At 49.4% G+C, this 71230-nt stretch overlaps 1 protein-coding gene across 3 annotated transcripts; it reads right to left on the bottom strand.

The window, feature by feature from the left end:
- Nucleotides 1–14813: 14813 nt before the first annotated feature.
- LOC123344845 (butyrophilin subfamily 1 member A1-like) lies at nt 14814–41957 on the bottom strand. Of its 3 annotated transcripts, XM_044981334.1 has the most exons (12): nt 41732–41957; nt 39015–39131; nt 31687–32034; nt 30227–30508; nt 28830–28937; nt 24456–24476; nt 23913–23933; nt 22854–22874; nt 22307–22327; nt 19186–19212; nt 17078–17110; nt 14814–15538 (listed from the first exon to the last, which is right to left on the bottom strand). In XM_044981334.1, the coding sequence occupies exons 2-12, from the start codon at nt 39112–39114 to the stop codon at nt 15027–15029; spliced, it is 1494 nt and encodes a 497-aa protein (XP_044837269.1). In that variant the 5' UTR covers nt 39115–39131; nt 41732–41957; the 3' UTR covers nt 14814–15026. The 3 variants fall into 3 exon arrangements, with proteins under 3 accessions (XP_044837269.1, XP_044837272.1, XP_044837271.1); XM_044981337.1 differs by lacking the exon at nt 41732–41957 and having other exon boundaries at nt 31687–32029; XM_044981336.1 differs by lacking the exons at nt 22854–22874; nt 23913–23933.
- Between the last annotated feature and the right edge of the window lie 29273 nt (nt 41958–71230).

Genomic DNA, 71230 nt, shown 5'->3' with positions numbered 1-71230 from the left:
CTCATTAAAAAGGTTGTACAAATATTTTCCGTCAAAACTTTTTTTGGATCGAAAACTAGGGGTTTTTAAAAAGCAGAAACAAATCAGACAATGTCTGCTTTCCTTCAAAATTTGTTGTGGTTTTTTTTAATTGAAAAGCTGAGATTAGTCTGCCATAACCTGAATATGGTTTGGGGTTTCAGAAGTGTATGGCCAAATATTTGCTGCTTGCTGTGTTTGATTGTTTAAAGAAACAATAAAAAAATTCTGCTTAAAAAAAATCCAAAACTTTTGAACTTCCTCAGCTTGTGACCAAACACCTGAGCCCATCCAGGCAGAGATTTTTCCAGGTTTCTGATACCCTGCTGCCTTCCTTGACTCATATCTGTCTCCATAACTTTAGGTTCATTTAGCTTAGAACATAAGAGCAGCCATACTGGGTCAGACCAAAGGTCCATCCAGCCCAGTATCCTGTCTACTGACACTGAACAATGCCAAGTCCCCCAGAGGGAGTAAACCTAACAGGTTATGATCAAGTGATCTCTCTCCTGCCATCCATCTCCACCCTCTGACAAACAGAGGCTATGGACACCATTCCTTACCCATCCTGGCTAATAGCCATTAATGGACTTAATCTCCATGCATTTATCTGTTTCCTAGAGACTGGCTCCATGGAGTCCCTCACAAACTGGAGACGGTTACTGTGGATTTGTCTTTAGTATAAACTATGTACATACTCCACAAACTGAGCATTTGAGCTTGTTCCAGAATCTGGAATGAGCCTATGTTGTCAAAACTGAAATAGCACATGCATGTGAATGGACACAGGGCGCTAAAATTAAATTAATCCAGGGGTTCTCAAACTGGAGGTCAGGACCCCTCAGGGGGTCACGAGGTTATTACTGGGGGTCGTGAGCTGTCAGCCTCCACCTCAAACCCTGCTTTGCCTCCAGCATTTATAATAGTGTTAAATATATAAAAAAGTGTTTTCAATTTATAAAAGGGGGGTCACACTCAGAGGTTTGCTATGTGAAAGGGGTCACCCGGACAAAAGTTTGAGAACCACTGAATTAACCCCTCTGGAGCCTCAGGGAATGCGGGGGAGGGAGGTCTCCCTTGGTAGGGTTGGGAAGGAGGTAGGTGGTGTAGGATATTGCTCTTCTCATGCGATCCCTCCCCGCAGTGGCTAATTTTAAATGAAGCTGCCCTCCCCTGACACGAATCTCCCTATGGCACTGAAATTACAAGTAGACTATAATTTGGCATTTGAGAAATGACAGGGACGGTGGCCCTAATGGAAAAGCTAACAGCTTGGCTCTTCTGCAAGCTTCAAACTGCTGATGAGCTGTAGGGTAGGGAAGGCTGCGCCTCCCAAACAGCCTGGCCCTGCCCCCATCCGACCCCCACCCACTTCCTGCCCCTCGACTGCCCCCCTCAGAATCCCTGACCCATCCTTCTCCTTGTCCCCTCACCGTCCCCCAGAGACCCCCCCCAACCACCACCCTGGGACCCCACCCCTGCTCCCCGTCTGCCCCAACCCCTATCCACCCCCCCCCCCCGGGGTCCTGACAGACCTCCCCCCCCCGAACGCCCGCAATCCAATTCCCCACATTCCCTGCCCCCGCCACCCCCCCAACCTCTGCCCCCTCCCTGTGCCCTGACTATCCCCAGGACTCCCTGCCCCTTAGCCAAGCCCCCTGGCCCCAGCCTCTTACCCCCGGCTCCCTCCTCACCCGGAGCCTCAATGCGTCGCCGAGCAGCTGCAGCGTGTGGCCGGCGGGGCCTGAGCCCCGCCCCGCTCCGAGCCGCATGGGGATGGGGCGGGGCTGGGAGCTCCAACGGGGCCTGAGCCCCGCCCCACTCCGAGCCGCATGGGGAGGGGGCGGGGCTGGGAGCTCGCGCTGAGCTGAGGGAGCTGAGCTCAGCCTGGAGCTCGCAGCCCCACCCCTCACCATGCGGCTCGGAGCGTGGCGGAGCTCAGCCCCCACTCCCCCACCCCGGAGCCATGCAGCTGCAGTGGAGGAGGAGCGGCCCGTCTTATGCAGCCAGGCGGGGCCGCGCTATCGGTAAGGGGCCATCCCTCTCCCCCAAGCGGAGCCGGTAGCGCAGCCCTGCCCCGGCTGCAGGGGACGGGCCGCTCCTCCGCTCGCAGCGGCAGGATGAGCTGGGGCCCCAGCCCCAGCCTTTTTCCGCCCCCTATATTTTGCCGCCCTAGGCACCAGCTTGTTTTGCTGGTGCTTAGAGCCGCCCCTGGCCCTGATAAATGTTGTCCCTGATATCACGGCCAGCCTTAGGGGTGGATGGATGGGTGACCACCCAGAGGCGCCACTTTATGGGAGGAAACCTCCAGTGCAGGGAGAGTGTGATGGAGTAGGGAGTGTTGACCTGGGAATGTTGCATGGGAGTTTTACTGGTACTGTCTGTATTGGCGCTGGATGGTGGGGGATATCAGGGTGTGACTTCACTTGAGGGATGATACATGACAAGGACAAGTGCAGAGTCCTGCACTTAGGACGGAAGAATCCCATGCACTGTGTGATAAAGTTCCTCCTCTACCTTGGTGGGTCCTGCGCTTATTGGCGGATTTCCTCACCTCAGTGGCAATGTCCTTTCCCCCTTAGGGTCTTAAGTCCAATCACCCCAAAGTCCAACAACCCAAAAGTCTCTATCCCTGGTCAGCGCCGCCCCAGAGTTCAAAAGTTTATCTGCAGAGTTTTACCCCCCCAGCCTGGGTGGAAATGGTGGGGGGGGGGCGCACCCAGGGTGTTAAGGGGCACCTTACTTGGGCCAGGGCCAACTGCTCCCCCTCTCCGTGGAGTTCTGCTGCAGCTTTCACCACGACCAGCTCCACTCCACTAGCTGTGCCACTCCTCCAGCCAACCCGTGAACCGCTTCAGCCGTCCCCGCTAACTGCTCCACACTGCTCACTGTTCCATGGGCTGCTCCAACATGCTGCAAACTGCTCTGCTCTGCCAGCCGCTTAGCGATAGATCTTCAGGCTCCCTGTCATAGGTTTATTCCCCACTTTGAACTTTAGCGTCCACAGGATGGGGACCTGCATGGGCTCCTCTAAACTAAAATCCTAGTTTAGATCTGGTAAAGCTGCCACCAACTAGAAATTCCAGTGTCTAGTACACTCCCTGTTCCCCCAAAACTTTCCCTGGGAACACAGATCCAAACTCCTTGAATCTCAACACAAAGGGAAATAAACCATTCCCCCCACCTTCTTCCCCCTCCCCTAGTCATTGGGAGAGATACCTTGATTCAAACTCCTTGAATTAAAACAAAGAGGGATTCACTTTTCCCCCCTCCCCTTTCCCTGAAAATCCAAACAAGGGAAGAAATCAATCAGTTTCTAAAAAGAAAAGGATCTTATTAAAAGAAAGAAAGAAAGTACACTATCTCTGTAACACCAGGATGAAAAAAGTTACAGGGTCTGACTTATAAACCTGGAGAGACTTCCCCCCCCTCCTTTCTCAGAATAATCAAAGTAACAGCAAACAGAAATAAAGATTTTTCTCCAGCAAACACACAATTGCAAATGTAGAAATTAATTATAAGACTAATCCGCCTTTCTAATACTCACTATACTGAATAGAAGAAAATACTTCAGGAAATTTGGGCCTGGTCTACACTAGGACTTTAATTCGAATTTAGCAGTGTTCATTCGAATTAACTGTGCACCTGTCCACACCATGAAGCTATTTAATTTGACATAGAGGGCTCTTTAGTTCGACTTCTGTACTCCTCCCCGACGAGGGGAGTAGCGCTAAATTCGACATGGCTATGCCGAATTAGGCTATGTGTGGACGGAAATCGACCTTAGTAGCTCCGGGAGCTATCCCACAGTGCACCACTCTGTTAATGCTCTGGACAGCAGTCCGAGCTTGGATGCTCTGACCAGCCACACAGGAAATGCCCCGTGAAAATTAGAATTCCTTTTCCTGTCTGGCCAGTTTGAATCTCATTTCCTGTGTGGATGTCGTGGCGAGCTCAGCAGCACTGGCAATGATGCAGAGCTCTCCAGCAGAGGAGTCCAGGGAATCTCAGAGTAGAAAGAGGGCCCCAGCATGGACTGACCAGGAAGTCTTGGATCTGATTGCTGTGTGGGGCGATGAGTCTGTGCTTTCGGAGCTGCGCTCCAACAAATGGAATGCAAAGACCTACGAGAAGGTCTCCAAAGCCATGAGAGACAGAGGATACAGCCGGGATGCAACGCAGTGCCGCGTGAAAGTCAAGGAGCTGAGACAAGGCTACCAAAAAATCAAAGCGGCAAACGGACGCTCCGGAGCCCAGCCCCAGACATGCTGCTTCTACGAGGCACTGCATTCCATTCTCGGTGGGTATGCCACCACTGCCCCACCAGTGTCCGTGGACTCTGACGATGGGATAGTGTCGACAGCCAGTCCCTCGGCGATGTTCGCACACGGGAAAGATGAGGAAGGAGATGAGGAGGGGGAGGCAGTCGACAGCGCTTACAATGCTGATTTCCCCGACAGCCAGGATCTCTTCATCACCCTCACTGAGATCCCCTACCAACCCTCCCCAGCCGTTACCCCGGACCCTGAATCAGGGGAAGGATCACTCGGTAAGTGCTTTAAACATGTTAACATTTATTTTTTAACAGAACAGGAATATTAACTATGTGAAAAGAAGGTCTATATATATGGGGAGAGAACAGAAATCTTCTTGGGAGATCTCCACGAAGCTCTCCTGGAGGTAATCGAAAAGCCTCTGCATGAGGTTCCTGGGGAGAGCTGCCTTATTGGGTGCTCCGAGGTAGCACACTTTTCGATGCCAGGCTATCATCAGGTACTCTGGTAGCATTGCCTCCACGAGCATGGCAGCATAGGCCCCTGGTTTGTGCTGGCTTTCACGCAGCATGCGCTCTCTCTCTCTCTCTGTGACCCTCCTCAGGGTGATGTCGCTTGGAGACTCCTGCATTTAATTAGAGTAATTTGTGTACTATTAGTATTGGGAGTGCTTCACTGTTCCTTTGCATAACAAGAAGCGTCACTTTACAGCCACGTGGTGGAGGCTGCAGAGTGGCAGCATACAGGGATCTTTCCCAGGGAACAGCCGCGAGGGGGTGGACCAGGGGCAGAGTTTATGCTTTCAGGATTGCCTGCAGCAAGAGGACAGTGCTATACATTCACTTTTAAGCAGCCAAAAGTCTTTGGCTTACCATGCCTGGCTGCTCCACGGATTCTGCTTTCCTGCCCCCCTTGTCTGATCTGCAGTGCAATCCCCCAGGCAATTAAAGCGAATTCCGAAAATTCGAACTTTCCCTGAGTGAGTGCGCATGAGATAGGTGTTGTGCATGGTCTTGTTCACAGAGACTGACTAGACTATGTTTCTTGTTTGCAAAAATGTATCTTTGTAAGGAATTCACTCCCTTTTTCCCATCACACAGCTGCAACTGTATCCCGACCTGCTCCAGCATGCCCCTCACAGAGGCTGGCGCAGATTAGGCGGTGCCAGAAAAGGACACGGGACGAGATGTTCGCTGAACTTATGGGCTGCTCCCGAGCCGAGGCGGCCCAGCAGAGCCAGTGGAGGGAGAACCTCACTCAGCACCAGCGCTCCCACAGCGAACGGGAGGACAGATGGCGTCAGGAGGACCAGCAGGCGACTCAAACGCTGCTTGGACTAATGAGGGAGCAAACGGACACGCTCAGGCGCCTTGTGGATGTTCTGCAGGACCGCAGGCAGGAGGACAGAGCCCCCCTGCACTGTATCTGCAACCGCCCTCCCCCGCCACAAAGTCCAATACCCCCTCACCCAAAATAACAAGAAGGAGGTGCGCCAGGGGCCGTGAACACTGTCATTCCACCCCAGCAGAGTGCTCAATTACCCAAAAGCTCTCATTCCCTAAATTTTGAGAAGTCCTTCCCTTTCTGGCTCACCCAAGCCCAAATCCCAGTTTCATCCCCTAACTGTGTAGTTGATTATTAAAAATAGTTTGCTGTTCATTACTGTTTCCGTCATGTTTCTTTACAGAAGACTTTGTGTGAAGGGGGGCGGAGGGGTTTGGTAATTGCATAGGACAGTCACCATTACCAGGGTACAGACACGGGGGCAGGATCAACAGCAGGTCACACACACAGTGCAGTCACTAGGCACCCTGGTCTGTCTGGGAGTTGTTTTTCATGTTCTGTGCATAGGCGGCAGGTGCCCTGCTCCAGCTATATTTGGAGCTGGGTCTCTCCCCCGGCCCTGCCTGGATCGGGCCCTGGCCCTCGTGGGTCTACCCCCGCCCCGCCAATTCCCTGCCTGGAGCAGGTCCCAGCCCCTACCTGCCACCCCTCCCCCGGCGTGTCCTCTCCCCCCGCCCCCCGTCGCGCTGCGTCCCTGCCTGACAGTAGAGCAGCTCCCCGCAGAAATGCTGTCTGCTGCCCCAGGGTCCTAGCGCCTGCCATCCACAAATGGCAAGGCAGGCTGCCCTTACCCTGCCCTTCCACCCTAGCCCTGAGCCTCTCCAATGCCCCAAACCCTCAGCCACAGCCAGAGCCCTCATCCCCCTACACCTCCTCCCCCTTCCCACACACCCCTCACCCCTTCCTACGCCCCCACCCCCAGCCCAGAGCCTGCACCCAAACTCCGTCCCAAAGCCTGCACCCCTCACCCCTTCCTGCACACCCACCTGTAATCGTCCTCTCCCCAGTCCTCCCCCGCCACAAGGCCACATAGCCCCCGCACACAGAGTCCCGAAAAGGAGGGATGGCAGGCTCCGTTGAAACAACCAGTCCGGCACTGCAGACCGCTCTAGGAGCAGGAGCCTGTCATTCCCCGAGTGTAAAAGCGGTCTGTACATCACTGCACACCCTACCCACCACAGTCTGCGTCCCTGTTTCAACCCTTTAATGCGAATTCATTAATAAAGAAAACGTTGTTAATTAACTATGTTCCATTAACTTTATTTTTAAACGTGTGTTGGAAGGGGGGAAACGTGGTGAACGGGGTATGTAACCGCAGAAGAAAGTCAACAGTAACTGAAACAGGGGCAGGTTCAGCTTCTCTGTAAAGAAACTGAACAGTCACAGATTACCCTCCTCACTGAGGAACCTAGCTTTCAAAGCCTCCCGGATACACAGCACTTCCCACTGGGCTCTTCTAATTGCACGGGTGTCTGGCTGAGCGTAATCAGCAGCCAGGCGATTTGCCTCAACCTCCCACCCCACCATAAAGGTCTCCCCCTTGCTCTCACAGAGATTGTGGAGCACACAGCAAGCTGCAATAACAATGGGGATATTGGTTTCGCTGAGATCCGAGCGAGTCAGTAAGCTCCTCCATCTCCCCTTGAGATGTCCGAAAGCACACTCCACCACCATTCTGCACTTGCTCAGCCGGTAGTTGAAGAGTTCCTTGTCACTGTCCAAGGCGCCTGAATAGGGCTTCATGAGCCAGGGCATTAGCGGGTAGGCTGGGTCCCCGAGGATCACTGTAGGCATCTGCACATCCCCAACAGTTAGTTTGTGGTCCGGGAAGAAACTACCTTCCTGCAGGTGTCTAAACAGACCAGAGTTCCTGAACACACGCGCGTCATGAATCTTGCCCGGCCACCCGACGTTGATGTTGGTAAAGCGTCCCCTATGGTCCATCAGTGCTTGCAGCACCATTGAAAAGTAGCCCTTTCGATTTATATACTGGCTGGCCTGGTGGGCCGGTCCCAGGATAGGGATGTGAGTCGCATCTATAGCCCCACCACAGTTTGGGAATCCCATCGCGGCGAAGCCAGCTATGACGACCTGGACGTTTCCCAGGGTTACTACCTTTGAGAGCAGGAGCTCCATGATTGCATGGGATACTTGCATCACAGCAAGCCCCATGGTAGATTTGCCCACGCCAAAGTGGTTTGCTACTGACCGGTAGCTGTCTGGCGTTGCAAGTTTCCAGAGGGCTATGGCCACTCGCTTCTGCACAGTCAGGGCTGCTCGCATCCGGGTGTCCTGGCGCTTCAGGGCAGGGGACAGCAAGTCACACAGTTCAAGGAAAGTGCCCTTACGCATGCGGAAGTTTCGCAGCCACTGTGATTCATCCCAGACCTGCAGAACTATGCGGTCCCACCAGTCCGTGCTTGTTTCCCGGGCCCAGAATCGCCGTTCCACAGCATGAACATGACCCATTGCCACTATGATCTCCACAGCGCGGCGTACCGTGCTTTCTGAGAGGTCTGTGCCACTCTGTGACTTCATGTCCTCACCATGCTGCCGTTGCCTCCTCGCCCGATTTCTCAGCATCTGACTGTGGAGGAGGTGGACGATAAGGTGCGAGGAGTTGACAATGGCCATAAGTGCAGCCAATGATCGCAGCGGGCTCCATGATCGCAGTGGAGTGCTGTGGCGTTCGCGCTGTCACTGACAGGAAAAGTGCACAAACTCATTTCCCGCCGGCGGGAGTGACGGTTGAATGCTGACAGTTACCCAAGACCACCCTTGACACAGTTTTCCCCTCAGCATGCATTGGGGGGAAATCCCAGAATTCCAATGGGCAGCGGGGAGTGCGGGAACTGTGGAATAGCTTCCCACAGTGCACCGCTTCCAGTGTCGACGCTTGCCCCGTTAGTGTGGACTCACAAAGTCGAATTAGTGTCCTTAGTGTGGACACACAAATTCGACTTTGTAAGGTCGATTCCACAAATTTGAATTTACTTATATCGAACTAATCTGGTAGTGTAGACATACCCTTGGATAGCCTGGAAATACATCTGGCCACTCTTAGATCCAAAGAGAGAACAAAAGACCCAACAAAGAACACAGACAAAGACTTCCCTCCACAGAGATTTGAAATTATCTTGTCCCTTGATTGGTCCTCTGGTCAGGTGTTCATCAGGTTACTGAGCTTGTTAACCCTTTCCAGGTAAAAGAGACCTTAACCCTTAACTATCTGTTTATGACACTCCCCTACTACTTAACACAGCACTCAGTGATCTCAGCTCAGTAAGCTTAGCTCTTTTAGTGATTTCAGCTTGTAGTAGGGAAGCCCTGGTGCTGGTGCACCATTGGCCCAACATGAATTCAGATCAGCAGTCACAAGATGAATTCCTAATGGAATCAAAATTAGCTCTGCTCTTCATAGATGGAGAGGGGAGGATGGGCAATTGGTGTTCCAGGCCCTCAAAGGGGGCCCAGGTACACACACCAGCCCCCAACCTCTCTCCATTCACTGGGTTTTGGCACCCATGTTCCTAGTCTAGCACATGGTATTTACTTGATGGTGAGATTCTCTGTCATAAAGCAGTCTCATAGTTCCTCATTCACATAATCAGGGTGACAACACTTTATTCCTCCTGCCCCAATAACAAAGAAATTGGGGATCCCACAGCTGTCAAAGTGACCATTTTAGACTGCTGTGGGCTATGCTAGGCAGGGTGGGTGTGCCTATGCAAACAAGATCAGTGCCTGAAACTCTTTTCCACACTCACCATAATTCATCACCAGATGTCAGGGTAGAGCTCATCCTGACTGCTTACACACACACTCTCCCACCAACACACACTTGTATTATTGTTACTTCCTGTTGAAATGAGCAAGGCACCTATGTTCTCAGTAATTTTATTCTTTGAAAGTTGGTTAAAGATTGCAGTGCTGTTATTTTTTTTAGGGGGTGGGAGGGTTGACTGGTTTGTGCATTTCATAATTTTATTTCTCTCTTATGCTTAAATTTTATTCTTTGAGGAGTGAGTTCTAAAATGCCTAACCTGCCCTGGCTGGAGTAATTCTCATTATTACTTGTATTAGCACAGTGTGCTTTGTCATTCATTACTTAAAGTAGTACAATCAACTAATAGTATCCTCCTAGAATGTAAATTTATCTTCTACCCACCTTAGCAGTGCCAGTTTTCTTTTTTTTAAATAGCTAAACACATAACTTTAGACACTGTGCAGATGTAGGTTGCTTATTTACAAAGAATATTTTTATCTGTAAAATAACTTAAAATACATAACAAAATTAAAGTTCAAAGTCTGATACTAACAGCAATGATGGAGTCAAAAGTTAGTGAGTCATGTACATGATTGTGATCAGTAAACATAAATGCCAAAATTAGAAAAATAAATTCCCATTCCTAATAAAAGAGAAAAAAACCCTTAATCATGTATGTTTAAATTAAGTAAATACATTTTTAGTGGCATGAAAACAATTAACTAAAACAGAGTAGATAAAGCCAGTAATACAGAATGTGTCTGTTAGAGAAATTAAGCAGATTTTATTTATCTCTACTAAAGATAATGTACAAAGTATCAAACGTGTGTTCCTGATACTTGTATAAAGCTCCAGAATTGATACCTCAAGGTTTGGGATTGGGAATATTTTGCTGTATTATCTCCTGATTGTTCTAAATTTACATATAAACTCAAAATGTGGTTTTAATTGCAGTTTGTATAGACATATTTTCTTTCTTTATATAGGAATTAGATACAGTGCTCCTGTCAGCTAATTCCTATCTTATCTGCAAAAAATCTAAAGTTTTCAGGTGCCTAAGTAGTCCCTGGAATGAGAGGTGAAAGTGGGCTGGCGCGGACCAGTACTGCGTACTGATAAGAACCGGCTGTTGGTACCGGCCTGTACATGGCCAACATTAAAGCATTGCCAGGGCTTTTAACATCTCTGCCCTTTTTGCTTGACCTTACTGGCGGAGCTGCCAATGTGGGGAAGCAAAAGGGGCAGCTGCCCTGTGGGATGCCTGGAAATTTAAAAGGGCCGAGGGCTCCCAGCCACTGCAACAGTGGTGGCCATGAAGGGCTGGCTGCAGGAGCCTGGTCCCCAGCCCTGCCCCTTCCACCTGAGGCCTGCTCCTTCCAGGGGCCAGAGCCACTAGCCCCCTCCCCTCTTCCCCAAACCTTGGCCAGGAGGGACCCGGCATACTGGTAAATCCCTCTACTTACTTTCACCCCTGCCTGCAATCAAGGTTAAAGTTGTCCCTTGCCCCTCTCCCCCCAAAAAATCTGAAATGGTGCCTTGGTGAGCCAGGAGTGGCCAGGGGGCTGTGGGAGGGCCATGGGCTCTGGCAAGATGCAGCCCCCGTGTGACAGCATGAAGCCCTTAAATTAATCTCCTATTTCCTCATCTTGGAGTCACAGCTCTCCCAAGCTGCTCCAACTAATTCCTCCACCATTTGGTCTAGCTACACCTCACACCAGGAATACAGGTGGGGTGCATCCAGATCATTTCCCAGTGACTAGTGACAGCCCCATAGGGGCAGGGTTAAGGCACAGGATTCAGGGGGCCTAGAGTCTTTGGCGGTGGGAGGCCCCCGCTTCGGCAGTAATTTGGCAGCGGGGGGTCCTTCCACTCTGGGACCCACTGCCAAAGTGCCCCGAAGACCCATGGCAGGGGGGACCCCTGCCGCCGAATTACCGCCGAAGCGGGACCCAGCACTTCGGTGGCGGGGGGTCCTTCTGCCCCAGAGCAGAAGGGCCCTCCGCTGCCGAAGACACAGAGCAGAAGATGCCCTGGGTTAAGGTTGCACTGGCCTGTACCTTAATTCTGTATTTCCTGGTTTTCAGAAGTTTGAGTTCTGATGAACTTAGACCAGGTGTGGGAGATAAAATCTTTTATGGAACCAACTCCTCTTGTTGGTTGAGACGAGCTTTGGAGGTGCAACGAGCTCTTCTTTACGATTGTGTTGCTGGGAAGCTCGTCTCTGTTCCCAACAGAAGTTGATCCAATAAAAGATCTCACATAATTCCCCCTTGTCTCTCTTATAGACTCAGGGCTGGCTCTAACATTTTTGCCACCCCAAGCAAAAAAAAGAGAGCGCCGCCCTGCCCCTCCCTGAGCGTCGCGTCACACTGCCCAAGTCCCCGCCCCCCCAGCACTGCGTCGTGGCCCCAAAGTCCCCACCCCCCCGAGAGTCACACCGCCCAAGTCCCCGCCCCCCAGCATCGAGTCGCCCAAGTCCCCACTCCCCTGAGCATCGCACCACCCAAGTCCCCGCCCCCCACGTCCCCCCTCCCCCCCCCAGCGCTGCCTGGCCAAACCAAAAACAACAAAAACAAACCCCGATTGCCGCCCCCTCCCAAGGTGCCGCCCCAAGCACGTGCTTGGTAGGCTGGTGCCTGGAGCCGGCCCTGCAGGAGGCATAAGCAATGGGGAGTCTTTCCCCTCCCCGTTCTTTTCTCCCCTCCCTTCCTATCGGTCTTCCTGCCCCCTTCCCTCCCTCTTGTTTCTTCTCTAAGTCCTTGCTCCCCTTCCTGTTTCCCCTTCTTGCTTCCCACCTCCTGTGGGCTCTGTCTAGTGCCCACAGAGGAGGTTGCCCCTCCTCAGAAAGGGTGGCCTAGTGGTTCAAGCACAGGCCTGGGGCTCAGGTATCCTGGGTTTGGTTCTCTGCTCTGCCACTGATTCCCTGCTTAGCCTTGGGAAAGTCACTTCACCTCTGGGTGCCCTAGATCCCACTTGCCACATGGGGCTAATCCTGACCCTGCCTCCTAGACTGTATCCCTTCATGGCTGTGTGGTGAGGGGGGAAACAGAGATACCAAGGTGAGTAGATTTGGGCTGAATTTCTCCACAGCCTGAAAGTGACAGTCAGCTCTGCACAGAAGAGAGAGGGGCTCAGGCCATCTCCGCACAGAGGGAGGTTGGGGCTTCAGCCCCACATCTTCTGCCGGATCATGGGCTTCTTCTCCCCCCACCCCCGGTGTGGTTCCTACTGGAGTCTGGGGCTTTTCCTTTCCCTAATGTGCCACCCATCCAGCACACACACCTAGGAGACCTGCAGCCTCCTGGGGCAATTTCAAAGGGCCTGGGGCTCCCAGCCGATGCCACCACTACCAGGCCCTGGGAGCAGCCATGACTGGAGGCCCTGGATGTCAGGTGGTGGGTTCCTGTTTCTGGGTTGCTAAGCAGAGACAGACACTCTCTGCAGCCCAGATTTAGGCACCTATCCATGAGAGGGCTTTGGCTTAGGACACCCCTTCTCCCCTTGTCAGCATCTCCCATTGGCTAACTTACATGGCTCCCCGCCTACTGAGGTGGCTTTTGTGAATCACATTGTAAGGTGCCTGTGTTGCCCATGCATTGTCTAGGGAGTTTAGGCACCTGACTCAGCTCTGAGGGTCACAGTGCTGCTGTCCCTGTGATTTTCTTGCTGCCTAAAAATTACTCACTGTGACACTCAGCACTGCAACACCCAAGTCCCTGCATGGATCGCACCCTGTGCAACCAGTCACCTCTCCGCAGAGCACAGCTGAGCAATTCCTGATTGACATGGGTGTGTACAGGTCAGAGACAGAGCACAGGCTGGTTAGTGACACATCACACAGTAAAACCCAAACTCTCTTCCCAGAAGCACAATATTCCCTGTGGGGCTGGGGGGGACACAACCAAGTTGGGAAGCAAATCCCATGACCCTCCCCCAGTACCTGCAGCTGGGACAGTAAAGTGGAACACACTTTGTAATGGAGATAATGAGGTTAGTTCAGTCAGGGAGGGTGAGGCCCTCTTCTAGCAGTTGAAGAGGGAACAGCAAGGGAGGAGAAACTGCTTTTGTAGTTGGTTAGCCATTCACAGTCTTTGTTTAATCCTGAGCTGATGGTGTCAAATTTGCAAATGAAGTGAAACTCAGCGGTTTCTCTTTGAAGTCTGGCCCTGAAGGTTTTTTGCTGTAAGATGGCCACCTTTAAATCTGCTATTATGTGGCCGGGGAGGTTGAAGTGTTCTCCTACAGGTTTTTGTATATTGCCATTCCTAATATCTGACTTGTATCCATTTATCCTTTTACATAGGGACTGTCCAGTTTGGCCGATGAGAGGGGCATTACTGGCACATGATTGTTGCCGGCCCAAAGGGCCCATGGGGGCAACAGTGGTTCGTTGCCCAGTGTGCGTCGCACTAATTAACACACCAGGGTGGAGAAGCAAACCAAGTTTATTTGAGATCTCAAATCAGGCACTAGGAGAAACAGTATCTCAAATCCAGCACAACAAATACAAGCAAGTTCCCCTTTTTATACTTCAAGCTGTCTGTGTTTCATTCATTTTGTTTCATTCCCCCTCTACCCCTCCCTTTTCAACAGCAGCTACGTTAGGCATTATATTATAGCGTGTTAGAAAAGTTCTCATCCGCATGTTTATCTTTTGGCCTTGTCGGCTCAGGCACATGTAGACTTTCCCCCTCTTCCTCCCCCTTATCACCACTGCATTTGCTAGTCTGAGCAAGACTGCAGCTGTTTGTTAGAAAAGCTGACGATCATATATTCTGCTTTTAGGCTGTTAGCATTTAGGTTGGTTAAAGTACACAAGATGGAGTTGCTTTGGTTCACTTAGACCCAGAGCAGGGGGGCTTTATTGTCACTCGTGGTCTTCTACCCCTACCCCCACCCTCAAATAGCCTGGTAGCTACACCCAGTGACACCAACATGATGGCGTATATAACATCGGTGGACATGAAAGTGAATTAACCGGTGATGTTGTAGCTGATCTGGTTAGGTCCTGTGATGGTGTCACTGGTGTAGATGTGTGGGCAGAGTTGGCATCGAGGTTTGTTGCATGGATTGGTTTCTGAGAAAGAGTCGTTATGGTGTGGTGTGTGGTTGCTGGTGAGAATATGCTTAAGGTTGGTGGGTTGTCTCTGGGCGAGGACTGGCCTGCCACCCAAGTTCTGTGAAAGCGAGGGATCATTGTCCAGAATGGGTTGTAGATCACTGATGATGTGTTGGAGAGGTTTTAGCTGAGGACTGTAGGTGATGGCCAGTACAAAACACTCTCTGCTGCTGCTGCTTCTCCCCAATCCCCCAAACCCTGATTGATTCATGCTGTGTCCCTGCCACCCCCATCTGTGCCTGTCCCCAGCCCGGAAGCTAGTGCTATCCCCTGCCCAGCCCCCACCTCTGCCCCACATGGCCCCTCTGCTCTTTATGCAGCCCCAAGGGTTCTTCCCCCTCCCCCTCCCATCTCTGGGGCTGCAGGGATGGGGAGGAGTTTCCAGGGGCCATAGAGATGAGGTACCAGGGGCTGTGTAGGTAGACGGGAGTCCGCCAATGTCATAGACACTGGGGTCCATGAAGCTAGAAAGGCAGATTTCTGGTTCCCCCCTCTGCTGTGTCTCTCAGGGACACAGTCTGAGCTGGGATCCCCACCACACCCAGAGCCAGGGTCGGATCCTCCCCCCACGGACGGAGCCCGGCGGGAAAGTGAAGATTGGGGCCTCGTCACCAGCATCGATAAATGTCACCTGCCCCCGGTCACAGTCCAGACAAACCCGGATCCTGCTGGGGGCCCGGCTCAGGGGCAGGGGGGTCACAGGGTCAGTGAGAGCCTGGAACTGACCCCCCCACCGCTCCACAGCCCAGATCCCCCCCTCAGGGCTAAGGCTGGTACATCCCTTCCTCCTCACAGACTCTCTGGCCACCCCCACAGCCCAGCATCCTTTACCCCCTACCACCTCCCAGCAATGGCTCCCCGAGGTGAATCCCTCACAACCCAGCACACAGGCCCAAAAGTCAAATCTGTCAGGGCTGTCAGTCAGATCCTGCTGTGTGTCTTCCCGTCTCACACTTTTCCCATCCTCAGATAGGACGAGTTCGGGATGAGCCGTTTCTGGATTCAGAGTCACATTTGCTGGGGAGAGAGAATCAGAGCGTTAGGGGCAGAGCTCGGTCCTGGGGGAGGGTTTGATGGTGTCATTAACAGAATCTGCCCCAGCTGGAAAGTGAACCAGGGAATTTCCTTCCTCCAGAATTTACCCGTTGGCTCTGAATGGGGAGCAGCTCTGAGATGTAAGCAAAGTGCAGGAGAGAGTCACACCCCTGGCAGAGATGGGCCCTGCAGCAAAAGGGTCACTTGAGCCAGGTCTGGGACTCAGGCTCTTTCCTGTCCTGCTGCACATCTCTCCAGGGAGGGGACTAGAGACCCACATGTCAGAGGGATGGGGGGGTGGGCAACAGAGTGGTGAGAAACTGAGCTCCCGCTGCTCAGTGCTCACTTACCTGCCTCACCTCTGCCTGCCGTTTCCCATCTTAAACCCCATATTCCCAGATGTGAAAGAGCATCACTGGGAGAGGAGAACAGATGCTTCCCATCCCTGCACCCTCAGCCTACGTGAGAGCAAGGGGAGTGTTGGGGGAGAAGGTGCGGGAGGGGAAGGATGGAGAGCAAGCAGAGAGATGAATGGAGACATGAAGGAAGGGATCCCAGAGGGGAGAGAAAATCATATTGGATGAGGAGGAGATGGGGCAGGGGAGGCCCAGGGCAGCAGGATGTGGAAGGTTATAGAGAATTTGCTGAGTGTGAAAACAGCAACTCACCTGCCTGTTCCCTCCAAGCAGCCACCATCACCAAACCTCCAGGCCCTTCCACCTGCCCCCACTCCTACTGCCTCCGCACCAGCCCCATTCAGCTGAGGGCCTGCTGCTCTCCCCACCCTCCTGTTCCTGCCAGGCACTGCGGCCCTCCAGACGCTTCCAAACGCTGCCCCATCCCTCAGTCTTCTGGGCCCTTCCCAATCCTGATGTGTCTCCCTCTTTGCACTCTCATGACTTTCCCCCTGGGCTCTCCCTGTGCTCTAGCACCAGGGTTCTCATCACTGGGCATATTTTATTTCCTCACCTCCCTGTTTTGTCAAATGAAATCTCTTTGTTTCTCTCTCTCTCTAATCTCTGAATTTTAGCATTTACACGTCATTTCCTCGGTTTCCAAACTCTGAATTGTTAATCCTCAGTTACTGGGCATTTAACAGACCCAGAATTCAGTTTGCTCATGGTCCACAGCCCCTGGCTCTGGCCCCCAGGGCCTCAGGCAGGGAGGGGGCTGTGAGCAGGGACAGCCCTGGGGAGCTGCGGGGAGAAGGAGCCGTGTCTTTGGCCCTGTGCTAGGGGCTGGCACATGTGGTGGTGGGCCCAGGAAGCTCTGCAGGTCGCACTGCATGTGAAGAGAGAGGAGGGACAGGAGGAGTAGACACAATAGTGTCTGGATTTACTGCTGTACATCAGGCCAGGGCTGCACAACCTCCCTCCCCTTCCATGCTGTGAAATGCAGGATGCTTGTGAGCTCTGCCCTGAGCAATGAACTCCCCTCCCACGGCCACAGTCAGGGGAAAGCAGCAAAACATTCTAACAGCCACTGAGACTGGCACATTGATAGAATCTGAACTTCAGTTACCTTCTTGTACAGGTGGCGCAGAACTTCCCAGCCCTGGAAACACAGAATCAGAGATGAGAGCTCATCTGAACAAGCACATTAACAGAAATTAGCGTTGTAGAGAGGGAGGCCACTCGTCTGGGATTAAAATGGACCCTCCTCTGTTTGAGGGGTTTGTCCACTGTTCAGCACGGGGGCTAAAATGGATGTGATTTTGTCCAATGTTGGATGGGGAACATCACTCCATCCCCTTCATCTCTGAAAAATGGCGTCCCCCATGTGGCATAACCTCACACACACCATCACCCCAATGCCAAGGAGGATGGGGTGGCACGGGGGGACCCAAACCAAACCCGACAGTCTGGAAATGTCCAGCGTTCTGGGAATGACTGAGTGGCCCCTTATGCCTATAAAATGTTACACTGGGAAAAAGATACGTTCTAGAGTTCAGCATAAAGTAAACAATCCCCAAATACACATGTGAGCATTTCTCTGTCAGCGGCTACAATTTTAACAGACTCTTTTTTCCTTAGCAGAATTTCTATCACTTTTATAATTATTAATAATAAATTAGCCTCTCTCTTCTGACACTCTGAAGTGACATAGCCAGCCTACTACCAAAGGCCTGGCCCGGCTGCCTTTCATGTCGCTGGCCAGTCTCCCCCAGAATTCAATGGGAGGCCTGAGGCATGGAGGGGAATTTGGAAAGGGATGGGAGCAGGACTGAATTGAGAATAATTCAGAAAAACAGAACTGAGGGATAGTTTCCCTCACCCAACCCAGCAGTGCTGACTGACCCGCCACCCAGGACTCTGGCGGCAGGGCCAGTGCAAGGATGTTTTGCGCCCTAGGCGAAACTTCCACCTTGTGGCCTCCCCTGTCCATGAGCCCCTGCCCTGAGCCCCCGCTCCGTGGCAGCTCCCCCCTCCGCCCTGAGGCGCCCCCCCTGCAGCAGCTCCCCATCCCCCACCCTCCGCCCTGAGGCACCCCTGCCCCAGCTCACCCCTGCTCCATGCACGAGCACCCCAAGCACGCCGTCGCTGCTTCACTTCTCCCACCTCCCAGGCTTGCGGCACCAATCAGCTTAGGCGCCGCAAACCTGGAAGACGGGAGAAGTGAAGCAGCCACGACATGCTCGGGGAGGAGGCAGGGCAGGGGTGAGCTCAGGCGAGGAGTTCCTCTGTGTGCACCCCCGCCCCACTTGCTGCAGGTGGCCCTCCCCATGCCCCCCTGCCCCAGCTCCCTCCGCCTAAATGCTGGCGGCGACTGGGGCGGCTGAAGATCCGGCCACCGCAGTCACTGCCAAAGAAAATGGCGCCCCCAAATCCTAGCGCCCTAGGCGACTGCCTAGGTCACCTAAATGGTTGCACCGGCCCTGCTTGTATCCTCCCCCAACCCTCTCCTCCCGCACCTCCCCACTTCCCCTCTTCTCCCACAACCCTCCTGATACACCCTCTCCTCCTCCACGAGTACATCACACCCCACTTCTCTGCCAGTGTAGAGCTCCCAAGTGCCCCCAGAGCCGATCCTCTGCCTGAACCCTCTTTACTAGATCCCCATCCTTTTCCGGGTACAAGGTTTGAGGGTTGGTCCCTATGCCTTCCATGTGCATTTAGAGCACTAAAGATGGGGTTTTGCGGGGGCGAGATTTATACTGAAGTGAAATAAAAATAGGAGAAACGGTTTGATCCCTACTGCAAGTGTAAAAAGGGATTGCTGTGGTGAACAAGGTGGTCACGTTTGGGGGGGGCAGCCCAGGGCTGGGGCGGCGGGGGAGGGCACTGGTTGGGTGGGGGGAGAGCCCAGAGCTGGGGTGGGGGGCAGCCAAATTTTTTTTTGCTTAGGGTGGCAAAAAACCTAGAGCCGGCCCTGCTCCCTGAGCCTCCAGCCCCATCAGGGCCTCTAACAGCATCTCGCTGAGAATCCCCTGAGCTGCTAGTGTGCACAAACAAACTCAGACACTCAAAATCACACTGTTGGCCACACAAACCTTTGAGTCTTTTCACCTTAGTCCAGAGCCATCCCTGCCCCAAAGAGCTAGTGCAAAATGTTAACTGCATGAGAAAACGGGATGGGAAATCTCAGGGCAGGGGAGCTTTGGATATCGATGCAATAGGAGCTGTAGTTACCTGGGCAGACGATGTTTCTTCTCCAGTCTGAAACCAAACACAGAGAGAGGGATGAGAATATAGCTGAGTAAATGCAGGAACACCAGGGCTCTGGGATGAAGAGCAGCTGGTTTAAGCTGAACCCAGGCAAGAGCAAAGCGATTCAGAAGCAGGGACACATTTTGAAGAACTAGATGAGACTCTCCCCTTCATTCCATTGAATTTCTACAGCCCCATTCACCAAAGTCCAGGTGCAAAGACTCAGGTCCTACGTGACCCTTCACTAGGCCTAGGTGACCAGGTAGCATCAGTGTCTAAACATCCCAACTCACTAGGAAACTCTGCATCTTCCTGTGGGCAAGGATCTGGCCACAGTGATCCCTGCCTCTGTCGCTGCCAGGCTGGGTTACTGCAGATCACTGAATCCACAGCTCAGTGTGAAGGCTCCAGCTGGTACCTAATGCAGCTGCCTGCCTTCTCCAGGGCTTAGGCCACAGTGACACATCAGGCCCATGTTCCAGTCCCTTCACTGGCTCTCAGTCCCCTTCTGAGGCCAGTTTAAGGCCTTGGTTTTAATCTGCAAATCAATTAAAGAATCCAGCCCCAGGGGAGGCTGTTTGTGAGATGTCCAGGTAGGAGGCTACAGAGGCAGAGCATTGTATGGGGCACCCAGGTTGCAGGGCGGGGGTGACACAGCCACCCCTTAGTCTGGATTGTACCCTGGGTATGTCACAGTGACACCCTAAATTAAAGCTGCCTGGCTAAGCAGGAGATAGAGATGCCAAAACCCAGTGAAAATGAGAGCGGGTGGGGACAGGTGTTCCTGCCTGATACTATGAATTCCCCTTAGAGAGCCCTAGGTACCATTTGACCTTCCCCTCCCCTCCCCCGTGTTTAAAGCCAGAGCTGATTGGACTCCATGGAGAATCTCCACCCCTACCCCACCTCTTCCCATCCCTGCTCCGCCCTCCAATTCCACCCCCTTCCCCAAATCCCCACCACTGTTCTGCCCCTGACCCACCTCATTCCACCCCCTACCCCAAGTCCCAGGACCCACCCTGCCTCTTCCTCACCTGCTCCCCCAGGTGTGCCACATCTCTACTTCCCCGCCTCCTTCCCAGAGCATCCTGAGTGCCTTGAAACAGCTGTTTTGCAGCAGGCAGGAGGCACTGGGAGGGAGGGGGAAGAGTTGGCCAGCGAGGCTGCCAATAGGTGAAATGCGCTGAGGGAGGGGGGAGCTTGGCTGTAGGTGGCTGCAGAGCACCCGCAAATTTTCTCTGTGGGTGCTCCGGGGCTATCCGCACCTATGGCCAGTGGTGACAGTGATAGCAGCACCAGCAGCAGGCCAGTTGTAGACATGGAGCCTTGCCCAATGCTTCCCCTCCCCCCCACACAGGTGCTTTTCAGGGGTGGGAGGTGAAGCCATGTGAGGGCACCTCTGAACTTGCCTCATTAAGAGCAACCAACTGTGAGTGGGCTGCAGTGGCGGGAGAGGGCAGTGGTGTTACAGGTTGTTCACTCATTGCATTTTCACACAGCAAGGTGGGAAACTGAGACAAAGGACATTGCCCAGTGTCCTGTGGGGTGGGTGTTCGCTTAGGGTTACATGCTTTCGAATCATGGCTGTGGTGTTTTCCCAGAACAATTCTGGGTCCTTTTGCCTTGTAATACAAGTTTCCTTTTGTTACATCCAGACTCAGGGTGGGTGAGTGGGACATTTTGTCTCTTGTCCTATGTCTACATCAGCACTTTTGTCAGTAAAACTTTTGTCAGTCAGGGTGTGAAAAAAGCATGTCCCTGACCAACATTAGTTTCACTGACAAAAACACCAGTGTGGGCAGTGCTGTGTCGGCAGGAGACACTCTCCTAGTGATGTAGCTACTGCCGCTCATTGGGGACGGTTTAATTATGCTGGTGGGAGGTCGGCACAGAGCGGCCACACGGGAGACCCGATTGCAGGGCAGCTGCAGTGGTACAGCTGTGCCACTATAAGCCTTAAAAAGATCCAGGAATTACATTTTCCCAGATTATTGGGTGGGGTCTCAAGTGTTTTCTGGTTTGTATTGCTAAGAGGAACTCTTGACATTGAACCCAGCCCATGTGCTGCCGACTCCACCTGGCAGAAGGGTGAGAGATCAATAGATCCAGAGATAGTTTCAACACCACAGAAAAGGCTGCATTCGAGAAATAGAAACACTTACTAAGTTCTCTTTGAAGATTATCTAGGTAACATAGAATCAGAAACAAATGCTAATTAAGTGCATCTCTTCAAGGATGGAATCAACTCCAGCCCCGCATCATGCAGCCTTGCCTATCCCTCACAAACCCATTGATCCAGGCTATGGTCAGGGAAACAACTGAGGTCTGGGGAGAAGAGTCTCCTTCCAACTTAAGAACATAAAAACGGCCATACCGGGTCAGACCAAGGGTCCATCTAACCCAGTATCCTGTCTACCAACAGTGGCCAATGCCAGGTGCCCTAGAGGCAGTGAACCTAACAGGTAATGATCAAGTGATCTCTCTCCTGCCATCCATCTCCACCTCTGACAAACATGGGCAGGGCACGGAGCACCTGCAAAGTCCCATAGGATGTGGCTACACAGCAACTGAATACCCCCAATTGACCCATGTCAGCTAACTAGGCTCACAAGACATGGGCTGGGGGCCTGTAAAATTGGGGTGTAGACATTTGGGCTCATTTTGTGTCTACACTAGAGTAAAGTATCAAAAAATAATTGATTATCTGCACGGACTTAGTTCTGAAAGTTTTGAATTCCTTAGGGAATTAGGGCCAGATTTTTAAAGGTATTTAGGTGCCATTGATTTCAATTGGCATTCGGTGTCCAAATACCTTTAAAAAGCTGCCCTTAGAGCCCAATCCCGGTTCCTTGCAGATTACATGTTCCCATTCACTTTGCTGGGAGCGTTCGGTGTGCACGGAATGTAATAGTGGGCCCTAAAATTATCAACATTATTCTGTTAGTGTTGGATCCTACACGCATTGAAATCCAAGGCACAGCTCTAATTGATGGTAGTGGTGCAGCATCAGGACTTTCATGTTTTTCTCATTTAAAAAAATAAAACATGAGGAGACAAATTTGTATGAAGTTTTCCTTGTTGGAGAAAAGAGCACAACACTTACCGATTTCTGTATCACGTTTCCCTAAAAAACAGAAGAAATAAATATAAATTATGATTAGGAGCATTTTTCTCTTGGATATACGGTTGTCTGAGTTTTGTGAAAGTTGGACATTGTGTATAACTTTTCATATTACCTGGGGTGGGGGGGGGGAATTTATCAGGCTAATTTAATCCCAATTTCCTTTTAACATTAAATGAAAAAATGAACAACTCCTCCTCAAACATAATTACACACAAGATCCATGTTGGACCAAATTATTTACTCATCAGATGAGACAAGAGGACATTTGAGGGCACAGAGTCCTCCTCGTCCCCCACATCATGGTGCCTCCAGCACCATGTGGATTTCACCCTCAGAGAAGATACATTGCAAAGAACATTTTCTTTCTAATTTCCTCTTACCGACATACTGAATACTTATCAATACATTATCACTGATATTTCATGTGATTTTCAAATTGATCTCTCTTTAATAATAATCATCATAAATAATAGAACAGCAAACAACTTAATGGAAAAGGTTCTATGTGGAGAAAAATTGAACTTACTGATTTCTCCAAGATGTTTCCCTAAAGAAACGAAATAAAGCAAACAGATGTAAATACAAGTTATTTAAGAATATTTTCGGTTAATGGAGATTTAAAGGAGTGTTTTCATGATATGAACATCTGACCCCTAAATACCAACATTTCATTCATGTTTTACTAACCATGTGTCCACACTAGAGTTAAGTGTCCAACAGTAACTGACTATTTTCAAGGATTTACAAATGCAGCAAAACCAGGGCTCTGGGATGAAGAGCAGCTGGTTTAAGATGAATCCAGGCAAGAGCAAAGTGATTCAGAAGCAGGGACACATTTTGAAGAACTAGATGAGACTCTCCCCTTCATTCCATTGAATCTGTACAGCCCCCATTCACAAACCCATTGATCCAGGCTATTGGCAGGGAAACAACTGAGGTCTGGGGAGAAGAGTCCCTTTCCAACCCACAGGCAGGGCGCGGAGCACCTGCAATGTCCTATAGGGTATGGCTACACAGTAACTGAATACCCCCAATTGACCCATGTCAGCTAACTAGGCTCACAAGACATGGGCTGGGGGCCTGTAAAATTGGGGTGTAGACGTTTGGGCTCATTTTGTGTCTACCCTAGAGTAAAGCATAAAAAAATAACTGATTATCTGCATGGACTTAGTTCTGAAAGTTTTGAATTCCCTAGGAAATTACGGCCAGATTTTTAAAAGGTATTTAGGTTTCTAAGTCCCATTGATTTCAATTGGCATTAGGTGTCCAAATACCTTTAAAAAGCTGCCCTTAGAGCCCATTCCCTGTTCCTTGCAGATCACATGTTCCCATTCACTTTGCTGGGAGCGTTTGGTGTGCACGGAATGTAATATTGGGCCCTAAAATTATCAACATTATTCTGCTAGTGAAGTGACTTGTGCATTTAGTGTTGGATCCTCCACTCGTTGAAATCAAAGGCACAGCTCTAATTGATGGCAGTGGTGCAGCATCAGGGCATTCCTGTTTTTCTCATTTAAAAAATAAAACACGAGGAGACAAATTTGTACAAAGTTTTCGTTGTTGGAGAAAAGGGCACAACACTTACCGATTTCTGTATCACGTTTCCCTAAAAACAGAAATAAATATAAATTATTATTAGGAGCATTTTTCTCTTGGATATACGGTTGTCTGAGTTTTGTGAAAGTTGAACATTGTGTATAACTTTTCATATTACCTTTTGGAGTGAAATTTATCAGACTTAATCTCATCCCAATTTCCTTTTAACACTAAATGAAAAAAATGAACGACTCCTCCTCAGATATAATTACACACAAGATCCACGTTGGACCAAATTATTTACTTGTCTGATGAGGCAAGAGGACATTTGAGGGCACAGAGTCCTCCTGGTCCCCCACATCATGGTGCCTCCAGCACCATGTGGATTTCACCCTCAGAGAAGATACATTGCAAAGAACATTTTCTTTCTGCTTTCTTCTTACCCACATACTGAATCATTATCAATACATCATCACTGATATTTCATGTGATTTTCAAATTGAGATCTCTTTAATAATCATGATCATCATAAATAAGAAAACAGCAAACAACTTAACGGAAAAGGTTCTATGTGGAGAAAAATTGAACTTACTGATTTCTCCAAGATGTTTCCCTATAGAAACAAAATAAAGCAAACAGATGTAAATACAAGTTATTTAAGAATATTTTCAGTTAATGGAGATTTAAAGGAGTGTTTTCATGATATGAATGCCTGGCCCCTAAATACCAAACATTTCATTCATGTTTTATTAACCATGTGGCAACACAAGTGTTAGGTGTCCAACTGTAACTGACTATTTACAATTCTGGAAGTTTTGAATTCCTTATGGAATTAGGCTCCTAAATGTCTTGAAAAATCAGACCCTAACTCCCACTGATTTCAGTGAGAGTTAGCTTACCATATACCTTTAAAAATCTAGCCATTAGAGCCCAATTCCTTGCATTATCTCTCACATTCCCATTGGCTTTGCTTGGAGCTCTGGGGGTGCAGACTGGAATTTCTGGCCCTCAAATAATAAGCATGATTTTTTTAGCGATATGACTTGTGCATTCAGTGCTTGATCCTACATTCATTGAAGTCAATGACAAAGATCTAACTGATGCAGTATCTGGGCTTTCATCGTTTTCTGGTTAAAAAACTCCACCCAAAAAATTTCATAAATAAACAAAGAAATACCCTTATGAGGAGACAAATTTGTACAAAAGTTTTACTTGTTGGAGGAGAGAGCATGATATTTACAGATTTCTATATTCTGTTCCATCAAAAATAAACAGAAATAAATATAAATTCTTATTAGGAGCATTTTTGCCTTCGGTTATACAGTTGTCTGCATTTCGCGAAAGTTGCACAGTGATGATACAATTCATGAGCCTTTGATGGGTTTCATATTCTCAACACCAGGAGAAAAAAGTTTTCCCTTCTCTCGCCTGGTCTACACTACGACTTTATATTGAATTTAGCAGCGTTAAACCAAATGAACCCTGCACCCGTTCACACAACGCAGCCCTTTATATCGATATAAAGGGCTCTTAATACCGATATCCATAATCCTCCTTGATGAAAGGAGTAGCGCTGAAATCGGTATTGCCATTTCAGATTAGGGTTAGTGTGGCCGCAATTTGACGGTATTGGCCTCCGGGAGCTATCCCACAGTGCACCATTGTGACTGCTCTGGACAGAAATCTGAACTCGGATGCACTGGCCAGGTAGACAGGAAAAGCACCGCAAACTTTTGAATTTTATTTCCTGTTTGCCGAGCGTGGAACGCCGATCAGCACAGGTGACCATGCAGTCCTAGAATCAAAAAAGAGCTCCAGCATGAACCGTATGGGCAGTGGTGAGCTCCAGCCGGTTCGCAGGAACCGGTTGTTAAATTTAGAAGCCTTTTTAGCCTTTCTAAAAAGCTTTTAAATTTAACAAAGGCTCAGGCAGCTGTCCACCCGGCTCCCAGCCCCAGCTCACCTCCCCCTCTCCCCTGAACGCTCCGCCATCCTTCTCCTCCCCCTCCCCTGCTTCCCACGCCTGAAACAAGCAGCAGGCAGGTAAGCCGGGCGGGGGGACGGCGCATGCGGCCCAGTCCAGCTCCACCTGGCCCCGGCCGAGCGTCCCAGCCCAATCCCGGCCAAGCACCCCCGGCTCAGGTTGGTCCCAGCCAAGTGGCTCTGACCCGGCCCAGCTCGGAGCCCCGCGGTGGCACCGGTCCCAGTGCCGGCCGGCTCTGGCCCGGCCCGGGAAGTCGGGCCCCGCGGCGGCACCGGTCCCAGTGCTGGCCAAGCGGCTCCGGGCCGGGGAGTTGGGCCCCATGGCGCCGGTCCCGGTCCCGGTGGAGCAGACCCGGTCCCAGCCCCAGGCAGTGTGGTAAGGGGGCAGGAAGTAGGGAGGGGGTGTTCGGTGGGTTGTGGGGGGGGTGGATAGGGGTTCGGGCGGTCAGAGGGCAGGGAACAGGGGTATTGAATGGGGGCAAGGGTCCTGGGGGGCAGTCAGGAAGGAGCAGGGGTTGGATGAGGTGGTGGGAGCACTCAGGGACAGAGAGAAGGGGTGGTTGGATGGGGCAGGAGTCCAGGGGGGCCATCAGAAATAAGAGGAGAGGTTGGATGGGGCAGCAAGGGGCAGTCAGGGGCCAGGGAAGGGAGGGGATGGGTCAGGGGTGCTGGGGGTGTGTGTCAAAGAACATGGGGGGTTGGATGGGGCATGACCCCCTGGGGGGGGCACGACCCCCTCGTGAGGTGAGGAGGAGGGAACCTGTTGTTAATATTTTGGCAGCTCATCACTGCGTACGGGAGATATTGAAGCTGATCTCTGTATGGGGAGATGAATCTGTTCTATCAGAGCTCCGTTCCAAAAGACGAAATGCCAAAGCATTTGAAAAAAATCTCCAAAGCTATGATAGACAGAGGCCACAGCAGGGACTCAACACAGTACTGCATGACAAGCGTAACGGAAAGCCAAAGAATCAAATCGACACTCATGGAGGGAGGGAGGGAGGACTGAGGACTCAAGCTATCCCACAGTCCCTGCAGTCTCCGAAAACCATTTGCATTCTTGGCTGAGCTCCCAATGCCTCAAGGGTCAAAAACATTGTCGCCGGTGGTTCAGGGTATATGTCGACATCCCTCCCGTGAAAGAAAAGGGAAAAAAATCATTTCTCGCCTTTTTCAATGTCACCGTATGTCTACTGGATGCTGCTGGCAGACATGGTGCTGCAGAGTTACACAGCAGCATCCCATTGCCTTCCCTTCCTGATGGCAGATGGTACAATAGGACTGGTATCTGTCATCGTCGTCCCGTGAGTGCTCCTGGCTGGCCTCCGTGAGGTGAGCCAGGGGCTTGGGAAAAATGGAAATGACTCCCGGTCATTCCCTTCTTTAAGCTTTGTCTCCTGGAGATTCAGTCATGCCTGGAATATCATAGCAGCTGGAGGCTGCCTCCCCCGCATTTTATTTCAATAAAGTCAGTGTTTCCTATTCATGCATTCTTTATTACTTCATCACACAAATGGGGGGATAACTGCCACGGTAGCCCAGGAGGGGTTGGGGAGGACGGAAGCAACAGATGGGGTTGTTGCAGGGGCACCCCCTAGAATGGCCCGCAGCTCATCATTTCTGGGGGATGTCTGGGGCTCTGACCCGGAATGGCTGTTTGCCTCTCTGGTTCTTTAGTAGGCTTGCCTGATATTCTAGGCAGGACTGTCTCTACCTTTAGACAAAATGTAAAGAAGGGAATGACCTCAGGAGTCATTTCCATTTTTGTCCATGTGCCCCTGGCCGACCTCACTGAGGCCAGCCAGGAGCACCCATGACAGCAGCAGACGGTACAATAGGACTGGTAACCATCTCTGCTAACTTGTAAAGGCAAGTGAATGCTGCTGTGTAGCACTGCAATACCGCGTTTGTCAGCAGCATCCAGTACATACACGGTGAGAGTGAAAAAAGGCTAAACAGGCTCCATGGTTGCTGTGCTATGGCGTCTGCCAAGGCAATCCAGGGAAAAGGGCGCAAAATGATTGTCTGCCGTTGCTTTCACAGAGGAAGGATTGAGTGACGACATTTACCCTGAATCACCCGCGACACTGTTTTTGCCCCATCATGCATTGGGATCTCAACCCAGAATTCCAATGGGTGGGGGACACTGTGGGAACTATGGGATAGCTACGGGATAGCTACCCACAGTGCAATGCTCTGGAAATCGACGCTAGCCTCGGTACATGGATGCACACCTGAATTAATGTGCTTAGTGTGGCTGCGTGCACTCGACTTTATACAATCTGTATCCAAATACCAGTTTCTGTAAAATCAGAATAATCTTGTAGTGTAGACATAACCTTAATCTCTGACTTATTGTTTCTCACCATTATCAGAACACAGGTTCAGGCTCAGAGCTCATGTCTATTCAGACCCGTCTTTTCTACTGTGTATATTTTTTTAATATTACCTATTGGGATGAAATTTGCCAGGCTTTGTCTCATTCCAATTTCTTTTCAACATTAAATGAAATCACAGATAACTGCTCCCAAAATAAAATCACAACAATCGTTATGGGGACTCAACTCTGTACAAAATATTTACTTCTCAGAGGAGGGAAAAAGACATTAACTAATTCCCACAGTCCACGGGGACCGAGGAGGGAATAACTGCACAACTGGGTGGGAAGTGGTCAGAAAAGAGTGAGGAGCGGAGAAGGTTTTGGATCAATCTTCCCTCCACCCCTTCCCCAAATGCTCCATTTAGCTTAACTGAGACAGTTCTGGGGGAGAAATATTCTGTGCCTGTAAAGGGCTGGTGCAGATCACTGCCTCCTGGAGCAAATGGGAACCTTAGTAACATTTCCTTCCCTGTACTGCTGAGGGGAGCGCAGTGCAGGTCAGTGCTTCCCCTGCTTGGCCTAGTATAAAATTTAATTCTTCCCTTTTTCATTCATTAGAAGAAAATTTCTTGTTAATTTCACTAAATGTTCCCCTGTGTTTACCTTTTATTTTAAATAGATAAAGAGTGAGGCCAAGGAAACAAACAAAGAAAACTGGGAGAATCACACTCAGAGCCACGATCCATGGATTCGCCCTCGGGAAAAAGAAATCTGAAAAATAAACCCCACAGGATTTGAATTAGTTTGGAAACAGGAACAACGCTATTTTTTTCTCTATTGCATATAACTATGTAAATAGTCCCCAGCAGGACATATGTGAGATAGGAGTGAAAACATGACCCCCTCTCTGCTACACAAAAAACCAAAACCTGATTTTAAAAATTACTCCAACCAACACAACTTTAGCACTGATTAACCTGTGAATAAACAGGCCTGGTTTGATTCATGGTATTCAGAGCTTCATTGAGTTCAGGGGCAAATTCTCTGCTCACAAAACAGCACTGACTTCAGTGGAGTTATGGCAGTAAACAATTTTCTCCTCACTGTTCAGCAGCATTCAGAAATTGCAAGAGTATTTTAGTGAGTTACTAATAATTTCCCCAATTATTTCAATGAATTATAATTGCAATTAATCCAAACATTAAGTGCTGAAAATTGATTCATCTTCTTTTGCCGTTATTGTGTTTAAAGCATTTAAATCATCTAGCCAGGGTGGGCATTTCAAACATGCCTAAGGCCTTCTCCACACAGGATTTGTGCACTGCTTTAGTGAAATTGGTGTAACACTCATGCAGTCATCATTACATTGATTCCACAGCTGACCACATATCAGGACTGCCCCAATGTAACTAAACTGATTGACAAGACTTTAAATTGTAAATCAGCTGAATAGTGTCCTTTACCATTTAGTATAAATCAGTAAGGAACTGACTTAAGCTAAAAACATAGGACACTCTGAAACTGAAATAAGAGCATTCAAACAAGGGGTTTCCATCAATAACTCAGTAGGTAATCAGTGCAGCTTGCGTGTGTAAACAAAGGCAAAGTGAGTTATGAGCACAACTCCCATTGAATGTCAGCGGAAACAAGCCCACATAATTTTGGCGACATTTCACTTATTGAAAAGGTAGCAAACAAACCATAGTGTACAAATTCACAAAATCACTGTGGTGAAGTTAAGTTTTTAGGAACAAACTCTTTCAAGGTTTGGTGAATATTTCTTCTCAAAATCATACTCTTTTTTTAAGAAAGATTTTCAGGAGTATCAGAGTTAAGATTATATTTACATGAAACCCAAAACTCTGATAATTCTGAATCTTCAGAATTAAGGCAATCAGATTGCTTGAGTTGTGACCTGTTAAGGTACCAGTTTCTGAACTTCTTTGTTTTTATGTAGGTTGTAAAATATGCACAACAGATGCTTCAGTTCTTTGTTTCCTATGTTTTGTTTTGTTTCTGATTAAGGTGATTTAAGCGTGTGGGTTTAGCTGGTAACTGACCTGCTATATAAACGGTTGATTCCTTTTCTTGATTGAGAAAGGTGTTCCTGATCCAACAGGACAGGTTCTGGTTTGAATGTTCTTTTATAATAATAGAATTTTCTGTTTCAAAAAGGCCACTATCCCCTAGGGATTTTGCTTCAGAGAGTGATGGTAATTCTTGCCCACTGCGATCTTTCCATAGCACCTTGGGCTCTGGGTACCACCCAGCCGACTGACAAACCACCCGGATCCCTCCATCCTGGTGGCTCTCCACAGAGATGAGAGGATTGGAGCCCAAAGCTAGAAGAAAATTACATAAATGTGTGACAAATCAATGGGGCAACTTAACAGCTAAAAGGATGAGTGAGAGATTGTGGATCCTTTACTCCCACTAGAGATCACTTGATCACATAGAAGGGATAAATGAACACTGGAATTTCTGAATTCCCAGTACCCATGGACAGAAGAAAAGATGTGAACAAATATTTAAAATAATTTCACTGAATAAGTGAGAGATATTGTCCTCTCTACCCAAGAGAAATGGAGCACTGAACACATTTGGAAATCTGATCACTTCATTTAAATACCTAGTGGGATATGAATTTTTCAGAAAGCCAGTTTTTAGTATATTGGATAAACATTTTGTTTGTTCTATTTTTAAATAAATAAATCAATCTAACTGGCTCCATGGTTCCTGTGTCAGAGCAGAAGGGGACAAACACTCAGACTCATCCACTAGCAGTAAATACATAATGTCTCCCTCCCTCACCACCATCTTTATGTGGCCTCAACCAATTAGAAAGCTACAACTGATTTTGACTGCACCCCAACTAACTACCTGTAGTGACCACATCAGAAGGCCTATAAACCTGGCAATCCCACCTTAGCCTCGCCTCAGAATGACTGCAGAGAAATTGGAAGACCACAGGCTGTCCACACTTGAAAGGCTACAGCAGCACAGCTTCACTACTGTGGTGCTTCAGTGGAGACACTGCTTACACCAACAGAGGACTTCTCCTGGTGTCATAGGTAATACACCGCTCTGAGAGGCAGTAGCTAGGTTGACAGAAGAATTCTTCTGTTGACCCAGCGCTACCTGCATGGGGACTTAGGTCAGCTTAGTTTTGTCACTCATGGGGTGTGCATTTTTCACACCCCTGAGAGACAGTTTAACTGACCTATTTTTCTAGTATAAACCAGGCCCATATTTGTCTAGACATCTTTCTCCCTCCTTTTGAAGTCAGCCAAAAACATCTTTTGGGCAAGGAAATCTCTTGACCATTCTGAAGAGGTCTTTAATAAAACGTTGGGAAAGTTTTCAGTATATTTTCCAAAGCGTATGCACATGGTCGTGTGCTGAAATCTAGTCACGCTGTGTTACTCTAAAATAATTCACAAGCTGCTAGTCACAGTTGTTGCAGTAGAAAAGAACAAAAACTGCAGCCCAGACTAAGATAATACAGACAAGAGCAGCTGACCTGCTATCTTCAGTTCCAATAGGGCTTCTTCATAAAAAGAACCATCTTGAACAAAACAGTTGTATTGTCCTTCATCTGAGGGTCTGATATTAAGAATCTGCAAGGAAATATTCCCATCCATGATGCCAGCTTTCAAAAGCTCTGTCCTTCCATGATAGTCTGGCATCTGTTCTCCATACTGATCCTTTCCTTCATGATACTGGTGAACAACTGAAGTGAACTCTGATCGGAACCATCTCACCTCCATGTTCACAGCGCTCATCCTGGGGGACACGTGACAGGGTAACACAATGGCCTCACCCACAATGGCAGTGACAGGGTGACCAGGACCCATCACTCTGAACTGGGCTGTGAAATACACCAAAACAAAAAGAAAACAAGCTCAGGGGGAAAACATACTAGAAACAAAAGAGACAGTAGGTTCCAACTTTCCAAAAATTCAGCCTGGGGCAGACACTTGGCATGCAAATTTTCAACCTGAATATTTGAAATTTGGAAAAGTTACAAGCAACTGAAAAAGGCATTTATAGTAGAAAGTTACAGGCCAGCTCAGGTATAGGTGTCACTGATAACACCCCTTATATTAATTTGACATGCCACAGAGCCATTTCAGTGGCCCGTGAATGGGCAGGGTGACCTGAGTATATACACTGTGTACCTGAGCTCTGGTCTGTTCCAGCCTTTACTATATTTCTGATGTGATTCTCAGCATTGGTTGTAATATGAGAAGGGTGAAAAGATGAAATCCTGACTCCACTGAAGTCAACAGAGATCACCTAGAATTTTACCCTAATGTTTTGGGACCCAGCTTCTTTGGAGACCACCACCTCCAACCTGGTATGAGGACACAATTTTCATTGAGATGAGCTGAGTTTCCTGAGTTTTCCTCCTTTGCCCCCTCCACCTGTTTTTAGTGAGAGGGGGTCACTGCCAGGACATTTTCAGTACAGGGTTTTCAACTCTGGGATTCACTTGCCTTGGCCTCACTGACCCCAAATAACTTCAGCTTTAGGCCAGGTTGTCTTGGTGTTTGAGAAAGGACTGGGTCACAGAGGATGCAAGCATGTGAAGTAGGAGGCTCAGCATGACCAGAGGTGTGTAGGGCAGCCCATAGTGGAAATGCCAACATCAGGGAAGGCTGCAAAAAGGAGAGAAGATTCTCCCAAAATTGGTGGTTTACACCATATTAGATTCACCAACCAGTCACAAACTGTGCTCCTGATCCCCCACACTGGTTATCTAGAAAAGAAATCACACAACCCCCTTTACTGCATTCCAGTCTCTGGCTCCCAATCAGTGAATAGGTTCAGTACAGTGAGAAGTTACTTAAAACTCTATTCACCTTACAAAAAATGTTCTTTTAATTCCCCAAAGGACCAGATACATTACCAGAATACCAGTTTGAATCTTACCCAAAATACCATGCTGCCAGCTAATCCTTTAGTATCTAAATCTGAAGGTTTTATTAGAAAAGAAAAGGAATGAAAAAGAAGAGAGTTGCTAAATGGTCAAAGCAGTCAGATACTTTCATATATACACACACATATATACAGAGAAAGAGACTTCAGAATCCATATATCAGGTTCTTAGCAGCACTGGTGAATTTGCTTGCTTGCAAAGTCCCTCTGGAACACATCCAAAGCTTGGATGGGTCTATCAGTCCTTTGTTCAAAGCTTCAGTTTGTATGGAAGTTACTCCAGAGGTGAGAAGCAGGATTGTAGACAAAATGGAGAAGATGCAGCTGCCTTTTTATATCCTTTGCCATGTGGCGTGGACATCCTTTGTTCCTAATACAAACTCACAGCACATGGCCATGAAAAGGTACTTGGAGTCCTCTGTACATCGGCATGACCCCATAGGCACCAACTCTGTGGGTGATCTGGGGCTGGGGCACCCACAGAGAAAAATTAGTAGGTGCTCTGCACCCACTGGCAGCCAAACTCCCCATCCCACAACACCTCCTCATCCGCCTACCTCCCAGCACTCGCCGCTGCCACACAGCCATAGCAAGCTCTCGGAGGGAGGGGGAGGAGTGGGAAAGTGAAATGCTCAGGGGAGGAGGCAGGGAAGAGGCGGGTCTGGGGTCGCTTTGCAAACCGCAGCTGCTAACAGGGAGTTTCGCAAGGGAGTTTAGAAGGGGAGTGGGAGTCCCTCGCCAGCCCTAACCCCTTCCCTGTGGTCCCCCTAAAACCTATAAACTGAACCACATTTCAAAACCCCTTTCTGTAAACCACCCTTCCATTAACTATGAGACAATGCAGGCAGAAGCCCAGCAGCAGAGTGGGGGCTATCCAGTTTATTGCGCTGAGTGTTGCATGTATGATTACCTGCCCCTTGGGTGGGTGGCGTATGTGTGCAGTCAGTGCAAGGAGCTCCTGGCCCTCAGAGACCATGTATGGACTTTGGAGGCCAGGGTGGTGGAACTGGAGGAGCTAAGAGAGGCAGAGAGGTACGTTGATGAGGTTTTCTGGGACACTGTAGAATTGTCCCACCTCTGCTCAGACAGCCCCTGTGCTGTTGAGGAGGAAGAAAGGCCCAGGGAAGCAGAGCAGTCAATGGGAGCAGAGGGAAACCTTCCCAGATTTGGGACCCTCCTTCCAGATGGTGCTGGGGTTGCCTCTCACACTGAGGTTGCCTCTCCGAGGGAGGGAACTCCAGTTTCTAGGAAAAGGCAGGTGTTAGTAATGGGAGATTCGATTATTAGAAACGTAGATAGCTGGGTCTATGATGACCGGGAGAACCGTATGGTGACTTGCCTGCCTGGTGCGAAGGTTGCGGATCTCTCGAGGCATCTAGACAGACTTATGTGTAGTGCTGGGGAGGAGCCGGTGGTCATGGTACATGCAGGTACCAATGACATAGGGAAGGGTAGGAGAGATGTCCTGGAAGTCAAATTTAGGCTGCTAGGGAAGAGACTGAAATCCAGGACCTCTATGGTGGCATTCTCAGAAATGCTCCCAGTTCCACGCGCAGGGCCAGGTAGGCAGGCAGAGCTTCAGAGTCTCAATGCGTGGATGAGATGATGGTGTAGAGAGGAGGGGTTCACGTTCATTAGGAACTGGGGAAACTTCTGGGATGGGAGGAGCCTATACAGGAGAGATGGGCTCCACCTAAACCAAAGTGGAACCAAACTGATGGCACTAAACATTAAAAAGGTTGTAGAGCAGTTTTTAAACTAGGAGATGGGGGAAAGCCGACTGCTGCAGAGGAGCGTGTGGATCGGACACAGACTTTTCTTAGGGGAGAGTCTGATGATAGAGAATCTCCAGGTTATAGTCAGGAGCAGAGGACTGAAGAGTATAATGTAAGGGCCGGATCAGATGATAAACAGTCACATAAAAACATTTCACTTCAGGACGAAATGCAGAGATAAAATTTCTCGATACTTTAAATGACTGCTTCATGGAGCAGCTGGTACGGGAACCCACAAGGGGAGAGGCAACTCTAGATTTAATCCTGAGTGGAGCGCAGGAGCTGGTCCAAGAGGTAACTATAGCAGGACCACTTGGAAATAGTGACCATAATACAATAGCATTCAACATCCCTGTGGTGGGAAGAACACCTCAACTGCCCAACACTGTGGCATTTAATTTCAAAAGGGGGAACTATACAAAAATGAGGGGGTTAGTTAGACAAAAGTTAAAAGGTACAGTGACTAAAGTGAAATCCCTGCAAGTTGCATGGGCCCTTTTTAAAGACACCATAATAGAGGCCCAACTTCAACGTATACCCCAAATTAAGAAAAACAGTAAAAGAACTAAAAAAGAGCCACCGTGGCTTAACAACCATGTAAAAGAAGCAGTGAGAGAGAAAAAGACTTCCTTTAAAAAGTGGAAGTCAAATCCTAGTGAGGCAAATAGAAAGGAGCACAAACACTGCCAACTGAAGTGCAAGAGTGTAATAAGAAAAGCCAAAGAGGAGTTTGAAGAACGGCTAGCCAAAAACTCCAAAGGTAATAACAAAATGTTTTTTAAGTACATCAGAAGCAGGAAGCCTGCTAAACAACCAGTGGGGCCCCTTGACGATCAAAATACAAAAGGAGCGCTTAAAGACAATAACGTCATTGCAGAGAAACTAAATGGATTCTTTGCTTCAGTCTTCACGGCTGAGGATGTTAGGGAGATTCCCAAGCCTGAGCTGGCTTTTGTAGGTGACAAATCTGAGGAACTGTCACAGATTGAAGTGTCACTAGAGGAGGTTTTGGAATTAATTGATAAACTCAACATTAACAAGTCACCGGGACCAGATGGCATTCACCCAAGAGTTCTGAGAGAACTCAAATGTGAAGTTGTGGAACTTTTAACTAAGGTTTGTAACCTGTCCTTTAAATTGGCTTCGGTACCCAATGACTGGAAGTTAGCTAATGTAACGCCAATATTTAAAAAGGGCTCTAGGGGTGATCCCGGCAATTACAGACCGGTAAGTCTAACGTCGGTACCGGGCAAATTAGTTGAAACAATAGTTAAGAATAAAATTGTCAGACACACAGAAAAACAAACTGTTAAGCAATAGTCAACATGGTTTCTGTAAAGGGAAATCGTGTCTTACTAATCTATTAGAGTTCTTTGAAGGGGTCAACAAACATGTGGACAAGGGGGATCCGGTGGACACAGTGTACTTAGATTTCCAGAAAGCCTTTGACAAGGTCCCTCACCAAAGGCTCTTACATAAATTAAGCTGTCATGGGATAAAAGGGAAGGTCCTTTCATGGATTGAGAACCGGTTAAAGGACAGGGAACAAAGGGTAGGAATTAATGGTAAATTCTCAGAATGGAGAGGGGTAACTAGCGGTGTTCCCCAAGTGTCAGTCCTAGGACCAATCCTATTCAATTTATTCATAAATGATCTGGAGAAAGGGGGTAAACAGTGAGGTGGCAAAGTTTGCAGATGATACTAAACTACTCAAGATAGTTAAGACCAAAGCAGATTGTGAAGAACTTCAAAAAGATCTCACAAAACTAAGTGATTGGGCAACAAAATGGCAAATGAAATTTAATGTGAATAAATGTAAAGTAATGCACATTGGAAAAAATAACCCCAACTATACATACAACATGATGGGGGCTAATTTAGCTACAACGAGTCAGGAAAAAGATCTTGGAGTCATCGTGGATAGTTCTCTGAAAATGTCCACGCAGTGTGCAGAGGCGGTCAAAAAAGCAATCAGGATGTTAGGAATCATTAAAAAGGGGATAGAGAATAAGACTGAGAATATATTATTGCCCTTATATAAATCCATGGTACGCCCACATCTCAAATACTGTGTACAGATGCGGTCGCCTCACCTCAAAAAAGATATTCTAGCACTAGAAAAGGTTCAGAAAAGGGCAACTAAAATGATTAGGGGTTTAGAGAGGGTCCCATACGAGGAAAGATTAAAGAGGCTAGGACTCTTCAGCTCGGAAAAGAGGAGACTAAGGGGGGATATGATGGAGGTATATAAAATCATGAGTGATGTGGAGAAAGTGGATAAGGAAAAGTTATTTACTTATTCCCATAATACAAGAACTAGGGGTCACCAAATGAAATTAATGGGCAGCAGGTTTAAAACAAATAAAAGGAAGTTCTTCTTCACGCAGCGCACAGTCAACTTGTGGAACTCCTTACCTGAGGAGGTTGTGAAGGCTAGGACTATAACAATGTTTAAAAGGGGACTGGACAAATTCATGGTGGCTAAGTCCATAAATGGCTATTAGCTAGGATGGGTAAGAATGGTGTCCCTAGCCTCTGTTCATCAGAGGATGGAGATGGATGGCAGGAGAGAGATCACTTGATCATTGCCTGTTAGGTTCACTCCCTCTGGGGCACCTGGCACTGGCCACTGTCGGTAGACAGATACTGGGCTAGATGGACCTTTGGTCTGACCCAGTACGGCCATTCTTATGTTCTTATGGGGTCGGGATTTGGGAAAGGTGTCGGAATGGGAGCGGGGCGGGGATGGGGCAGGGGCAGAGGGAGGAATCAAGCTCTCAATTGCACCAGTAGAAGTCGGCACCTATGCATGTCCCTACATGTCCTGAAAAACAACAAGGAGTCCAGTGGCACCTTAAAGACTAAGATTTATTTTGGACATAAGCTTTTCCCAAATAAATCTGTTAGTCTTGAAGGTGCAACCGGTCTCCTCCTTATTTTTGTGGATACAGACTAACACGGCTACCCCCTAATACTTGTCTACGTCCTGCTGACTCATAGCCCCTGGCTTCTCTTAATGGTTCATTCTACAGCAGGCTGGATAGTGCTGATGCTGGTCTGTCTGAGACACAAATATACCACACATATTTATATCTCACCATACAAAGATGATACAGACCTATAAACAAACTTATATTTAGCAAATCAAGCCTTTCCCACTGATACCTTACAATAGAATCATAGAACTGGAAGGGACCTCGAGAGGTCATCTAGTCCAGTCCCCTGCACTCAAGGCAGGACCAGCACCATCTAGACCATGCCTGATAGGAGTTTGTCTAACCTGCTCTTAAAAATCTCCAATGATGGAGATTCCACAACCTACCTAGGCAATTTATTCCAGTGCTTAACCACCCTGACAGTTATGAAGTTTTTCCTAATATCCAACCTAAACCTCTCCTGATGCAATTTAAGCCCATTGCTTCTTGTCCTATCCTCAGAGGTTAAGGAGAACAATTTTTCTCCCTCCTCCTTATAACAATCTTTTAGGTATTTGAAAACTGTTAAATACTGTCCCCTCTCAGTCTTCTCTTCTCCAGACTAAACAAACCCAGTTCTTTCAATCTTCCCTCATAGGTGATGTTTTCCATGGGCTTTCCAGACCCCTAATCATCCTTGTTGCTCTTCTCTGGACTCTCTCCAATTTGTCCACATCTTTCTTGAAATGTGGTGCCCAGAACTGGACACAATACTCCAGTTGAGGCCTAATCAGCGCAGGGTAGAACGGCATAATTACTTCTCGTGGCATATCTTGTATAAGAGTTATTGTGATTTAGTAATATTGGTATCAATGCCATTATAAATGGTCACCCATATTCCATACAGCCTCACACTCTGATACTATGATGGTATAAGTACTTAGATGGATAGAGAAACTGAGTTGCCTCATATGCAGCTGATGGAGAATTACTCCTCCAGAAGGGTTGGGGAGGATGTGGAGACTTATTTACTGATATTGAGTCAATCTGAAATTTGTTGTAGGGGAGGGTTTGGAGTTGTTTTTTCGTTTGTTTGTTTCGTTGGTTGGTTGGTTTGGGGTTTTTTCAGTTTTGTACAAAGGAGTGGAATAGGCATGATTTATAAATCACTACAATGAAACAAATCCTACAAGCAGCAGAAGGAGCAGAGGGATTCCTACCTGATTCCAACTTGTGAATGTGATAAATAATGAAGAAAATGATCAAACCAGGCAGAGAGGTGCTCACTGCAGAGCTAGGACAGAATGAAAGAACCTTCATCTTCACTGTAACTTGATCTGGACAACAGGATAGAGAGGAGAAAAATACTTTACTAAAACATGTTTTGCATTCAAATCTGATTTGTTAGAAAAAAGGAACTATTATCTGTAGTTAGTGAATTGAACTGATTGTTTCTGGTCACCGTGTCCTTCAAGATTTTAGAGCTGGTAGATGTCATCCTCTCACACCTTGTTTTTAATAACAATTTCAGAGTGGAAAACAAACTTTCCTGATTTTTCAACTCCCAACTGGTTTCTCAACTTTGAATGGACGAGTCATTGAATTGAGCTAGTTGGGTACATTGAAATGAATAAAATATTTTCTCTGTACCTGCAGAACAGGCTATTGCTGTCAAAAGCTGGGTCAGCCCGTCAACAAATTCTGTTTCCAGGTGCTTAGACAGTGACTGCCACCACTTCATTGATCTGATTTTCTTTAAAACTTTTGAAATAAATAAATATATATATGCCTTAGCATCAGTTGTCATAATTTTAAATACTGGTTTATATTTCAGATTAATTTAAATTAAAAAATCCAAGTGAAAGAAAAGCCTCTGATTTAATTTTTTTAAATCATTTTTTAAAGATCAATTTTCATCCATTTCCTTCAGACCCTTATTGCCAAAGAACTACAGCACTTTGATGAATTAAATTAATGGATGTGATACATTGGTTTGTGTAGATTGGATGAATTATTGCAGAAAACTGAAATTTGTTTGTGCCTTTCAAAAACAGAGCAGCAGCACTGCCAAACCCAGGATTCAAGAGTCAGTGTCACCCCCACCCTAATGTGTTAGGTGTGTGTGGTATTGTCTGGTCTTGTGTTGTCTGCAGAGGCATTTGAACAGTTTTTACAGTGGGGGTGCTGAAAGCCAGTTAAAGTGCCCCCAAAATTTTTACCTCATGCCCTTTACCCCTCCCCTCAGAGCTGGGGCTGGGAGCAGGGCTATATCTCCAGAAGGGTGGCGCACAGACAAGGGTAAAGGGACTGAGGCTGGAGCCACAGCTAGTGGTGGGCAGGAGTGGATCCCCACATGTGGGGCCAGGATCGGAGCGCTGGGACCAGGAGTGGAGCCCCCGCATAAAACCTGAGGACACTGCACCCACACCCCTACTTCCCGCGCCTATGGATTGTCTGGTCTTTTAGCTTTGATTAGCTGTAAAACTGCATAATTGTTTAATTATGGGAACATATACAAGCTGTACATTTTTGTGGGGTGGTTTTTTTTGTGCTTTAGAATATTTGTTGCTTTATGAAAATCAATACAAAAAATCCACACACACCCCCGCACACACATTTTAAAAAAATAATCATAAATTGGGTCAAAAAAGGTATGTGATTGACTTAAAAATCAATATTTTAAATAGACATCTTGAGTTCCTATTTTTTGCCATTTGGTTTCTGAGCCGAGAGGGTACATTCAATCTTATACTTTTCCCTGCAACTATAAAGGAGAGAAATTTATTTTTTACTTTAAATGAAATCAAATATTATCACATAAACTCAAAACTAGAATATTAGGGCTTTCAGAAAATTACCGAATACTGGGAGACAAAATAAAAATCACAAAAATCACAAATAACTCTGAGAGTTGACAATACTGAATCTGGTCCAAAATACTTAAACAAAACTGATTTTTCAGTAGAATATGGCTTTTAGAAAATTGCTTTTTAAAATTGCTTTTTCCTATTAGTTTAATGTTTTTGTTGAAAAATTAGAATGATGCTAAATGAAAAAAATATTTCAAATTGATTCAAAATGAGAAACCCTAATCAAATGGAATAAAAACATTTTATTCACCCATCCCTTATCCTGTCTCAAAGGAGAAAAGAAAGAAAAATGAAAACTGAAAAAAAGAAAAACTAAAATCTAATATTTTGTGCAATAATACATTATTAAAAATTGTAAAATAAGCCAAATGTTTTAATCAAAACAAACACATAATTTCACAACAATACTGCCATTTTTAAATAGCTGAACTCCTATAGGTTTCTTCATGATATTGCCCCTTGAATGGCTTTTCACACAGAAGGAGAAAATCTTTTACACAATGTATAAATTTCCCCTTTTTAATAAAGCCTGAAGTCCCTACTCAGTGACACTCTTGAACACAGGATCAACATTAGGCACATGCTTAATTCCCACTGAGGTCAGAAGGAGAAAAGGAGGCAGGTTTCTGTTTCGATTGATTCTGAGCATAATTATATTTTTAACAAAAACAAAAGGATTCACCCCGCCCCCCAGTCAAGAGGCAGAAAACTGCAATGTCAGCACGGGGAGAAAACTAGACTGATGGCAGCTGGTTTTGGTGCCGGAAATGTCCTCTATTCAAAATATAGGAAGTTACAAATCTCCCCCAAGAACAGTATTCAGCAAAACAAAGAAATGACTCATTCAACAAATTGTAAAAGTCTCACGTTACATTGCTATGTAAACAAACTGCAACGTATTTGACGGCAAATCACTTTGAATGTAGCTGCTCTGTCAAATTTCCACAAAGAGAGAAACAAATGATCACGGGATTATTTACTCCTTGTGTTTTGAACAATCTGTCCCCGCAATAAGTATCGGGTATCAGGCATTACAAACAGGCCCTTCGTAAGCAAAATTCACCCACCTGGTTGGGTCTTCTGAGACGTTTAAAATCTCCCGGGTGCGGCCAGACTTCACCCCTTTCGCTGGCACCGTTACATGGTCACTGACTGGTCCCGTTTCTCACGCATGTTGCTCAGCTAATTCTGGCAATCAAAGAGCCGCAATTTCATCTCGTGGCTTCTCCGTAGAACGGTGTTAAAAGAAACGTGGATTTGTTCCCAATCGATAAACCTGCGCTCGGCTCGCAGCGTTCGCCTGGGGGAAGTGAAAGTAACACTGTCAATTGCCTCATTGCAAACCCTGTCACGTGGGGAGGGTCGAGTCTTCTCTTAAAGAAACAGCCCCGGTCCTGCTGCACCGCGAGTGTGTGGGAAACAGGAACATTACGTTAACAAAAGGGGCTTTGGTGTTGTGGGGGGGTCGGGGCGCGTTGCCATTTAGTTTATTAGATTCAGCAAAAGCAGGAAGAAGATTCTCTTTGAAATCATGGCTGGATTCAGGTAACTAGGACCAGGGCCGGCTCCAGACCCCAGCGCACCAAGCAGGCGCATGGGGCGCAGGGCCGGCTCTAGCAGAAAAGAAGAGCGCCGCAGCGGCGCCGACCGCAGCCCGAGCCCCCGCCCCCCCAGCAGCGCAGCGCCGCGCCGCCCTAGCCCCCCCGGGGAGGCGGCCCGCAGCTGGCTACCGGTTGGTCTGGAGGGTGGGGGGTGGCCGCTGCCCGCAGGACAGCAGCGCGAACAAGCTGAGGAGCGGCCCCTCCTCTGCAGCTGGGGCAGGGCCGCGCTACCAGCTCCGCCGGGGTGTGGGCCTTACTGCGGAAGAGCGGCGGGAGCTGGTAGCGCGGCCCTGCCCCAGCTGCAGAGGAGGGGCCGCTTCTCGGAGTGCACAGGTGTACCATCACATTTCGAAACCCTCCCGTTTTGCTACTAGTAGCAGTTTCTGCCGCACAACATAACCATCTGGGTTCCTGCTCAGGACTTACTGCCGCCTGATCCATGGGGTTGCAAATCAGGAGGGACAGAGTTTTTGGTCAAAAACACTCACATTCTGCTTCCTCCTGGCTAATGTGCCAAATGGGGTTGCAAATCAGGAGGGACAGAGTTTTTGGTCAAAAACACTCACATTCTGCTTCCTCCTGGCTAATGTGCCAAATGGGGTTGCAAATCAGGAGGGACAGAGTTTTTGGTCAAAAACACTCACATTCTGCTTCCTCCTGGCTAATGTGCCAAATTGACCTATTGCAGGGTTCTGGGGGTTTCTGCATTTTAATTTTATTTTAAATGAAGCGTTTTAAGCATGTTAAAAAACGTATATACTTTATATACAACAACAGTTTAGTTATATATTATAGCCATAAAAAGAGACCTTCTAAAAATATTACAATGTATTACTGGCATGAGAAACCTTAAATCAGAGAGACTAAATGAAGACTCGGCACAGCTCTTCTGAAAGGTTGCCGAACCCTGATCTTTTGGATGCTTGAGGCATGCTCTTTCACTTTTTTGTGTGTGAATATATGAAAAGGGAGGTAAGGTTTGTGGGTACAGAGCACTCCCCTGACCCCAAGGTAATAACCAGAGTGTCCCCATTCATTTTTTTCAATGGCTTCCTCCTTGATTATTTCCAGTGACTTGGCTGCCTACACACCTGTCACTGGTCCGGGGTTGGCTGTGCTCCTGTCACTGGTCCAGGGATGGTTGCAAATCTGGAGAGATGGGGTTTGCGGTCGAAAACGCTCACGATTTGCTTCCTCCTGGCTAATGTGCCAAATTGACCTATTGGATGAATGAGGCGCGCACTTCCACTTTTTTGAGTGTGAATACGTGAAAAGGGAGATAACGTTTGTGGGTACAGCGCACTCCCCTGACCCCAAGGTGGTAACCAGAGTGGCCCCATTCATTTTCTCCACTGGCTTCCTCCATGACTATTTCTATTGACTTGGCTCCCTATGCACCTGTCACTGGTCCAGGGATGGTTGCAAATCTGGAGGGAAGGTGTTTGCGGTCGAAAACGCTCACGATTTGCTTCCTCCTGGCTAATGTGCCAAATTGACCTATTGGATGAATGAGGCGCGCACTTCCACTTTTTTGAGTGTGAATACGTGAAAAGGGAGGTAACGTTTGTGGGTACAGCGCACTCCCCTGACCCCAAGGTGGTAACCAGAGTGGCCCCATTCATTTTCTCCACTGGCTTCCTCCATGATTATTTCTATTGACTTGGCTCCCTACGCACCTGTCACTGGTCCAGGGATGGTTGCAAATCTGGAGAGATGGGGTTTGCGGTCGAAAACGCTCACGATTTGCTTCCTCCTGGCTAATGTGCCAAATTGACCTATTGGATGAATGAGGCGCGCACTTCCACTTTTTTGAGTGTGAATACGTGAAAAGGGAGATAACGTTTGTGGGTACAGCGCACTCCCCTGACCCCAAGGTGGTAACCAGAGTGGCCCCATTCATTTTCTCCACTGGCTTCCTCCATGACTATTTCTATTGACTTGGCTCCCTATGCACCTGTCACTGGTCCAGGGATGGTTGCAAATCTGGAGGGAAGGTGTTTGCGGTCGAAAACGCTCACGATTTGCTTCCTCCTGGCTAATATGACAAATTGATCTATTGGATGAGTGAGGCGCGCACTTCCACTTTTTTGAGTGTGAATACGTGAAAAGGGAGGTAACGTTTGTGGGTACAGCGCACTCCCCTGACCCAAGGTGGTAGCCAGAGTGGCCCCATTCATTTTCTCCACTGGCTTCCTCCTTGATTATTTCCAATGACTTGGCTGCCTATGACTTGCCGAACCCTGATCTATTGGATGCTTGAGGCATGCTCTTTCACTTTTTTGTGTGTGAATACGTGAATAGGGAGGTAAGGTTTGTGGGTACAGAGCACTCGCCTGACCCCAAGGTAATAACCAGAGTGGCCCCATTCATTTTTTCCACTGGCTTCCTCCGTGATTATTTCACGATTTGCTTCCTCCTGGCTAATGTGCCAAATTGACCTATTGGATGAGTGAGGTGCGCACTTCCACTCATTTGTGTGTGAATACGTGAAAAGGGGAGGTAAGGTTTGTGGGTACAGAGCACGCAGGGGGAATAGCAGGGGTGGGGAGGCCACACATGATGGCAGCCCCCCACCCCGGTGTGACAAGCTGGGAATGCTCTTAATGTTTTCTCTGAATACTCTGTTTGTGCCTCAGTGTCTTCTATGCAGTTCTAAAGTATCTAGGTGGTGGATCAGGGTATGTGATTGCTACAGAGCAAAGGGCCAGTGCACCTAAATGCCTGGCACTCTGTCTCCTAGCAACTGATGGCCTGGGCCCTCCTCTGCAAAGGTGCCAGCTGAAGGTGTTGGAGACAAAGAGGTCAGGTGACCTCCTGGCCCAGGAAAAGAACTGAGCAGAGAGGAGGGGCTGGAGGGGGTTTGGGAGTCTGGAGCTGGCTGGGGATGAGGAGGGAAGTGCAGATGGGGATCTGGCTCACTGCTCCCAGAATGGACCCGGCTGTGGGGTCTTGTTCGCTGTACCTACAAGCTCTGTTTTAGACTGTGTTCCTGTCACCGAATAAACCTCTGTGTTACCGGCTGGCTGAGAGTCACGTCTGACTGCGAAGTGGGGGGGCAGGACCCTGTGGCTTCCCCTGGACCCCGCTGGGGTGGGATCGCTGTGGGAAGCACATGGAGGGACAGAGGATGCTGAATGCACTAAGGAGAGACCCAGGAGATGAAGATGTGTGAGCTTCTTGCCCTGAACAAGTCTGCTCCAAGGGAGAGGAGGCTCCCCAAAGTCCTGACTGGCTTGGTGGGGAGCAGTTCCAGAGCATCGCCCAGGGACTCTGTGCCACCCGATACCCACCGCAGGGGAGGCGAGTGGGCTTTCTGGACCTGAGAGAGTCCCTAGGAGCATGTGCAGTGACTGTGTTGCAGAGTGAGTGTGCTGCGGGGGGAGAGGAGGGATCCCTCCCCTGGAGCTTGCTGCTGCTGATAATGGGGTGGGGGGGGAGTCCTCTCTGGTCCTAGCCCTGGGGCAGCCTGTCTGCATCCCAAGTTACTTATCCCCAGCCCTGCCCCACCCCAGAGCCTGCACCCCCAGCACCCCAACCCTGAGCACCCTCCTGCACTGTGAACCCCTCATCCCCAGCCCCACCCCACAGCCCACACCAGAGGGGGAAAAATTGCCACATAAAAGTGGTGGTCAGTTTGGAGTATCATTGTGTTTAGCACAATACTTGATTATTTTACACCCCTTTAAAGTATATAACTAGTTGTATACAGGTGTTACAAAGTGGGAATGTTCTTAATGTTTTCTCTGAATACTGTGTGGGTGCCTCAGTTTCCCCTATGCATTTCTCAAGGATCTAGATGGTGGGATAAGGGGGTGTGATTGTTGTAGAGCCCTAGAGGGCCAGTGTGATGCTGTCTGCACAGAGAATGGCCGAAACCCTGTCTCCGGGCACCTGATGGCCTGGGCCACTCTCCTGCAAGCTGCCAATTGAAGGTGTTGGAGAACAAAGAGATCAGGTGGCCTCCTAATGCCTGGAAAAGAGAGAGAGGCCAGAGGAGGGAGTGTCAGTGCCTGTGCGGACTCCCGGGAAGTGCGTGGTGTGGAAGGGGATGCTGTGATGCTTTGGAACTACTCCATACAAAGCCAGTCAGGACTCTGGGGGAGCCTCCTCTCTCTGAGCGTACTGTCTCCAGGACAAGAAGCTTACACCTTCCTGGGTCTGACCTCGGAGCATTCAGCCCTTTCCACACCGTGCACTTTCTGCAGCGAGTGTGCCCAGGCAGGTCGTGGGGCAACCAGAGGTCCCTGCACCCCAACTCTGCAGTCAGATGCGACTCTCAGCCAGCCGGTAAAATAGAAGGTTTGTTAGACAACAGGAACACAGATTAAACAGAGCTTGTAGGTACAGAAAATGACCCCTCAGTCAGGTCCATCTTGGAGGGTGGGGAGCCTAGACCCAAGTTCTGGGCCTCTCCCCATTTCCCCAGCCAGCTCCAAACTGACACTCCTTCCTCTAGCCTTTGTATCTCTTCTGGACAAGGAGGCCACCTGATCTCTTTGTCCCCAACACCTTCAGTTGGCACCTTGCAGGGGAAACTGAGGCATCCACACAGTATTCAGAGAAAACATTAAGAACATTCCCAATTTGGCACAATAGGTGTAACAAAATTTAATACCGTATATTGAAGCAGGCAAGTGCTGCTTCTCACTTTCCACTTTTAAATGACCCTTGTAATCTTGTGGTTCTGATGCGTTGTAGCTTCATTTTATATCGGCTTACAGGGCGAGAGCGGGGGGGATGGACCACCATTTTGGGCACCACCAAAAATTATACAAACCTGCCGCCTATGGGATTAGAGTCAGTATCGACTTTACAATGGTGCCATGGCACCAGGGCCACCCTGCATCTCACTGCAGACACAGTGCTCGGAATTAAGCAATGTTCTCAAGGCTATTGTACTCAGTACTAGTTTTCAGTTGCCAGCTACGTGCTTCAGCCAGGCCACTTTCTCACTAGGCTATATCCTGAATATTGTGACTGGGAATGAGGCGGGGGCAGGGAGTGTAGCAGATGCAAATTCGAGGTGAATATTATCTTGTCAATACTGTCCTGGGTTTATGATGCTTTATGCCATGGACTGAAGCAAAGTGGCTGGTGAATAACCAGGAATCTGGTTAATAATTATCTAAATTCAGCTTTCTTCTTTCTCTCTCTGTGAATTATCACTAATTCAAAATAGTGTGCAAGTTGACTGGATAATGGTAATAGAATAATCTCTTGTTAAAACATTGTAAACCATACTACCTGGTTTTTATATTAAACACCTACTATACATAATACAATAAATCTGACAAACAAAACCTAGGAAAATTTTATTCTTTCTGCGTCTTATTTACAGTTTTACAGTAATCTCTTGCTTCAGAATGCCTCAAGGGTCACCCATACAGTTTGCAATAGGAATCAACATGTGGCTTGGCAGCTGACTCTTGACTGATTCCTGAACAGCTGGTAACTCAATATTAATCTGACATAGATACTATATGCAGAAGCACAACTCTGTATATATGGGGAGGGGGTGATTATTGACCTTTCTGCATATGTAATAATAGTTTTTGGTGTTTGTAAAACAAGGCATAATAATGAACTTTGTAAAAGTTCCTGTTTGGTGTGAGAGATGTTACTTATACCTAAATTCACTCCCCTTCCCCACACCCAGCCCTATGCATGCTGGCTAGGGAATATCACTACTGTAGTGTCAGCTTTTAAGAGAGCTTCACATGCAGAGCCGTCAGTAGGGATTTTTGGCACATAAGGCAAGGAACAGAGGCAGCATGTCCGGCTCTTCCCTATTAGAGGGAAGGATCCACCGACGAATTTCTGCAAAAGAGCCGTATGCGCTGCCCCTCTCCATTGAAGACGAACAGCGGCACTTTGGCAACGAGTACCACAGTCCCTCTCAGAGGGAAGGACTTGCTGCCGAATTGCCGCTGAAGGAGAGACTTTCTGAGCCCCTCACTTTCCGTGCCCGAGGCAAATGCCTCACTCGCCTTGCCCTCGTTACGGCAATGTTCACATGCACCACTTCTAGTATTACGGTAAGTTAAAACAAGCTACAGTACATTGGGACATTAATGCTCTATTACAGTGTTTGCAGTAGCATATTAAAAGCTATAACACTGAACAGACTAGTTAGGGCCGGCTTTAGGAAGTTTGGGGCCCACCCAATTCAAACATTTTCGGCGGGGCCCCAGCAGGGATGACTTTAAAAAAAAGGAAAAAAAGGTGGGGAAAAAAAGCCTTTCCTTTCTTAGCAACCGGTTCCCTATGAAAAGTTCTGATTTAAGGGGTGTGCCAGAATATGTATTTCTGGTACCAATAGGGTTACTATATTTCCAGATTTAAAAATTCCTCCCGAACAGGAATTTAAAAACCAAAAAGTCTGACATGTCCAGGAAAATATGGCTGTATGTTAACACTACCTACAGTTCTTTTTTAAAAAGATGGGCCTGAACTAGAAATGAACTCCGCTTCACATGTGTGGGTCCCCGCCAGGGGCGGCTCTAGAAATCAGGCTGCCCCAAGCAGCGCGGTGCGCTGCGCCGCCCTTCCCCGGTCCCGCGGCGGGTCCCCTCTTCCCGCGGCTCCGGTTGAGCTCCCGCAGGCATGCCTGTGGCAGGTCCACCGGAGCCAAATGCCGCCCCCCCGGGAAAGGGCCGCCCCACGTGCCTGCTTGGCGCGCTGGGGTATAGAGCCGCCCCTGGTCCCCGCCACTCCCTGGGAGTGTGCTAGGGTGACCAGATGTCCCGATTTTATAGAGACAATCCCAATCTTGGGGTCTTTTTCTTATATAGGATCCTATTAACCTCCACCCCATCCTGATTTTTCACACTTGCTGTCTGGTCACCCTAGGGTGTGCACATGTGTGTGGGTACCAGCTGCTCTCTTCTCCCATCATTGAACCAGGTATGCAGGGTTACTGCCCAGGGAATTGCAGGGCACCAGTGGACATGGGGCTGGCTGCAGGCAGGGCAAGGGGTGCAGCAATGGCTGGAGACAGGGGTGTGTGGGGTGGGGTGGGCTGGCTGGCTTCAAGCAGGGCCATAGGGGGGTGTGGCATAGATTGGCAGTGCTGAAGACAGAGGAGTGCAGGAATGGCTGGCTTCAGGCAGGGGGGGTGCAGCAGGGGTTGGCTGGAGACAGGGCAGGGGGTGCAGGTACAGGGGGTACAGACCACCCGGTATGGTAAGTGCTCCCTCCTCCTCCTCCCTCCCCCACCAGAGTAACAGCAACCACCTGGGGCTCCCCTGCTTCCACAGCCCTGGCCATGTACACAGCTGCCGGAACCCTGGGGGAGCGGCGGGGCTCCAGTGGCTATTTAAAGGGCTAGGGCAATAGAAGCAACGGGGGCGATGGACTTTTTAAGTAGCCCACAGATCCCAACAGCCCTACCCCATGGCTCCAGCAGTGTGGCAGTGGTGGCAATTTAAAGGGCACCCAGGCCCTTTAAATTGTCCCCTGGAGAAGCCGGGCCACCCCGGTACAGTGCACTGACTCTTGCCAATACACCGAACCAGGGCTTGGGCACGGGACCCTCTTAGGGGCAGGGCCCGATTCAGGGGAATTAGTTGAATTAGCCTAAAGCCGGCCCTGACAGTATATCCAGGACATTAGTAGCACACTTTTCCCCCACCAATACCTAGTAGTTGCACTGTCATCTCCCATAGCTACTTAGGTTGCAGCTTTATTGTTAAACCTAAATTGGGAAGAAAGACGACTGATTCAGAACTTCTTTAATGGTTACTTTATCGCTAAAGGGTGTAGTGGGGTATAGACTTGGAGAGAGGAAGGTTTCTATGATGTAGGCAAGATCAAGTATTTTATCCAAAACCAGAATACGAATGGCGCTGGTCTTCTGGGTGTCTGACCTTGAGTTATTGTCAAAAGTTTGAGGGTGACTCGTCTCCTTCCTCATATTTTGGTTGAGGATTGTATTGATAAAGGGATTGGCCTCAAAGACCTGGTTGTAGGACTCTGCCACGGTGTAGTTTTCATCTTGGATTGCCTGGTCCTAATTATAGTAAAGCATGCACTTTAGTCTTTGTAATTATATGTTATAACTCTGTTGCTTTTTATGAAGACAGGAGTAAAAGAAAAGTAGCTGCAATATTTTCATACTAAACTAATGCTGAAAATGTACATAATTTCAATCAGACTCCTAATCTTAATTTTTGGTTAATTTTCTTATGGATTTATTTATTATGGTGGGAAACTGCTATAGGGAAGTACACTTCTCCTATATAGGTCATAAGGATCCTATCTGTCTGAAACTGGCTGCTCTTTCTTTCTTTGATCTGCAGAGTGACTGATGCTTTTCAGACATCAGTTGTGGGTACAGAAGGGTTTCATTGCATCTTCTCTCTTGGCACCAGCTACTGTTCTCCCTTCTTGTTGTATTGATAGTGGGTGTGTGTGTCTCTCCTTTCTTTAAAATCATATATGCTAGGGACAGTCTTGTCCTCTTCTCCTCTCCTGATGTCAGTGTAGATGCAGGCGGTGCAAAATGTACTACAGTCATATAGTATCTCAAATGCAAAGCTACATTTCAATGATCTGAGGTTTGAAGAACAATGTGGAACTAGCTGTTTTATGGGATGTCTCAATTTCATTCCTGTAGTAACATAACTGGTGATAGGAAAGCAGGGAGAGAGAGAGGTGTGTGCTCCGCAAGGCTGCTTGCCACGGGGCCAATGGGTGTGGGTGGGCTGGGTAGGATCGCGGGAGTCACATCTCAGGGATCTGCCCCGCTACCCAGCACTGCTCCAGCTATGAGCTGTCTCCACTGCCTGGGACCTGTGGGGCCCCACCTGCCTCCCCGGGGGAAGAGCCACCTGGGACTGGTGCAGAGGCTGCGCCAGTCTCAGCCACTCACAGGGAACAGTTGGGGAGGGGGAAGGCTCAGCTGGGTCCTGAGAGAGCCTGGCCCCGGTAGGCTCTGCTCCTGCTCCAGCCTGGCTGCTTCCACCACTCCCAAGAGGCCACAGTTCTCCTGCCCCAGGACCAGTTCTGGCTGCGCTGCCATCTCAGCCTTGCAGCCACAGTCACCTCCCATCAGGGCCGGCTACTGTGGCTGGGGGCTAGGGTTTGGGAGAGTAGGTCTCTAGGGGGTCTGGGTAGGTGCTGGGCACTGGGGGGGGGGAGATCTATGTGTTGGGGGCCTGTCAGTGGGGGAGATCTGTGTGTGTGTGGGTGCTGGGAAGTGTGGGGGGTCTGTGCGGGTCACTGCAGTTGTGGTGGTGGGGGGCACTGGACAGTGAGGGGATCTGTAGGGGGGCTCTGGGTGGGAAGGTGTGGGGCACTGTGCAGTTGTGGGAGGGCTGTGGGGGGTCTTCAGCTGGGGGGCACTGGTCAGTGAGAGGATCTGTGGGGGGGTTCTGAATGGGTGGGGGAGTGATCTGGGAGTGCACTGGGCAGGGGGGTTTGTGGGGGTCTCTAGATGGTGCAGCACTGGGTGAAGGGAGTCAGAGGGGTTCAGGGCAGGGGATTTGTGGGGGTCTCTGGGTGGTGTGGCACTGGGCATAGGGAGTCGGAGGGGTGCTGAGCAGGGGGTTTGTGGGGGTCTCTGGGTGGTGTGGCACTGCGCGTAGGGAGCCAGAGGGGTGCTGAGCAGGGGGTAGCATGGTGCAGCATGGGCCCACACCCAAGGGGAAGAAGCACAATGGCAGTGCAGGGCTGGGCTGGACAGCATGGGTCTGGCAGCTCCTGGTTTGTAAACAGTGCCCTTGTACTGGGCTGGGTGGAGTGGGGCTGTCCCTGCCGTACCATGACTCATATCCCATTGCCCCAAGTCAGCCCCTCGCTCTGAGGACTCTGCCCCCCTGCCCCATGTCCCCATTTCCCCCATGGGGACCCACAAATATGTTTAGCACCGGGCCCACAACAGGTTAATCCGGCCCTGTTTGGGGTGCAGGCTCTGGGATGGAGTTGGGGGTGCAGGAGGGTTGCAGGCTATGGGGAGTTTGAGTGACGGGTGCAGGCTCTGACCTGGGGCAGGGGATTGGGGTGCAGGAGGGGGTACAGACATGTGGGCTCTGGGAGGGAGTTACCAAATCAGCACGTTGTATAAGAGAAAGGAGCTGCAGGGATTTCATATAGACATAGAAAATGATAGAAGAGACTTTTACATAGTCAAAATGTGAGAGGCAGAGTTTGAGGGACGGAGGGAGGGAGGGGGCGTCTGTACAATATTTCCCCACATTCAGTCTCCTGGCTGGAGCAGTAACAGCCCCGCAGCACTTATATAAGATAGAGGAGCTGCGCTGTCTACGCTTTGACAGTGTAGGAATCGGGCTGCCTGTGCCTTTAAGACCCAGCCCCAGGAACCCGCCCCCTGCTCCAGGGCTGACACGCGGCAGAACTGAAAACAGCCTGTGCCCCCCCCAGCCCCGACACCCCCAGATCTGCGAGCCCAGCAGGTGGCTCATCCCGAGGGGCCACTGTTCCCCCCCCACCCCCTCCCTAAACGGGGGTTTTGTCCCTGCACAGGGTCTGGCAGCGTCTCCCCCCCTGGGCTTAACCGCGGCTCCCACCCCCGATTTTTCCCCTTCAGCCTCTCTCCTGCCGCTGCCTACAGCAGCTTGAACCCCTCTGTCCAGTAAATTTGTGTCCCCCGCTCAGACCCTGCCAGCCCCCCCGCTGCGATTTGCCCCCTTGAGCATTTTAAGCGCCCCCAAAGAGCAGGCAGCAAATCGTGAGTAGAAGTGAGGGCAGAGAGAGGGCAGTGGCGACAGCGCAGGTTACTGGGCATGCTCAGTTCGGCTGCGCATGCTCAGTGCAGCCAAAGTAGCAAATCGGGATAGGTTCATGTTTCTGATGGTACACCGGCGGGGACAAGCGGAGGAGAAGCGGCCCCTCCTCTGCAGCCCGGGCAGGGCTGCGCTACCGCCTCCCGCCTTGCCTGCGGATGCTCCACCGGAGCCGGGACCAGCGCACCCGCCGCAGACACTTCTGCCCCGGCCGCGGGACCGGGGAAGGGCGGCGCGGTGTGCCGCCCTGCTTGGGGCGGTGTAATTTCTAGAGCCGCCCCTGACTAGGACACATGAACAACCAGGGCCGGCTTCAGGGGTTTTGCTGCCCCAAGCAGCCAAAAAAACACACAAAAAGGATCACGATCTGCGGCAATTAAGCGGGAGGTCCTTTGCTCCGAGCATAGGTGGCAGGTTTGTATAATTTTTGGTGGGGCCCAAAATGGTGGTGCGCTCCCGCCCTGTAAGCCGATATAAAATGAAGCTACAACGCGTCAGCACCACAAGATTACAAGGGTCAATTAAAAGTGGAAAGTCAGAAGCAGCACTTGCCTACTTCAATATACAGTATTATATTTTGTTGCACCTGTTGTGATGAAGTGGGGATGTTCTTAATATTTTCTCTGAATACTGTGTGGGTGCCTCAGTTTCCCCTGCAAGATGCCAACTGAAGGTGTTGGGGACAAAGAGATCAGGTGGCGTCCTTGTCCGGAAGAGACACAGAGGCCAGAGGAGGGAGTGTCAGTTTGGAGCCGGCTGGGGAAATGGGGAGAGACTCAGAACTTGGTTCTGGGCTCCCCACCCCGCAAGATGGACCTGACAGAGGGGTTCTGTTTTCTGTACCAACAAGCTCTGTTTAAACTGTGTTCCCGTCATCTAATAAACCTTCTGTTTTACAGTCTGGCTGAGAGTCACATCTGACTGCGGAGTTGGGGTGCAGGGACCTCTGGCTGCCCCAGGACCCCGCCTGGACGGACTCACTGCGGAAAGTGCATGGTGTGGAAGGGCATGCTGAATGCTCTGATGTCAGACGCAGGAAGGTGTAAGCTTCTTGCCCTGGAGACAGTCTGCTCAGAGAGGAGGCTCCCCCAGAGTCCTGACTGGCTTTGAAGGAGTGGTTCCAGAGCATCCCAGCATCCCACCCCATGCACTTCCCAGAAGTCCGCACAGGCACTAACACTCCCTCCTCTGGCCTTTGTCAAGAAGGCTAACAGCATTTTGGGCTGTATAAGTAGGGGCATTGCCAGCAGATCGAGGGACATGATCATTCTCCTCTATTCAACATTGGTGAGGCCTCATCTAGAGTACTAGGTGCAGTTTTGGGCCCCACATTGCAAGAAGGATGTGGAAAAATTGGAAAATCCCGTGGAGGGCAACAAAAATGATTAGGGGGCTGGAGCACATGACTTCTGAGGAGAGGCTGAGGGAACTGGGATGGTTTAGTCTGCAGAAGACAAGAATGAGGGAGGATTTGATAGCTGCTTTCAACTACCTGATAGGGGGTTCCAAAGAGGATGGATCTAGACTGTTCTCAGTGGTAGCAGAGGACAGAACAAGGAGTAATGGTCTCAAGTTGCAGTGGGGGAGGTATAGGTTGGATATTAAGAAAAACTTTTTCACTAGGAGGGTGGTGAAACACTGGAATGGGTTGCCTAGGGGGGTGGTGGAATCTCCTTCCTTAGAGGTTTTTAAGGCCCAGCTTGACAAAGCCCTGGCTGGGATGATTTAGTTGGGGATTGGTCCTGCTTTGAGCAGGGGGTTGGACTAGATGACCTCCTGAGGCCCCTTCCAACCCTGATATTCTATGATACTCTAAACTGACCACCAAATTTAAGTTGCGTGTTTTTCCCATCAGGTGAGGACTCTGGGGCAGGGCTGGGGATAAGGAACTTGGGGTGCAGATAGGCTGCCCCAGGGCTAGGGCCACAGAGGACTCCCCTCCACCCTCCCTGGCAGCAGCAAGCTCCAGGGGAGGGACCTCTCCTCTCCCCGGCAGTTCACTGAACATGCTCCTAGGGTCCCTCTCAGGTCCAGAAAGCCCACTTGCCTCCCCTATGGTGGGTACCGAGGGGGGGGGGGGTTGCCATCACGTGTGGCCTTCCCTGCTGCCACCCCTCACCATAGCCTCACTGGGGATGGGGCTGCCCCTTGCCCAGCATGGTGCAGGAGTGGGGACTGCAGGGTGGTAGCTGGGGAGGGGCACAGTATCACAAAATTCACCTAAGCCCCAGCTGCACAGGTCTAGGAAGCTCCCCTCCCCAGTGGTGTAGCCAGGTTCTAACATCAGGGGGAGCGAACACATAAAAAAAGATGCCAGCCAACATATCCAATTACTAATCAGGTAGTTCTATAACAGGCTGCCCTGGACCCCATCACCCCCTGAAGCACAAGGTAGGGGTAGGCACCACCATGTTGTGCAAAATTACTGGACTTAGTGATGGACAATGTGGGCAGGTGGGTATTATGTCATTCAATCATTCAACCCATAAAATTGCACACATTTTGCCTCAGTGAAATTAAATATCCAGAGAATTACTGGGCCTGTGATGATGACCAGGGCTTGCTCACCTGTGGCTCGGGCTCCCCCTCCCTGTGCTGTGGAGGCACAGCCAGGCAGGTCTGCATCTGCAAGCAGGCACCCTGCCTCAGGTGCAGCTCCCATGGGCCCTGCTAGCCACTAGACTGGGAGCCTCCCGGCCAATGGAATGGGCTGGGCTGGGGGGCGGAAGGCAAAGGGGGAGATTGTGGGGAGCTTTGGAGGAGGGGAGGCAGTGGGGGAGGGGAGTGGGCTGGCACAAAGGGGAGGGCTCTCTGGAGAGGAGTGACAGGGGCACAGGGGTCATTGGGAGTCTCTCGAGGGGGCAGAGGGTTGTGTGGGTCTCTGTGGGGCAGGGGGCTGTGATGGGCGGAGCCAGCTGCAACCTGGGTCTGCTCTGCGGGGGGTGTTGCTATAGTCCCCTCAGGAAGCTCCCCCCATCCTGTGTATTTTATACCAGCCTCGGGGTGCCCATTGCTACTCCTTTCCCCACCCACGGCTCCATCTGTCTGTCCCCACAACCCCCCAGCTATGTCTGTCTGTCCTCACAACCCCCCTGGCTGTGTCCTGGTGTGTGTCTGTCCCACAACCCCCTGGCTGTGTCCTTGTGTCTGTCTGTCCCACAGCCCCCAGCTGTGTCTGTCTGGCTGCCCCCACCACCCCCGGCTGTGTGTGTCTGTCCCACAACCCCCCAGCTGTGCCTGTTTGTCCCCACCAACGCCCCCCACGGCTGTGTCTTTGTGTCTGTCTGTCCCCACCACCCCTGGCTGTGTGTGTCTGTGCCACAACCCCCCGGCTGTGTCTGTCTGGCTGCCCCCACCACTCCCGGCTGTGTGTGTCTGTCCCGCCGCTGTGTGTGTCTGTCCCACAACCCCCTCGCTGTGTCTGTCTGGCTGCCCCCACCACCCCCGGCTGTGTCTGTCTGTCCCCCCGCTGTGTGTGTCTGTCCCACAACCCCCCGGCTGTGTCTGTTTGTCCCCACCAAACCCCCCTCCCCGGCTGTGTCTGTGTGTCTGGCTGCCCCCACAGCTGATAGGGACAGACCCTGCTGCTGCTGCTCTTCCCAGGGCTCAGACGCTGCCGTTGGCTCGCTCCCCCTCCCTGCTGTGGAGGCGCGGCCAGGCAGCTCCGGCACCGCCCCCGGCAGCTCCCATTGGCTGGGGTTCCCGGCCAATGGGCTGTGAGCCCAGTCGCTGCTGGGGCCTCTCCCGAGAGCTGCCGCTGAGGTGAGAGCCCCCGGCATTGCGACGCGGGGACCCCCCGCAGCACAGGGCCTGGGGCCCAAACATTGCTGGAGCTGGGCCCAGCTTCAGGATTATTGGTGGGGCCTGGGCTCCACGGGCCCATAGAACTCACCGCCTATGTCTCCGAGCAGGAGTGAGGGACCCTCTGCCGAATTGCCACCGAATAGCTGGACCTGCCGCCCCTCTCCGGGGTGGCCACCCCAAGCACCTGCTTGCTAAGCTGATGCCTGGAGCTGGCCCTGTGAACAACTGACTCTGAATCAGGGCCGGCTCTAACATTTTTGCCACCCCAAGCAAAAACAAAGAGCCCTGCCCCCCCTGAGTGTTTCATCACGCCGCCCAAGTCCCCACCCCCAAACGTTGCGCCGCCCAAGTCCCCCCTCCCCCAGCACCGTGCCGCTGAAGCCCGCCCCAGCTGAGTGCTGCGTCGCCCAAGTCCCCGCTCCCCCAGCACGGCTCCACGCCTCCCAAGCCCTGCCTCCCCCCAGCGCCGCCTGGCCGAACCAAAAAAAAACAAAACCAAGCCCCGATCGCTGCCCCGTCCCAAGGTGCCGCCCCAAGCACGTGCTTGGTAGGCTGGTGTCTGGAGCTGGCCCTGCTCTGAATCCAGTCATGATTTCAAAAAGAAGTTCCGGTTTCCCACTGAAGATCGTGACCTTCCAAAACATCAAGTTAATCAGAAGTGATTGGCTGTGCTGTTGCAGCCATGTTGGACCCAGTATATTAGAGAGACAAGGTGGGTGATGTGAGATCTTTTATTGGATCAGCTTCTGTTGAGGACAGAGATGAGCTTTCCAGCAACACAGACCTAAATATGAGCTTGGTGCAGCTCCAAAGCTCATCTCGACCAACAACAGGAGTTGGTCCCATAAAAGATTTTATCTCCCCCACCTGGTGTAAGTTCATCAAAACTCAAACTTCTGAAAACCAAGAAATACAGAGTTAAGGTACCAGCCAGTGCAACCTTAACCCTGCCCTCATGGGGCTGTCACAAGTCACTGAGAAATGATCTGGATCAGGGGTCTGCAACCCGCGGCTCCGGAGCCGCATGCGGCTCTTCAGCCTCCTTGTTGTGGCTCCCTTCGGCCTTGACAAAAGAAAAAAAAAGAAAAAAAAAGAATAATGGTTATTTTATTAATTTAATTTTTATTTATATATTATTTTATTTTTGTTTATTTTGTTGCACAGTTATCTTGGAGTTCGAGGTGATACTTTAACATCAAATTTTTAAAAAGTTTTTATAATTTGTCAATTAAAATATGCGTCACATCCACATCTTTAGCCCTCGCCTTTACCTGCAGGCGGCTTCTTGAGTGTGTGACCCCCGCGGTAAGCTAACCATGAATACATCCCAAAAAAGAAAAATCTCAGAAGAAAATAGAGAGTTTAATTCTGCATGGACAGATTCCTTTGCCTTCACTGCCAACGACGCTGGCTTACCTGTGTGCTTGATATGTGGCGAGAAATTAGCAAACAACCAAAAATGTAACGTTGAAAGACATTTTCAAAACAAGCACTCAACATTTTCTGAAAAGTACCCAACTGAAGATGGGCGAAAGAGAGCGATTTCGGAACTACTACGGAAAGTTGAGCAGAGCAAACATACTTTCAAGAAGTGGATCAACTCTCCAAACTCAACTACAGCTGCAAGTTTTGTGGCAGCTCATGAGATCGTAAGGAGGGGGAAGCCGTTCACAGATGGAGAATACATGAAAGAATCGTTCATAAAAATATCAGAGCATCTATTCTCCGAATTCAAAAACAAACAGGAAATTATTCAGAAAATTAAAGAAATGCCTCTCTCTGCAAAGACCTTCAAGGACAGGACCATTAAAATGGCAACAAACATCACCAGTAAGCAAATTGATGACATCAATTCAGCTCAAGCATATTCAATTGCCTGTGATGAGTCAAGTGATGTAAACGATATTGAGCAGACAGCACTGTTATGCAGATATGTGAACTCTGATGGGCCGCAGGAAGAACTGATTGAACTCATACCGCTAAAGGGCCAAACACGGGACAGGACATTTGTGAGGCTGTTTTGAGTTGTCTAAAAGCCAAAGAAATAAACACCACTCACCTGGTGTCAGTGTCTACTGATGGTGCACCCAGTATGAGAGGAGCACAGAAGGGCTTTGTGAATTTACTTCAAAAGTCGCTGGATCGAGAGCTGATGACGTTTCACTGCATCTTGCACCAAGAAGCACTGTGCGCTCAAACATTCCCCCCTGAATGTGTGGAAGTGATGAACCTCGTTATTAAGATAGTGAACAAAATAATTGCAAACGGGTTAAACCACTGACAGTTTTGTTCATGGTTAGATGAAGTCGAGAGCGCATATTTGGATCTCCTGCTGCACAACAGAGTTTGGTGGCTGTCAAGGGGAGAGGTGCTGAAACGCTTCGCTGCTTGTCTGTAACATGTGAAAACCTTCTTGGAAAGCAAAGGCCTCAGCTATCCCGAACTGGGAGACCTCGATTGGCTGGAAAAGTTTTATTTCATGGTGGATATGACAAGTCACTTAAACACGCTGAATAAAAATCTCCAGGGAAAGGGAAGCACGGCCCTGCAGTTGCTGGAGGATGTTCTGGCGTTTGAGCGCAAGATGACAGTGTTTGCCAGAGATGTACAGAGAGGTACGCTCTCTCACTTCTCCTCCCTGAGAGAGTTCAAAGAAGAGAACAATCACATAAATTGTGATTATTTACACCGTGCAATTATGGCAATGCAAGCTGCATTTGGAGAAAGATTCAGCGAGTTCAGAAAGGAAAAAAACACTCTGTCCTTCCCTGTCACACCGCTGGACATCGACCCATCCCTGCTGAACATATCCGCATTCACAGGGATAAGTCAGCCCGATCTTGAAATTGAACTGGCCGACATAGCGGATAAAGACTTATGGGTGTCCAAGTTCAAAAGCCTGACAGCGGATCTCGAAGAAGTCGCCCGTCAGAAGGCCACTCTCGCTAAAGAGCACAAATGGAATGATATTGAAAACCTCCCCAAACCCGACAAACTTGTTTTTGAAACATGGAGTGCCATTCCCGACACGTATATGAACATGAAAAAGTATGCATTTGGAGTCCTGTCCATCTTTGGCTCAACATACTTATGCGAGCAAGTTTTCTCTAGCATGAACTTCATAAAGTCCAAATATCGCTCCCGCCTCACAAATGAGAGCCTACAGTCCTGTGTGAAGATCAAAGTCACATCTTACAGCCCCAACATAGGGAAGATCAGCATCGAGCTTCAGAAACAGAAGTCACATTAAACAGGTGAGAACACTAGCATTTAATAGGCTATTATTATTCAGAAAAAAACATTTATTTCAGACCCGGAGCTGATGTAGTTTTTTATTGTATGTTCAGGTGCTTCGGTTGATTGCTGGCCGAGAAAGAAACCCGAAGAGGATGAGAGCACACTGAAATGGACTTGTCAAAAAACGTTCCTAATTTTATGTTTACTTTTTTAAAACTGCTAAGCTGCAACTATACGTTTTTTTATATTAAAGTGGGCTACGTTTTATTTTAATTTTACACAAATACGGGAAGGACTCAAAAAGGCCTGCATAGTTCAGTGTTTAATTTATTTCAAAGTAGGCCTACACATGCACACTGCACTTCTGTTTGTTGTATTCTGTTGTTGTAACAGGTAAAATTAAAAAAAGATTAAAACTTTTAAAAGTTTATAAGCAGTGTTATGTTTTGCGGCTCCAGACTATTTTTCTTTAGTGGAAGAGGGGGCAAAATGGCTCTTTTGATAGTAAAGGTTGCCGACCCCTGATCTGGATACACCCCAGCTGGATTCCTGGTGTGGGGTGTAGCTAGACCAAATGGTGGAGGTATTAGTTGGAGCAGCTTGGGAGAGCTGTGACTCCAAGATGAGGAGACAGGAGATTAATTTGAGGGTTTCATGCTGTCGCACGGGGGCTGCATCTTGCCAGAGCCCATGGCCCTCCCACAGCCCCCTGGCCACTCCTGGCTCACCAAGGCACCATTTCAGAATTTATTCGGGGGGCAGGGAACAACTTTAACCATCATTCCAGGCAGGGGTGAAAGTAAGTAGAGGGACTTACCAGTACACTGGGTCCCTCCTGTGTAAGGTGGGGGCTGGCTCTGCCCCCCCACAGGGGAAAAGCCTTGGATGGAAGGGGCGGGGCTGGGGACCAGACTCCCATAACCAGCACTTCATGGCCGCCACTGCCACAGCCACTGAGAGCCCCAAGCCCCTGTAATTGCCAGGACGCCCCCTGGGCAGCTGCAGCTTTTGCTTCCTCCAATCGACGGCCCCAACGGTAGGGTCGGGCAGCTACTGGACCCTACCGGCAGGGCCACCAATGGGGGCGAGCAAAAGGGACAGCGACGTTAAAAGCCCAGGCACTGCTTTGACATTGCTATGTACGGGCTAGTACTGGCAGCCAGTTCTTACCGGTACTCTGTACTGGCCCACACGAGCCCACTTTCACCTCTGATTCCATGAACTATGTAGGCACCTGAAAACTCTAGGTTTTTTGCAGATAAGTTAGGAATTAGCTGACAGGAGCACTGTATCTAATTCCTATATAAAGGAAGAAAATATATATATACAAACTGCAATTAAAGCCACATTTTGAGTTTATATGTAAATTTAGAACAATCAAGAGATAATACAGCAAAATATTCCCCATCCCAAGCCTTGAGGTGTCAATTCTGGAGCTTTACACAGGTATCAGAAACACATGTTTGATACTTTGTACGCTATCTTTAGTAGAGATAAATAAAATCTGCTTAATTTCTCTAACAGACACATTCTGCGTTACTGAAGTTATCTACTCTGGTTTAGTTAATTGTTTTTCACGCCACTAAAATGTATTTACTTCATTTTAACATAAATGATTAAGTTTTTTTTTCTCTTTTATTAGGAACGGGAATTTATTTTTCTAATTATTTTGGCATTTATGTTTAGTGATCAGTCATGTACGTGACTCACTAACCTTTGACTCCACCATTGCTATTAATATCAGACTTGTAACTTTAATTTTTTTATTAATTTTAAGTTATTTTACAGATAAAAATACCCTTTGTAAATAAGCAACCTGCATCTGCACAGTGCCTAAGTTATGTGTTTAGCTAATTAAAACAAAAAAAAACCTGGAACTGCTAAGGTGGGTAGAAGCTAAATTTACATTCTAGGAGGATTCTATTAGTTGATTGTACAACTTTAAGTAATGAATGACAAAGCACAATATGCTAATACAAGTAATAATGAGAATTACTCCAGCCAGGACAGGTTAGGCATTTTAGAACTCACTCCTCAAAAAATTAAATTTAAGCATAAGAGAGAAATAAAATTATTAAATGCACAGGCCATTCCAAAAAAACCCTTAAAATAACAGCACTGCAATCCTTAACTGACTTTGAAAGAATAAAATTACAGAGAACATAAGTGCCTTGCTCATTTCAACAGGAAGTAACAACAATAATACAAGTGTGTGTTGTGGGGAGAGTGTGTGTATTTGGGGAGTGAGAGACTCTGTGTGTGTGTGTGTGTGTGTGTGTGTGTGTGTGTGTGTGTGTGTGTGTGTGTGTGTGAGAGAGAGAGAGAGAGAGAGAGAGAGAGATGGTGCTCTGTCACTGAAGCTCAGCACTCACTAGTCCAGGGGTGGGCAAACTTTTTGGCCTGAGGGCCACATCAGGGTTCCAAAACTGTATGGAGGGCCGGGTAGGGAGAGCTGTGCCTCCCTAACAGGGCCGGCTCCAGGCACCAGCCTACCAAGCACGTGCTTGGGGTGGCACCTTGGGAGGGGGCGGCGATCGGGGTTTGGTTTTGTTGTTTTTGGTTTGGCCAGGTGGCGCTGGGGGGGGGCGGGGACTTGAGTGGTGCAGGGGAGGGGGCAGGGACTTGGGTGCCGCGATGCTCAGGGGGGCGGGGACTTGGGCGGTGCGACGCGACGCTTGGGGGCGGGGACTTTGTCGGCGCGACGCTTGGGGGCGGGGACTTGGGCGGCGCGACACAACGCTTGGGGAGGGGTCGGGCGGCGCTCTTTTTTTTTGCTTGGGGCGGCAGAAATGTTAGAGCCGGCCCTGCTGCCTAAACCCTAATCCTATCTGCCCCCTCCCACTTCCTGCTCCCTGACTGCTCCCCTCAATGCCCCTGAATCATCCAACCCCCCCCTGCTCCTTGTCCCCCAACCGCCCCCTCCCAGGACACTACAGCCCCATCCAACCCCCCTGCTTCCTGACTGCCCTGATCCCTATCCACACCCCCAGCCCTGACAGGCCTCTCCTGAACCCCACCCCCTATCCAGCCCCCACCTAAAGCCCCTTTCAGAATGCAGCCCTGCGAACTTGGGCGGAGGACTCAGGAGGAGCAGGGGCAGCGGCGCAGCCGGAGAGAAGTGGCGGTTTCCCCTTCAAAGCGCCGCTTCTCTCCAGCTGGCTGTGCAGCTGCCCGGTGCCTCTCCTGAGTCCTCCTGCCACATTCGCTGCGCTCCTGCCACCCGCACCTCCCACCTGCTCCCCTGAGGCTGCAGGTGAGCCTCCTTCCCTGCTCTCCCCTGCCCCCGCAGTGCAGCCCCCTCCCGCACTGGCTGCATGGTGAGCTGAGGCTGCGGGGGAGGGGGCACAGCAGGGGAGGGCCCGGGGGCTACCCTCCCCGGTCGGGAGCTCAAGGGCCGGGCAGGATGGGCCTGCAGACCGGATGTGGCCCGTGGGACGTTGTTTGCCCATCTCGGCACTAGTCTGAAGGCTTGTTCAGACGGCATCACCTCCTACTCCTCACCCAGAAGCAGCAGCAGAGACTCCTATCCCCACACCCCAGCTCCGCAGAAACAGGGTACATGGGTGGGGGAGGGGGACACCCCAACATCAGTCCCCCCCCTGCCCACGTGCTCTGCACAGCAGACAGGAGGTTCCCAGGACCAGGGTGGTCAGGGGCAGCTTGAAGGCAGGGGGTGGGGGTGCAGGAGCAGTGGTGGCTGCAGATGGGAGCAGAGCAGCAGGGGGAGGAGGGGCACCCTGTGCCGGAGGTTTCTCCTCATAGAACGGTGCCCCTGGGTGGTCGCCCATCCATCCACCCCTGGGGCTGGCCCTGACATCCAGGACAACATTTATCAAGAGCCAAGGGGCTCCAGTGAGTCACAGGAACAGCCCTGAAATCCACAAAGGTGAGTGAGGGGCCTGGACTGCCTATACAACATCCCTCAGGTCGGCATCTCCCATTGGCTGGCTTAGGCAGCTCCCTGCCTAGCACGCTGGCTTTTGTGTCATCCATTCTAAGGCACTTACTTCTCCCTATAGCTCAGGCTTTGTGGCTCACGGTGTCATTCCAGAGATTTTCTAGGCAGCTACAATTTAGACACGGTGGAATTCAGCATTGTAATACCTGAGTCCCTTCATGGATCCTGCTCTTTGTCTCCAACTCAGAAGGAGAGAACAAAGTCCCCCAGCATGCAGCTGCTTCATGAGGCCGGGGGCCCTGCCTGCTTTCCTAGGCCCTGATGGCCCCCAGGACTCCCAAGGGAAGGGGGAGCTAGTGAGGGGCACTGCAGTTAGGTTGGTCATTTTGTGCTACATGATCTGAACTCTCTTGTGCTTTAGCTGGTTAAATGAAAGGGCACTAGTGTGTTGGACTTGTGCAAAGAGTCTCTCTGTGTGTGAAATGCAGGGCTGGTGCAAGGATATTTTGCACCCTAGGCGAAACTTCCACCTTGCGCCAGGGCCGCCCAGTGGGGGGGGCAAATGGGGCAATTTGCCCCAGGCCCTGGACTCCGCAGGGGCCCCCAAAAGAACGAGTGAGGCTGCCGCCCCAGCCCGACCCCGCCTCCGCCCCCGCCCCTCACCCGGAGCCTCAGCGGAAACATCAGTGTCCCTGAACAGCTGTGCAGCATGGCTCCGGCGGGGCTCCCGAGCTCCGCCCCGCTCAAAGCCACGTGGTAAGGGGCGGGGCTGTGAGCTCCAAGGGGGCCTGGGCTTCCTCCACTCGGCCTGGAGCTCATAGCCCCGCCCCCTTACCATGTGGCTCTGAGCGGGGCGGAGCTCAGGAGCCCCGCCGAAGCCATGCTGCGCTGCTGTTCAGGGACACTGCTGCATACGACGCGCTAAGGCTCCGGGTGAGCGGGGCACTGGGGCCGGGGGGGGGGGGGTGTTGGCGAAGGGGCAGGAAGTCCCAGGGACAGTCAGGGGATAGGGAAGGTGCAGAGGTGGGGGGGGTGGTCAGGGGACAGGGAATGGAGGGTTGGATCGTGGGCGTGCTGGGTGTCTGTCAGGACTCAGCAGAGGGGTGGATAGGGGTTGGGGCGGACAGGGAGAAGGGGTGGGGTCTCTGGGGGACGGTGGGGGGACAAGGAGCAGGATGGGTTGAGGATTCTGAGGGTGGTGTGCAGTTGGGGGGCAGGAAGTGGGGGAGTCAGATAGGGGGCAGGGCCAAGCTGTTTGGGAGGCACAGCCTTCCCTACCCTAAAGCTCATTCAGCAGTTTGAGGCTTGCAGAAGAGCCAACCTGTTAGCTTTTCCATTAGGGCTACCATCCCTTTCACTTCTCAAATGCCAAATTATAGTCTATATTTAATTTCAGTGCCATAGGGAGATTCATGTCAGGGGAGGGTAGCTTCATTTAAAATTAGCCACTGGGGGAGGGATCACATGAGAAGAGCAATATCCTACACCACCTACCTCCTTCCCGACCCTACCAAGGGAGACCCCTTCCCTCCCCTGCATTCCCTGAGGCTTCAGAGGGGTTAATTCAGTGGTTCTCAAACTTTTTTGTCCTAGTGACCCCTTTCACATAGCAAACCTCTGAGTGTGACACCCCCCACACACACACACATTGAAAACACTTTTTTATATATTTAACACTAATATAAATACTGGAGACAAAGCGGGGTTTGAGGTGGAGGCTGACAGCTCGCAACCCCCAGTAATAACCTTGTGACCCCCTGAGGGGTCCCGACACCCAGTTTGAGAACCCCTGAGTTAATTTAATTTTAGCACCCTGTGTCCATTCACATGCATGTGCTATTTTGAGCATGTCAGTTTTCACAACATAGGTTCATCCCAGATTCTGGAACAAGCTCAAATGCTCAGTTCATGGAGTATGTGCATAAGTGATACTAAAGATAAACCCACAGTAACCGTCTCCAGTTTGTGAGGGACCACCTGGAGCCAGTCTCTAGGAAACATAAATGTATGGAGGTTAAGTCCATTAATGGCTATTAGCCAGGATGGGTAACGAATGGTGTCCCTAGCCTCTGTTTGTCAGAGGATGGAGATGGATGGCAGGGGAGAGATCACTTGATCATTACCTGTTAGGTTCACTCCCTCTGGGGCACTTGGCATTGGCCATTGTCAGTAGACAGGATACTGGGCAGGATGGCCTTTGGTTTGACCCAGTATGGCTGTTCTTATGTTCTAACCTAAATGAACCCAAAGTTATGGAGACAGATATGAGTCAAGGAAGCCAGCAGAGTATCAGAAACCTGGAACAATCTCTGACTGGATGGGCTCAGGCGTTTGGTCACAAGCTGAGGTGGTTCAAAAGTTTTGGATTTTTTTTAAGCAGAATTTTTTAGTGTTTCTTTAAACAATCAAACACAGCAAGCAGCAAATATTTGGCCACACATTTCTGAAACCCCAAACCATATTCAGGTTTTGGCAGATTAATTTCAGCTTTTCAATTAAAAAAACCACAACAAATTTTGAAGGAAAGCAGACATTGTCCGTGATTTTTTTCTGCTTTTTAAAAACCCCTAGTTTTCGATCCAAAAAAAGTTTTGATGGAAAATATTTGTCCAACCCTTTTAATGAGCTTTAGTGCCTTTTTTAGCACTAGCTGATGCTGAGAACCAGTGATACTTTGTAAAGAAGTTTTCTCAAAACTGGGTTTGTGCCGAGTTGCGGAAGGTTTATTTTTCCCAGGGCCACCCCTGGCAGGGAGCAAATGGGGCAATTTGCCCAGGCCCCGCAGGGGCCCCCATGAGAATATAGTATTGCTATTTTTTTATGGAAGGGGCCCCCAAAATTGCTTTGCCCCAGGCCCCCTGAATCCTCTGGGTGGCCCTGCCTTGCGCCCCCCTCCCCTCCTCCCGGAGCATCGCTTATTATAAACTTTCAAAAATAAATACTGCATAATATGGCATTGTTCATTAGAATTAATACACGTTCGGCTTTAACATTTATTAATTTAATTATCTAGTCTTCTTATTTAATAAAAATAAACGAGTAACCTGACATTGTTGATATTGTTATTGTTTTCACTTTGCACAACATAACATGGATCTTAAAATAAATCACATACATTATACACAATACACTGTCACTTCCGTCCTTCATTCTTTCATATCAAAATCTACTACATTTTATTCTACCTTTATAATATCCAATTATTGTTATTAATAAAATGTATAAAATTAGAGCCTTGCATGGTGTCAAGTATCAGGGGGTAGCCGTGTTAGTCTGTATCTCCAAAAACAACAAGGAATCTGCCAGCAACTACACACCACACCACAGAAACACTAACCCAGGAACCAATCCCTGTAGCAAACCTTGTTTCCTTTTCTCTGTCCTCAGATCTACTCTAGTGACACCATCAGAGGACTCAACCACATCAACCACACCATCAAGGGCTCATTCATCTGCATGTCTAATGTTATATATGCCATCGTGTGCCAGCAATGCTCCTCTGCCAGGTACATTGGCTAAACCGGACAGTCCCTATGTAAAAGAATAAATGGACACAAATCGGACCTCAGGAATGGTAACATACAATAGCCAGTAGGTGAACGCTTCAATCTCCCATGTCCTTCTATAACAGATGTAAAAGTCACTGGTTTTGAACAAAAAAAACCTTCAAAACAAACTTCCAAGAGAAACAGCTGAACTGAAATTCATTTGCAAATTTAACGCATTGGGGACCACTGGAATAGGCCTATCCGGGGATAACCCCACCCCCGTAAAATTGAATTTGTGATGTCTGGGTGAAGGGACCACTCTTGGCCATGGAACAATCTTCTGAGGTTGGTCCACAAGCTCATTCTGTACCCCATGGAAGTACAAAGCTTGTAGGTGTATTGAAAGTTTTACCCAGAAGTCCCACAGCATGAGGGCTTCTCAGCACAGAGGAGAGAAGCGTTTACCCCCATTTGTTGATATAAAACATTGCTGCTGTATTGTTCATCATAACTGATACACAATGACCGGAAGGTCGGGCATGCTAGTCGTACCACTCTCAGCTTTCTGACATTGATGTGGAGAGACAGGTCGGCCTGAGACCAGAGACCTTGAGTCCTGAGGTCCCCCAGATGAGCCCCCCATCCCAAGTCTGGTGCGTCAGAGTGACAGAGACGGCTGTGGAACAGCAAAGGGGACCCCTGAGCAAACCTCCTGAGGGTCAACCCACCACAGGAGGGAGTCGAGGACGGGGCAAGGCAGGGTCACGATCCTGTCCAAGCTGTCCTGGGCTGGTCAATACACTGACTCCAGCTACAGTTGAAGAGATCTGAGCCTGAGCCTGGCGCGCTGCACCACATAGGTACAGGCAGCCATGTGTCCCAGGAGCTTCAGACAATTTCTCACTGAGGTGGTGGGAAACTGTCTGAGGTCTCGAATGATATCGGTCAGGACCTGAAACTGTGCTGTTGGCAGGTATGCCCTGGCCTGGGTCAAGTCCAATACTGCCCCTATGAACTCCATCCTCTGGACAGGGGGCAGAGTGGATTTTGTCTCGTTTATAAGGAGACCCAGGTTGTCGAGGGTGGCTCTGATGAATTTGACTTGAGCTTCCGCCTGAGTTCTGGAGCGGCCTTTGATCAGCCACTTGTTGAGGTACAGAAACACCTGTATCTGGTGTCTGAACAGGAATGCAGTGATGACTGCCATGCACTTGGTAAAAACACGAGGTGCTGCTGACATGCCAAATGGGAGAACTGCAAATTGGTAGTGAGTGTTGTCCACTATGAACTTGAGGTACTTCCTGTGGGGTTAAATGATCGCGATATGAAAATTCACGACCTTCAAGTTGAGAGCAGCACACCAGTCTGCTGGATCAAGTAAGGGGATGATGGATGCCAAAGAGACCATGTGGAACTTGAGTTTCTTCAGGAACTTGTTGAGTTCTCGCAGGTCCAAGATGGGCATGAGGTCGCCTTTGGTTTTTGGTATTAGGAAACACCAGGAATAAAAGCCCTCACCCCTGTTCTCCTGAGGGACCTCCTCCACTGCCCCTAGAGATAGGACTGACTGCACCTCCTGGATAAGGAGTTGCTTGTGAGAAAGGTCCCTGAAGAGGGACGGGGAAGGAGGGTGGAAGGGCAGAAAGGCACAGAACTGGATGGAGCATCCCCTCTCTACTGTGCAGAGTACCCAACGGTCCAAGGTGATATGGGACCATGCATGGTAGAAAGGGGATAGTTGGGACGAGAAGGTAAGGTGGGGTGGATAGGTTGGTTTGGCCCCCAAAGATGGGTTAGGGTGACCTGAGTCCTGGACAGAGGGTTGCTGCAGCCTCCTCCTGCTGCTATGATTTTTCCTTCTGGAGCCATCCTGATGGCTCTGCTGACCAAACTGCTGCTGGGGCCGTGGGCAGAAGTGTATCCTCTGAACTGATGGAGTGCAGAGGCCCAGTGACCTGAGGGTGGCTCTAGAGTCTTTAAGGCTGTTTAGCCTTTTGTCAGTTTTCTCTGAGAAGAGTCTCACCCTTGAAGGAAAGGTCCTTAGTGGTTCTCGGTACCTTCTAGGGGAGGCCAGAAACCTGGAGCACGGCCACTCTTGTAGCATAGCCAGTGGCATAGCCAGGTTCTAACATCAGGGGGAGCGAACACATAAAAAAAGGTGCCACCCGACATATCAAATTACTAATTACATACTTTTTAATTAGTTATACATATTTATTTTGTGCTTAAAATACAAACACAAGAATGATATTGTTTTACAAGTACGTGAGCCCACTTGACAAGTTTTATTGTCCTTGGGTCTGGCTCCCATCCCCTCTCCAACTGTTGCAGCTCTCTGGAGGTGCTGCCTTCCACGCCTTCCTCATTCACACCTCATTCATTCAACAGGGCAATTGATTAAGGGATGGGGGGGAAATTTTAGTCTATTCTTAGCAAAAAGACATTTTTCTTCTAGCTTATTCTATCCTTAGGGGCTATAACACTATACCAAAGGCAATGCAAAGATTCTACATGAGGCTCTGATACAAAGTTTCCATGTACCAAGGATCATCAATACAAGGTTTCTACATGAGGCTTTGATACAAAATTTAATGAAAACAGAGGTCACACGTGGGTAGACCCACTACAAGGTTATATGAAGAGGCACAATGTAAAGTCATATGAAAATTATCACAGATTTATCTACAGAAGCCCATCATTGGGGAATCATGGGGAGGGGGGGTGCTGGCTGGCCCTGCTGCTCTCCTGTTATACAGGAACCGAGGTGACTCTAGGTACCAGAGCCATCAATCCATCACCTCTCTCCAGTGCACCATTCAGTCAAACAAACAAAAAAAAACTTAAAAAAAACCCTCCCAAGTTCCAGTTACTGCAGCAAAATGTCTTCAAAAGATCAGACAAAGGTATTACCAGTGACACGCCCAGAATATCAACTAGAAACCCATTAGGGAAGGCAGTGAGCAATTCCAAGTGGCTGAAGGCTTAGTGCAGAGAGGCAAGAGAGATGCCTGAGAGCTCGAATTAGGTGTCTGGGTTTTATTGCTGGAGCCTACATTGTGCATAAAAGAACCTGTGGCGAGGGGTGCTGGGGAGCACCCCACCAACCAGATATGCAGGCAGACTGCATGATATGTGAGAGGGATTCAGTGAGGACCAGGCCATCTTTGTGCTGGCGTGGGGGAGAGGGATTGATCCTGAACGTATTTTTAGTGAAGGGGTGGTGGGGGGAGTCGGATTCACTCATTTTTGGGTGTAACCATTGGGCAGGCTGTGGGAGTGTGGTGCCCCCTAGTGGCTGGTTCCACTTACTCCCAAGTAGGCAATGAGGTAGTTCCCTTGGCTCAAGGGGGTTGGTACTTTTGAGGCTACAGGCCCAGGGTACAATCTCTGCAGCGGTACTGATGGTGGTGGTGGTGAGTATTGTAAATATAGCATTTAAAGCAGCCAATCCTGCTGCTGCTAGAGAAAACTCAGCTGCCATCTTGGAAAGTGTGGGGTGCAGGATTTAGATTGTACATTTACCTTTTATTTTCTTTGGTAAAAATCTCTGACCTTTTATGCCTAGCACTTATAACCACTTAAAATCGATCTTTCTGTAGATAATAAATCTATTTTATATTTTACCCAAAACAGTGTGTGTTGACAGACGTGCCTGGGAAATCTCAGCTCAGTTTACAAAAGCTGATGCATGTCCTCTTCACATTGAAGGGGAGGTGGACTGGGTAATAAACGTACACTGGTCAGGCTTCTGGCCAGGGCAAGATGGTACAACTCTGGGGAGTAAGGCTGGGACCTG

Source organism: Mauremys mutica, chromosome 12 (assembly GCF_020497125.1).
Source record: "Mauremys mutica isolate MM-2020 ecotype Southern chromosome 12, ASM2049712v1, whole genome shotgun sequence".
Taxonomy (NCBI): Eukaryota; Metazoa; Chordata; order Testudines; family Geoemydidae; genus Mauremys; species Mauremys mutica.
Note: the sequence above shows the minus strand (reverse complement) of the source record. Positions and strands in the feature narration are given on the sequence as shown.

Bases quoted from the DNA above. Each gene is read 5' to 3' on its own strand.
- LOC123344845 (XM_044981334.1), bottom strand. From the start codon at position 39,114: ATGAAGGTTCTTTCATTCTGTCCTAGCTCTGCAGTGAGCACCTCTCTG. The intron at 23,934-24,455 runs GTAAGTTCAATT...TTCTGTTTTTAG, and splicing joins GAAACATCTTGGAGAAATCA to GGAAACGTGATACAGAAATC. The intron at 22,875-23,912 runs GTAAGTGTTGTG...TCGTTTCTTTAG, and splicing joins GAAACGTGATACAGAAATCG to GGAAACATCTTGGAGAAATC.